Consider the following 72,089-nt stretch of genomic DNA (forward strand, 5'->3'; position numbering starts at 1 on the left):
CGTCACGGCGCTGCTCCGTCAGACAGCTGGAGTGACGAGACCGACAGGTTCTCATGGTAAAATCGCGCGAGACAATTTGTATGTGGGATAAATACAACGACAAACAGGCAGAAGATCATTGTTCCCAACTGGAGAAGCAGAGGAGGGGTGGACTTGCTTGGTGTTGTCCTTGTAAAAAGGATGGGTCGTGTCATAAATTATTTTGTGGTTTTCCACTTCAATTATGAACTTTTCCTCATACATGTTTGTCCTCTGGCTTGATATTGAATGCTGTGAGCACCTCTGCCCTGTTGATTTCATGCCTGGCTCCGCCCAACTTGCTGCAGCCCTGCTCCGTCATCCGTGAAAAATAGAAACCTTGCGTATCTTTTTCGGAGAGCTCCGGATCGTCGGAGCTGGGACGGAGTAGACACGCAACGCAGCGGAGTAGGTGGGAGTTGACACAATGATTAGAGTGGAAACGTATCGGCTCCGATGCCGTACCGCAGCGCAGACGGACCGAACATGGACCTAGTGGAATGTAGGCGTAAAAATGATACAGGTGGGAGTAATCTACTTACGGGTCTAAAACGGAAAGACGATTACAAAATGACGTTATGCGGAAGCGTCCTTATATGGGCAAATAATAAGGTGAATACAATAGTGTCTGTTTTAAATACGTATATATGATAGAATGTACATGTAATATACAAACCAGCCACACAGGATTGTAAACAAAGGCTTATACAGATATGTCTCCAGATATTGCATACATGTATATATACATAATATGTCGTTCAATGTGATTTTCAAGCTTGTCGTGCCCACAAGGGCGCTGGTTGGCCTGATCACTACCCCCCCCCCCCCCCCCTTTGAATAGAGCAACACCAGACAGACCCAGAATCGCTCAACCAAACCTGAAGTGGGCGGGTTTGGGTTGTGATTCAGGAGTCTGGAGGTGGGGCCAGTCGGCAAGCTTTCACTTAGGGGCACTTTACACGAGGACGGTTTCCTATGGTGACGGGGATTTATTGTATCGTTAGTGCCTCCCTTTTAGACGGCGACGGCGAATTTGGGCTTAGGAAACGACACATTTTGAAACCACCTTCCAGAGTGAAATTCTTTGAGCTGATCGTTCCATGTAATCGCTTTGAAACGGCACATTTCAGAAACTCTGACGTGCCTGCACACGCGACACACGCGATTACGCCATAGCCAACCTTCAGTTACATGTTCATAACGTTACTGCTGCGAGGAGCCGATGGCTGTACCCGGTCGGCATTTAACGTTGGTTACAAAAGCACGTCGACAGTGTTTTCTCACTGCCAGTAGCCTAACGACAGTAGGGTTTGACAGATAGCACACTCAGCGCTCCCGGTCCTCGTTGCTCGTTAAAGATTTCCAATAGGCGTTATTCTGATAAACTGGTCACATATATGTTACGTTCTCACCCGACAAATATTAAAACTTGAACTATTTTAAAACTAAATGTGGATTCAGGAAGCACAGGAGGCCTTTTCTCTGGAAATACCTTTTCTTCGCAGGACCCTGCGTCTCCCGGCTCCTCTTCGCAGCTTGTCCACGTGGGAATTGTGGAGGCAAGTTCTCTTTCCCGACACGGCTCTCAGCAGTCTTCTCGAAGCTCCATCTCTGCACCACTCCTTTCGGAGTCTTGAAGACCCATGTCTGCTGCACGGTTGGGTTCAATGATGTTTTTCCTGTGGGATGACAGAGAAAAATGGCAACGATGACACATTTCCATGCCAAGTCAAGAAAAGATGGATTTAATGAAACTCCTCATCTAAAAAGCAGCATTTGTCCAAAGAGGACAGCTTTAGGGGAACGGGAGGGAATTGCACTTACTGCTAGAATCTGGCACTGAAGACTCCCAGGCCTGACTGATATTCACCGGCTTGCCCAGCTGGTTGCTGTTGAGGTCCAGGCTATGCACAAGTTAAAAACAGGGCAAAAGGGTACATTTAGACATCAGCAACATTTTACAGTAACTACTATTCGCCTTATGTTGCCGGACGCAATTGTATTTGTTCTTCCGGTTCAGCGTTAGCCGGCCGGTAAACATCGATAAACTGTAAACTATGAATGAAGTTTGGCAACATTCAGCAGCTACACTGCGGCCAACTTCAGACATGCTCATAGCGTTACTGCTGCGAGGAGCCGCGATGGCTGTACCCGGTCGGCATTTAATGTTATGCTTCCCACACACTAGAGGATAAAAGGCCTGATTTAATGCCCGATTCCCCTCGGGGGGGCGTGGCCCGATTCGAGGCTAGTCTCAACCGATTTTTTGTCAAAATAATTGTCAAGTGTCTGGTGTCAATAAATTGTTGATTGAATCGGAGCCTGCCCGATCTCGAATCGGGCATATCAAACATGTTTGATATTTACAATGGCTGTCTCCCGACGGAACCCGCAATAGCCAATGAGAGCGAGCAGACCGGGACGCGTCGACGTGTCATACCCGGATGTTAATGCAGCGCTCACAACAAACGAGCAACAGCAGTGCCATGTAGCTCCTCTCTCCCCAGCATCCTCACAGCAGCTTAAAACAGGGTGGACAGCGGCGGAGGGCTCTCCAAACATGTGCCGAGCGGAGCGGTTTGTTTGCTTCAAGCGAGCGGATATGCTGTAATATGAGCTCTCAGACAGGACGTTGTTTTAGCTCATTTTGCGAGGGTGTCCGCCTGCTTGAAGTGGACCCGCCGCTCGGTGCATGTTTAGAGAGCTATCTGCTGTTGTCTGTGGGAAAAAATTGCGGTTTTGTGGGATATAAACAGCCTACAGTCTAGTTGCTGGAATCTCTTTGAGTCTGTACTTCAAACGGCTGGTGTGTGGTCTCGCAGTCTGGCCGAATCGTCTAGTGTGTGCGTTCAGGCGATTTTAATGTTAAAATCTGATGAAATTGTCCTTATGTCTGTGGTCTCTCATGTTTTTAAAATCGGTTAAGATTTGAAAATCCTCTAGTGTGTAGGCAGCAATAGTTACAAAAGCACATCGACAGTGTTTTCTCACTGCCAGTAAGCCTACAGTAGGGATTGACAGATACTAGCTAGTCTGACTGGTCACACAGCCAGCACTCCTCGCTGCTCGTTAAAAATGTCCAAATAGGCATTATTCTGATAAACTGGTCACATATTTGGAATGTTACGTTCTCATATGAAAAAATATTAAAACTTTATAACAGTTTTTTTTTTTTGCTTGAAAACAGCTTTTTGGCAAGTCTAAAAATGATACAGGTGGGAGTAATCTACTTCCGGGTCTAAAACGGAAAGACGATTACAAAATGACGTTATGCGGAAGCGTCCTTATATGGGCAAATAATAAGGTGAATACAATAGTGTCTGTTTTAAATACGTATATATGATAGAATGTACATGTAATATACAAACCAAAGGCTTATACAGATATGTCTCCAGATATTGCATACATGTACTGTATATATACATAATATGTCGTTCAATGTGATTTTCAAGCTTAGTCGTGCCCACAAGGGCGCAGGTTGGCCTGATCACCCCCCCCCCCCCCCCCCCCCCCTTTGAATAGAGCAACACCAGACAGACCCCGAATCGCTCAACCAAACCTGAAGTGGGCGGGTTTGGGTTGTGATTCAGGAGTCTGGAGGTCGGGCCAGTCGGCAAGCTTTCACTTAGGGGCACTTTACACGAGGACGGTTTCCTATGGTGACGGGGAATTATTGTATCGTTAGTGCCTCCCTTTTAGACGGCGACGGCGAATTTGGGCTTAGGAAACGACACATTTTGAAACCACCTTCCAGAGTGAAATTCTTTGAGCTGATCGTTCCATGTAATCGGTTTGAAACGGCACATTTCAGAAACTCTGACGTGCCTGCACACGCGACACACGCGATTACGCCATAGCCAACCTTCAGTTACATGTTCATAACGTTACTGCTGCGAGGAGCCGATGGCTGTACCCGGTTGGCATTTAACGTTGGTTACAAAGGCACGTCGACAGTGTTTTCTCACTGCCAGTAGCCTAACGACAGTAGGGTTTGACAGATAGCACACTCAGCGCTCCCGGTCCTCGCTGCTCGTTAAAGATTTCCAATAGGCGTTATTCTGATAAACTGGTCACATATATGTTACGTTCTCACCCGACAAATATTAAAACTTGAACTATTTTAAAACTAAATGTGGATTCAGGAAGCACATGAGGTCTTTTCTCTGGAAATACCTTTTCTTCGCAGGACCCTGCGTCTCCCGGCTCCTCTTCGCAGCTTGTCCACGTGGGAATTGTGGAGGCAAGTTCTCTTTCCCGACACGGCTCTCAGCAGTCTTCTCGAAGCTCCATCTCTGCACCACTCCTTTCGGAGTCTTGAATACCCATGTCTGCTGCACGGTTGGGTTCAATGATGTTTTTTCTGTGGGATGACAGAGAAAAATGGCAACGATGACACATTTCCATGCCAAGTCAAGAAAAGATGGATTTAATGAAACTCCTCATCTAAAAAGCAGCATTTGTCCAAAGAGGACAGCTTTAGGGGAACGGGAGGGAATTGCACTTACTGCTAGAATCTGGCACTGAAGACTCCCGGGCCTGACTGATATTCACCGGCTTGCCCAGCTGGTTGCTGTTGAGGTCCAGGCCCATCTGCCTCTGTTTTGATGCTGCTAATTGAACACTGTCTCTCTCGTGATGCCTAGAGGTGTACACATACAAACATCTCACATCATCCTTAGCACAAGTGCTCACTGTTCTATGTTGCTGGCACAAAGTATCAAATTATCAAACCAATATTAAATGAAGTGGAGCTCACGTACACAGTAGGTCCTTTGTTGTAGACCAGTGTCTTGAGTTTTTGTAAGACGTCTTTCACTTTTGGTCTTCTGTGATTGATCTGAAAAGGCAGCCATTAATGAGATGAGGCAATTGAAGTGGTGAGTAAACTCTCAAAAGGGCTTTTCACTTTTACAGACACAAACACCGACCATGAAGTATGCAAAGGACATAAACCCTAATAATGCAATCAGATATTGGGAGTCAGTCAGTTACATAAGTGCTCAATCGGTTGTTGTTGCGCCCTTATGAGGTGACCTCAGGCATTAAAAACCTTGGAGTGATTTTTGATTCCAATTTATCGTTCCAGTCTCATATAGCAGCTATTACCAAGACATCATTTTTTCATCTTCGTAATGTTGCCAAAATCCGCTCTATTTTATCTCTGCGCGACCCCGAAACTGTAATTCATGCATTAGTTTCCTCTAGACTTGATTACTGTAATGTCCTTCTCTCTGGCCTCCCTAGTTGTGCTACGAGAAGTATGCAGTGCTGCAGCTTGTGGGAATCAAAAGCGTGAGTCATAAATATCAAAGGGTGTAATAATTTATCACGGAGAACACGTTACCGACGCAAAACAACGATGCGCCAAGGTGCCAAGTTGCAATTCCTGCCAACTGCTATTTTACGGAGGACTTTACACCTAGTAAGACGTAGGTGTAAATTTTAACTTCTAACTTATGCCTACGTTGTAACTATTTCACTTGGTGCAGCCCAAATATTTTTAGTAGTGCGTAAACTCGGACAGACTTTACGTTCAAACTAGCTTACGTTTCAACTTATGCACAGCTGGTGCAACCCACTGGGGATCTCTCCTGGCTTTATGGAGGGGGGTGCAAATCTCGGCGGTTTGTACCTGCCGAGATTTGCATCCCTGTTTTTAAGTTAAAACAGCCCCCAAATATGGTGGGGGTGCAATTCTCGGCGGGGGTGCAAAACTCGGCATGACTGCTGTCACCGGCCCTCACACTACTAGTCAACTCGGACACTTTCTGAGCTAAATCAGCAAGTTGAGCCTGCTGTTGCTGCTGCAACGTGCTCTCAACAAGAGTTTTACATTTTGCAGAATTTCTGCTCAAAACTGGGTCAGGTTCGGGAAGCAGAGCAGCATTGGCCCCCAATTCACACACGGTGGCTACCCGCCTCTCCCGGCCGCCATCTTCCCCACACAGCAGCGCCTCTCTTCGTAAATCGAAGAAAGATATCTTAGATGGACAAGACGGACAACCCTTTTTAATTACCTTCGCAGCGCTAAATCACGCACATTATCGGCAAATTGGTCACGTAAAGCAAACTCGTTGCCCGAAAAACAGTCCCAAAAGTGGCTACTCAAAAAGTCCATATTTACCGAGCAACTAAGTAGTTAACACGAGAGTGACTGGGAGAAGCCATCGCTGCTAGCTAGCTAACCCAACAAGAAAAAGCAGTTAGCTAAACTTGTATCTGAAAATGACAACATAAACAATCGTTGCCTTACCTCCGGCAGCTCCATGGCACAATCAGCAATGAAATTCAAACGTAATCTGCTTCTAGTTCTTCTTTTACAGATGAAACTCCAAGTGCTGTGCAGGTGTCGTCTCTCTCTTCGCCCAAATCTCTCGTGAAAAAGTGGGGATGCGCGCATGACCCGCCCCTCTCTGCCTCTGATTGGCTGACTGCACTCGGCTGCTCCCGCCAGAAGTCAACTCAAGCGAGCCCACATCAAGAGCGATGCGAGTTTTGACCCACCTGTCAATCACAGCCACAGATGTGTACACGTTGGAAGCGAATTTCTGAAAAATCGCCCGCTGTTCAATGTCACGATGCTGCTTTGGGGAGGGGGGGGGGGGGGGGGGGGGTAGGCTACTTCCAAGCATTATTACTATAACTAGATAGGGTATTAGTGGTGTGTTTGCTGGGCAGCTAACATTCATACTTTATTAAAATTACTATGCAGTCAGTTAGTTTCTGCTGAGGATATAAGGGTCATTTTAGCATTAATTTGTTCATAACGTGAGCAGCAGGTGCAAAACAATCATTAAATCAACAAGCATGAGATGCAGCATATAGAATCAAAAGGTTATGTGTGAGATCTTACTTTATTATATTAAACGTTACAATTGCAAACTGTATAGCTGAGTTATTTAGGCCTAATTAGCCTATCACGCAGGCGATAGGCTAGGTAGGTTATCATGTAGGTTATCATGACAGGTTATCATGTGTTTTATCTTGTGATTTTATGTGTCCCTGGTGATTTATGTCTGCCTTTATATGTTTTGCTGCAAATCAAATCGCCCTTCTGGGACAAACAAATACATTAACTTGAACTTGAACTTGAACATATGAATGTGTATTTTTTCTTGTCGTTCTAAATTTCCACCAAAATTCCCACCAAACTAGGTTTGAAGGCCGCGTAGAGTTCTGCTAATCTAGTATTAAAAAAGGATTAACATCGACTGATACCAATATTGCCAATATATTGTGCATCCCCACTTTAAACCATTTAAAAAATCATGAAGTCTTGATCCCCCTCCCTTCAAAATAATATAAATATGAATATAAATCAGAATAGCCTATATATAAGTATCACATTTATTCTCAAATATGCAAATAGCCTATGTTTCTGAATATGTAGCCTATAAATGCTAGAGGCCTACATTATAGTAGTTATTGATATTCAGGGCACTATGTGGCCTTCAAATCTAGTTTGGTGGGACCCCCCTTGTGTGTGTGTGTGTGTGTGTGTGTGTGTGTGTGTGTGTGTGTGTGTGTGTGTGTGTGTGTGTGTGTGTGTGTGTGTGTGTGTGTGTGTGTGTGTGTGTGTGTGTGTGTGTGTGTGTGTGTTGTTGTGTTGTGTTTGTAAGGAGCTGGCATATTGGGGGTTAATGTCGTATGAGCTGGCGCCTCGGGGGTTAATGATGTAGTAGGCTATATAATCACACAACCGTGGCTCTGAATGGACAAGTGATTGAATAAGGTCTGTCCTATATCATACAGTCTATTTGGTCTAGGACACATGATTGTTTAAAGAAGTTTATTATGAGCCTTTGTTGCCCTGTTTTTCATCCTATCTAATACAAATAGGCTAGGCGGGCAGGCGGCGTCTGCCTCTCTGTCAGTCATGATTTATATCACAGTTCATATCACAAACGCTCCAGTGGCGCAATCGGTTAGCGCGCGGTACTTATACGACAGTAGCCAGCAGAGCAATGCCGAGGTTGTGAGTTCGAGCCTCACCTGGAGCAGAGTTTTTAAGGGACGCAAATGGTGTTCTAGCCTCACAGCAAGAAGGTCCTGTCTTCATTCCTGTGTCCATGGTGCCCAGGTGGGCTACCTAGTACCTACCTCATTGAAAGGGACTTTCTGTGTGGACATTGCATCTTCTCCCCATGCTTTCCTCCGTATAACATCAATATCGAACCCACGGAGGACAAATTTCATTTCACGGCTCCTCCTCCAGTGTGTGTGTAGGCTACTGGCTGCCATGTGTGTGCCCATAGATCTGCATTTGTTTTTGGGCGGTTTTGTGTGGGTTTTGAACTAGTTTTCAAAAGCCAAACCACTGATCATGAGAGAGCAACTGATGGTAAGACTCCGTCCTGTCCTGTCCAAGTTTAGACAGACTACTATACACACACACCACCACCACAACAACAACCATGTCGACACCTATCAATAGTGGTTGATTGCTGTTTTTGAACTCTGTTACTATATCATACTAGTCTATTTGGTCCAGGACACATGATTGTTTAAAGAAGTTTATTATGAGCCTTTGTTGCCCTGTTTTTCATCCTATCCTATATAGGCTATAGCCTATGTACATGATGTAGCCTAATAAAAATTGGCTAGGCGGGCAGGGCGTCTGCCTCTCTTGTCAGTCATCATGGTTTGTGTCACAGTTCACATCACAAACGCCCCAGTGGCGCAATCGGTTAGCGCGCGGTACTTATACGACAGTAGCCAGCAGAGCAATGCCGAGGTTGTGAGTTCGAGCCTCACCTGGAGCAGAGTTTTTAAGAGGCGCAAATGGTGTTCTAGCCTCACAGCATACCAGGGAGTATTATGGTGCCCAGGTGGGCTACCTCATTCAAAGGGACTTTCTGTGTGGACTTTGCATCCTCTCCCTGTGCTTTCCTCCATATAACATCAATATGGAACCCAGCCTCCAATTGCATGTGTGGTGTGTTTTCTGTGACAAATAAAGACGGGGTTTATCCGTCCGGTTTCAAATAATTTCACATGGTTATGTCCGGGCCGGAAGCAGACCAATACCTACACACATACACGTCATGGAGGCCCGGGTCGGACCTCCAATCCCTACACACAGCCCTTCAAAATAATAGCCCAGGCTTTCAAAATAAAACCACAAAAGACTTTCAAAATAAAAGCCTGAAACACACAGCAACACAGAACAAGAACCGGCCGGAGGACCGTTTGTGATGTGTTGTACGAGTACGGAGGCCCACCAAACTAGGTTTGAAGGCCGCGTAGCATTCTGCTAATCTAGTATTAAAAAAGGATTAACATCGACTGATACCAATATGATTGCCAATATATTGTGCATCCCCACTTTAAACCATTTAAAAAATCATGAATTCTTGATTCCCCCCCTTCGAAATAAATATAAATCAGAATAGTATATAAGTATCAAATTTATTCTCAAATACACAAACAAGGTGACAATATGAAATCAAAAAATGTGACAGTGTCAATGTCATTCTTTTGAAATGTTGACTCTTCATTTAGCACCTTATGGTTCGGTTATACATGTTCTATATAGTCACTCATACAAAAATGAAATGGTTGAATAATGTGAGTCAGTAACATACAATTGGATCGTTTGGATCAAAGTCACTTAAGATATACATGGTATGCAATCCTAAAGTACCACTGTCAGTACCTCCTCTCCCTCACCCAAGTACCTTTACCCTCCACAGTCCCATAAAGAACAACATAGTACTCTTCACAATCACGGTCATTTGACAACTAGGCCTAGACAGTGATTACTAAACACAAGTTTGCCTGACATTTTTGGACCTATTTTCTTTCACATTAGAACTCACTATTCTGTATTGTTGCATTTACATGGGAGTAGTAGGCTAGATATATACAAAGAAGTTCATTGTAAAATGATGCTGGAACACAAAATCTTCGTTATTGTGTGTACCCTTAAGAGTGAATGTGTCTCGTAAAAATGTGAAGAGTAAGGCACTCAATATACTCCTGTGTTGCCAGCAAATCGATACAAGTACGTACTTTCATGATGATGTCCATTTCAAAATAATAGTTAGTGTCCTGTGATGCCAGCAAATCTGACAAACTGTACTTTCAGGGTCATATCCTTTTACAAGTACACAGTCAGTGTGTACTTGGCACCCTCTAGTGTTGAACTGTGGTTAGTGTGCTTCCTGGTTTGGCAGCTCTGAGATCAGGCAGTGATTTAGGATCCGATTCCTCTCCTTAAAAATTAGATGGGGATTGCAAATCAGAGTCTTGATCAGCTCTTATAGGCATTCTACTCCCAATTAGCCAAATACTGTATTGATACTTCATTAAAAGACCACTACTGATCCTCTTGACCTAGTCTGCATTTAAAAAAAAAGGCCCAACAGAAAGAAGTGCAAAAGCCACAAATAAACCAATACACAGTATGACTGTGGACATGAGGCTGAGCACCAACTTTTAGTTTGCTGCTTACAAGTTGCAGACGTCAGAAAGTGGGTAGTGTGTTTCTCGCCTTAGGTTTGAAATAGTGATTGTGTATTCTATAGTTACTTGGAAAAGGGGAAACAATGAGACTTTGTGTACAGATGTGGCAAGACCACAACTGTGTTAAGAAATACTTTGGCGTTTTCTTATTTTCTCTCTCAATGTTAAACCCTGTTCTCACCAAATTTGTAACAAGCGCCCTCAAATGAGCTCAAAAGCTACCACCAAATCAAGTGGAAATCGCACACTAGCTTCACATGAATGGTCACTCACACCAAGACAGAACTTCCAGCCAATTCTCCCTCCGACTACATGACATCCACGAAGAACTCGCTGGGGTTGCCCATGGCCAGATGAAAAGACTGGCGCGAGGCAGTCAGCTCTGGGGGTACGTTGGCGAGGTCACGGGTGGGCGGGGCTCCCGGAGGGCCTCCTGGTGTGGAGGAGGGGAGCGGGCCTAGGGCCGGGTGCATGGGGCCTGCGGTCAGCTGCTGGGCGTGTTGAAGGGCGTGCGCGGGTCCCATGGCCGGGTGCGGGTGCTGGGGCACCATCATCACCATCATGGGGTTGTAGGGCAGGGGGATGCCCGGCGGGTAGGGCGACATGTGGGGCTGGGGCAGGCGGTGGTGGTGGTGCGAGCGCTGGGAGGAGGCGTGGCTGTGCTCGCTGGGAGTGGCCGAGCCGTGGCCGCGCCTCAGGCTGCTGCGGGTGGAGTATTCCGATTCGCTGCCGCTGCCAGAGCGAGAGTCGGCCCCTCCCCCTTCTCCAACACCGCCGGAGGGGGATTTCTCTCCTCCCCCCACGGTGCTGCCAGGACCTTTATTGTTGCGGCGCCCCTCGCTTCTCGTCGAGCCGCTGCTTCGGCTCCCTGGGGGGGGGGCGCACACACACACACACACACACACACACAGTAGTAAGACTGGATCTAAACAGGTTTGATCATGACAGCTCAGTTGGCTTTTATGTCTAAAACCATCATGGCCACCTAATCATCCCTCATTATCTAATTAATAGGCACTTTCAGTCCTCTACTCTCCACCGTGAAAGCTGATGTGTGGGGAGCATTGTGGCGTTAACTGGCTGCCGTGCATCACAGGTGGTGCTACACATCGGTGGTAGATGAGTTGAGGGCTTTGGGTGCCTTCGAAAGTGCTATATGAATGTAATATATTATTATTATATAATAATAATAAAATGACTTTGCTTTAGTGCCACAGGTGGGTGCTTTCACTCATCTAATCACTGTCCATGCTCACCTTCGCTGTGCTGGCTGCCGGTGCTGCCGGGGGCGTAGCTGTAGCTGGTGAGCTCGTGGTAGGGAGGTGGCTGGCTGGAATAGGGATGTGTAGTGTAGGGCTGGTAGGGGAAGGTGTGCATCAGGGGCCACGGGGACGCCCCAGGGAGGGGCAGGGGGGCCAGGGTGTCCTGGTCCGAGGCCCCACTGGAGCCGTCATTGTCGTTCAGGGACAAGTTGGCCATGTCTGGGTGAGAGAGAGAGAGAGAGAGAGAGAGAGAGAGAGAGAGAGAGAGAGAGAGAGAGAGAGGGGGGTGGAGATGAACACAGGGGGGAGAGGAAGACAAAGTTAGAATAGAAAATAAGCACAGTCAAGGCTAATGTACTGTTCTGTTGAGGAGAAATAGAATAATACCTATACTAAGCAACATTCCCATTATATACTGTACCTACCTAATATGTAACCTTTGGCCCATATTTACACATGAACTGCCTAAAGCTGAAGAATACTGACTGCTCCCCCATTATAAGATGAAACTATTTTTTTTGTGTTTCCTCGCTGAACTGTGAGCCGGGAATATGCAAATGCCAAATCTCATAGATCGCAGTGGCAAAATAGGAACTTGTTTTCTTCTAGAGGAAGGTGGTCACCTCTAATTACGCATCTTAAGTGCTAGAACTGTAATTATCATTGGTTGTTCAGTCGTGTTCATGTGACCTTATACTTTTTGACCAATAGCTTTTATATTCCATCCGTATTAACATACTCATAAAACTCAACACTAAAAAATGGTCTAATTAACCATCAACCAATTGTGAGTCAATTGGCGCCCAACCTGCAGACTGAATAAGGCTGCGTGTCAACACAGTGTTTGTCAACCTGCAGACTGAATAAGGCTGTGTGTCAACACAGCGTTTGTCAACCTGCAGACTGAATAAGGCTGTCAACACAGCGTTTGTCAACCTGCAGACTGAATAAGGCTGTGTGTCAACACAGTGTTTGTCAACCTGCAGACTGAATAAGGCTGTGTGTCAACACAGTGTTTGTCAACCTGCAGACTGAATAAGGCTGTGTGTCAACACAGCGTTTGTCAACCTGCAGACTGAATAAGGCTGTGTGTCAACACAGTGTTTGTCAACCTGCAGACTGAATAAGGCTGCGTGTCAACACAGCGTTTGTCAACCTGCAGACTGAATAAGGCTGTGTGTCAACACAGTGTTTGTCAACCTGCAGACTGAATAAGGCTGCGTGTCAACACAGTGTTTGTCAACCTGCAGACTGAATAAGGCTGTGTGTCAACACAGCGTTTGTCAACCTGCAGACTGAATAAGGCTGTGTGTCAACACAGTGTTTGTCAACCTGCAGACTGAATAAGGCTGCGTGTCAACACAGTGTTTGTCAACCTGCAGACTGAATAAGGCTGCGTGTCAACACAGTGTTTGTCAACCTGCAGACTGAATAAGGCTGCGTGTCAACACAGTGTTTGTCAACCTGCAGACTGAATAAGGCTGCGTGTCAACACAGTGTTTGTCAACCTGCAGACTGAATAAGGCTGTGTCAACACAGCGTTTGTCAACCTGCAGACTGAATAAGGCTGTGTCAACACAGCGTTTGTCAGCGCCTTTTTGGAGTGAAAAAGGCGCTGCCCGGATGATAACGTCTCCTGCTAGTTTACCAGCCCGAGCTGCACTAACCCCCTGGTTAATCTAACGTAACGTTAGCACTTCTAGCAGTTACTAACAATACAGTGCTGTAGAACAAGCAACAGATGGCAGATATTTACAATACATGTCCGGTATAATCCATACTGCCTTTATGATCGCTGTTACAGTAACGTAAATTCAATGATTTGCCTACAACTAGGGCCTAGGGCAATTAATCTGCCCTAATTATAAAATCCGGCTCCGTCAGGTCACCTGCACGCGTGCTCTTTACACCCCCTGAAAGTTTCAGCGCGATCGCATGTAAAACGGCATAGCTGTGGCCATACACATAACTTGAAACAAACAGCAGACAGAGCCCACATACTCAATTTTATATAGACAGAGAGACAGAGAGACAGAGAGACAGAGAGATAGAGAGATAGCGAGATAGATAGATAGATAGAAGTTTAACATTTCTCAGCTTTTCAAAAGCGCTCGGCTCTGACAACAACAAGCGGACGCCTTTTGTGCATCTTGCTTCCCGTTGCTTTTGACCAGGAGAGGGCGCTGGAGCTGAGACAAAGAAGCTATCTGTCTAACTCTCATCTCGAGTTTTCTTCCTCACCTCAACAAGCTGAACAAATAATACTGCTTCTATAGATATAATCTACACACTTACGGTAGATAAAACAGTATGTACACAATATATACTTCTTAAATCCGTTTTAAATCTAGAGCATCAGATGACACAATTACATACAGTCATAAATAATAAAGATGTTCCCTCAAATATCCTCCCTAGACATGCATCCATCTTACAAGCAATTGTACAAAACTAGGAAAGTTGGAATGTAGGAATGTCAGTCAGATAGCCCAGAAAAGTGCCAAAGACAGAATGTCAGTCTCGAGATCGAACTCGTGGCATTTTGGTTGAGTAATAATCTCTCTAACCAACCTTAACTCGCTGTACAGTTTGTTGATTGTTGTTTGTCGCTTTGCTTGTCGTAAAACTGCTTTCCAGTGGCCACGTTTGTCGTGGCAGAGAAGTCTATTGGTAGAAACCGGTATAGGTTTGACCCGTGCAACAGTGCAAATGTTTTGTCGTCGTTTTTTTTTTACTCACAGTTCTCACAGTCGCTGAAGTCTCCGAAGATGTAGTAGCACTGTTCAGAGAAGGTGATCTTGTTGACGGTGTGTCGGATGAAGCCGGCCTTCAGCAGGTTGCTGGCGTACTTCCTGGCCTCGCGCCGGTCCTGGAACCCCTCGATGTGGTGGTACAGCCACTCCACCACATCTGAGCCTGGAGCGGGAGGGGAAGATGCAGACAACTTACAAGACAAACATCTACAGCTATATAGGCGTACAAACATACCCACATACAAATAGACAAGAGGGTCTTCCAGAAGCGCATGTATGTTACACATACAGATAAAGAACAATATGTGGTGGGCAGGGCTAACTTTGATTTTAACTAGTCAATAAGAGTTTTAAACGTATGCATTGTCTAGCCTTTTAGCCTATTAGGCCCAGGACAGTGGATGGATTTCAGTTAACCGTGTACACCGTATATCAATTATACGGTGCTTGGGGAATTTAAGGAATGTCCAGTTTTGAGTAGCCTACTTTTTTGTGCAGCATCTACAATATTGTCATCATTTTAAAGTGTTACACAGCTACAGGAGGTTGTACAGAATCCTATTATATAATGCATGTTAATATAGCTAAAGCTACATTATGTGCTGTAACCTATAAATATACCTTTCGGCAGCGTAATACAGACAAATTGTGTTTACAGTCCAATCTTAGCAGTACGTAAATCAGTGAAAAGTAGTCAACTGCGTGCCACTTTGGAACGCCTAATCGCCAGTAAGAGGCTGGATTTACAGTATGTTATGAATGGAATCCAAGTTGCATAACAAGCCACAATTTAAATTCAAGCATACAAAATGGACAGACGTAGTGTACACAATTACTCTGTGTGATTCACTTGCAGGTGATTTCAAATTGGACAGACAACATCTTCAGTCAAAAGCGGGCCCTCGCAGTTGATTTTCTCTCCGCCCCCACGAGTCACACGCTTCTAATTCTGCACGCATAAAGCCCGGCCTGTAAAGCCCTGCCCGGCACACAGAAGTCCATGAAACTGACGACGCGCTTTCATTCCCAAGTCTCCACTTTTGATGTCCTACCGAGGAAAGCGTTGGGGATGGTGATCTTCAGCCACATGCGATCCCTGACTTCCAGGCCCGACTCTGGCGAGGCCATGGCCTTGGCGACCGACGCCATGTCAGAGTGCAGCGACAGGTTGAAGTCGTCGAAACCTGGGCGGAGCGAGAGAGAGAGAGAAAGGAACGGCACATTTGGAAAAGTTCAAGAGGGAGAGGCGGTCGGGGGGGGGGGGGGGGGGGGGGACAGTTAAAGACATGTTAAGAATGAGGAGGAGATGAGAGAAGAAGCGGGTGAAAAGCAAAGAGGAGAGAGAAGGAAGAAGATGAAAGAAAGGAAGGAAGTAAGACATCGTTTATCATCAAGTGGAATAAAAGCAGTGACAAGAGCAGAAAGACAGATGGGAAAGGCGAGTCTTGTGCCAACAAGGTCGCAAGGAGAAATGGATAGGACACTATATAGGACTACACTGTAATGGGAAGGAGATACTTTGAAATATTGAATGGCATTCAGTCTTTAAATGCTGACAGTAAATAGACAAAGAAACTATAGGGAAGGTTCACAAATGGAATGTGGATGTAGTAGTTTTGTGAGACGACCGTATGGATACAAAACAGAGTTGAAAATAAAGAGAGACTTGAGGAAGAGAAAAGTCCGAGGTGGATCACAGCACAGAGAGAGAGAGAGAGAGAGAGAGAGAGAGGATTGGGATGGAGGAGGTACTCACGTTCGGTCTCGGTGACGGAGGAGGAGGAGGTGATGGTGCTGAGGGAGGAGCTGCCTGGGTAGGGAGGGTAGGCCCCTGCCAGAGCCACAGAGTGGCTGACCCACGCTGCCGGGTCGATGGGTCGAATCGGCTCATCTACACAGCCAGTTCGGGAGAAAAACAGTGACAGAGCTTGAGACTAGTGTCTCGTCTTCTATAGCCAAAAATTACAAATGAATAATATAATATAATATAATGTTAAAATAAAATAAAATAAAATAAAATAAAATAAAATAAAATAAAATAAAATAAAATAAAATAAAATAAAATAAAATAAAATAAAATAAAATCTAATATTGTCCGAGGCAAGTAGCAAACATGGTTTTGAGGCAGTCTGCTACTTACTGCGAGGACGTGGTTTTGAGGCAGTTAGCTACTTACTGCGAGGCAGAGTGAAGTAGCCCTGAGGAGAAGGGTCCCAACACTTGGCCACTGTGAGGATGATGGGCCTGACAGACGCAAGAAGATTAGGACATCATAATCACCGCTGAGCACAAACACAGCTCTGTGTACAGAGGCAACTACTTAATAGGTGGTGTGATAATATATCTAAAGTGCTCAGCCAGAGGCCAGCCACTCACCCTGGCTTGTGTACAATCTCCCTCAGTACCCGTACCGCATCGTCGTTGCTCATATTCTCAAAGTTGATGTCGTTCACCTTGGTGTGTGAAAGCATAAAAAAAACAAAGACGTGAGTTGAGACTGACGGGCTACAGCAGGGAGTTAATGCTTTGAGGTTTCGGAGGAGATAAGCCATCTGGATCTGTGTTTTCTTTACATTCAGACCCCTGCAGCTGGAAAAAAATGTAAATACAGTGAAAATTCAAACACTTGGCATTAAGAGTTCAGCCCACCAACTTTTCCTGGAATGGGCCTAGGAGGGTCTGTGGATGAAAAATGCCCCCCCCCCCCCCAGAGTTTCAACAGGAAACGGTGACCTACATACTCGTGTGAAAGAAACGTTTCACCATGGGTGGTCTTTCATTCCATTTAGGATCAAGCAGGTCGCCCTCCTCACCTGTAGCAGCATGTCCCCGGGCTCGATGCGTCCGTCTGCGGCCACGGCTCCACCCTTCATGATGGAGCCGATGTAGATGCCTCCGTCCCCCCTCTCGTTGCTCTGGCCCACAATGCTGATGCCCAGGAAGTTGTACTTCTCTGTGTTGGTGGGATATGAGGGATAGTGTTGAAGCTACACATTTGAAGAAGCAAAAACTTCCCAATGGGTTTGAGTGCAATTATAAATATATGGCAATGTTATTATTTTTGGGGGGTGAAGGAGGGGGAGATGTCCTCCTCTTGTTGTGTTCCTCAGCACATTCCAGACAGACTTGACATTCAAAGAAAAGAAAGCCATCGGGAGTGTACTGACCCATGTTGAGCGTGACGGTGATGATGTTGAGGGACATTGTGGAGTCTGTCACACTGCTGAAGGACGAAGCCTGGAGTTGAACAACAGGAAAAATGGCCATATGGGATACACAAACACACGGACATTACTCTTAAGCTATTTAAAGGAGCCACGATTATTTCTCAACGCTAATTACTTAATTGGCCCCTCACTCTAACCTGAGGATTTGACCATTTAAAATGGATAATTGCGTCAAGAGCAGCAGAGAGCCAGCAGTGCTCAAGCACACAAATACGAAAGTGGATAGAAACACGCAAATGAAACGGGGTTGCATCAAAAGCAACATGAGAAAATGTAAACCACTCTTCCATTGCGATACAAAAACTTTAAGGGACAGCTCACCCTAAAATCCAAAATATTTTTTTTTCATCTCACCTGTAGTGCTATTTTTCCATCTCGATTGTTTTGTGTTAGTTGCCTGAGTTTTGGAGATATCAGCGGTAGGGCTGTGAATCTTCACAGGCTTCACATTTCGATTAGATTACGATTCATCCGTCAAGATTCGATTTGATTCCACGATGCATCACGATGCATCTCGATACAGCTCAAAGTATTGCAGCTCCAAGTATCAAATCCTCAATTTTCTATATTATTACTGCACATGGCTACTTTTTCATCAATTAATACAAGCGGCCAGATAAATATCAAGTCCCTTTTTTAATTAGAAAGTGCATTAAAATCTGAATGTCAACAGAAATGTAAACAGAAATGATTCAACGATTCATCTGTCAACGATTCGATTCGATTCACACGTCCGCATCGCGATGCATCGATTAAACGATTAATTTTGACATCCCTAATCAGCGGTAGAGATTTCTTCCTTCTCTCGAATACAATGGAACTGGATGGCACTCGGCCTATGGTGCGCAAAGTGCCAAAAAATACATTTGAAAAAGTTAACAGCCTCTATGTCTCCATCGAGAAATCATGACCCAGTTACTCAAGATAATCCACAGAATATTGACAAAATTAGATTTTTGATAAATAGTCATCACTAATGTGGACATAATGACTAAGTGGGTAAAGGCAAATAATAGAGCAGCTACAACAGTCTGGTAAGTTCAGATATTGGAGAGAAGGCAAGACATCTGTAGGGATTTTAGGGTGAGCTGTCCCTTTAACAGTTAGTGTTAGAGGGGCCTGTACTTACCCTCTCCAGACGCGGAGGGCGCTGTTTCCTGCGTCGGCGATGGCGTTTGAGAAGCCTGGAGGCTGTGCTCTGCTCTGTTGAGCTGCTGAACCTACAAGTTCAGGGTCAACAAAGGGTGAAAGGTCAGGAGAGAAACATGTAGACCTTAACCTTTAACAGGCTTGCCTCAGTCCCCTTCACTCTGTGTTTGGAGCGCACAAAGATTAGCTCAAAGGGAGCCTAATTAAGGATAATTTAGCTGCGATATTTTTTTAGCCATTTTGTATAATCTTTTAACGAGGGGGGGGGGAGCAGCACTGACTTCTGTACAAATAGAAAAACCAAAAAATAGTATCATAATAAATAAACTAATTATCATTATTTAAAAAAAATAGTAACTGAGGTGCTGTTTGAATACATAGATAGCAACAACAACAAAAGAAGCAATGCCAATAAGAGGCAACTAAACTCTTAATGTGTGTTCACACCAAGATGGGGAAAAAGGCTTCACTCCCGCGAGTTTGACCGCACAAATTATTCGCCAAAGTTGGATAATTTCAACTCGAGCGGATGGGCACAATTTCGCATCATTCACGCCGCCGGGGGCAAAATAGTATTTGCATTGACTTTGTATTGTGTCATCTCGGCACGCAAATTTCGCATTGGTGTGAATGCACAGTTAGAAAGTGAAAGAAGAGTTACTTATCACAAGTCAGTACAAAGCGAACATAAGAAATTTAAGCAAGTTTTAATCTTTGGTATTTTGCATGTTGCATCTCACCCCTGTGGGATACATGTAAAGGACTGACTTGATTAGCAGAGTCGTTCCTCTTTCAGGCTTGAACCCGTCTCTCCTCTCTCACCTGCTCATGGTGTCGTCATCCTCGGAGTCACAGAAGCTGGTGGTGTCCAGCTCGCTGCTCATCACTGTAGTGGAACTCTCGTAGCCCGCTAGGTGGCGCTCCAGGCGACTCTGGCCATTCATACGCGGACCTGGGACACCGGACGAGGAGTCCGAGAGACAGGGGGAGGTTATTCATGTTGGCTCATGTCAATGTTTGCCTTTTCCAGCAAGCTTGTTCTATAGAAGACAAGCATTCTGCAGAAAAGTGTGCACGATGTCTCTTCATTCCTTGATGATATCACCAGCTATTCACTGCTTGGAAGTTGGGCGCAGGCCAGATCTTGATGGCACACCATCCTACATGAGAACATGAGATGTTACACTGCAATCTGTTGCTTCTCACCGTGTTGCTCCATGCCCTCTCTGTGCCGAGGCCTCTCCCTCCTGAAGGAGACGACAGACTCTGTCTCAGTCTGCTCATCCAACGTCTCCACACTGCCTGCAGCATTGGGACTGTAAAGGTAGAAAGTGGGAGAGGTTAAAAGAAAATATATACTGTACTGTATATATATTTTTTTTTAGATTTATGGAACACAATATTTTTACTGCAACTCATATCAAGTTGTAACGGATGTTCTAACTGAAATTAAATGTTTCAATTTTGACAATATTTGACAATTGTTAATTATGGAAAATGATATGAGCATAATTAATTCTGAACTTGTGGTAGCTGCACAAAGTTCTAAATTCGAAACCGTTTTAGAATAGACCGGGCTGACTGAATTTATTTTTATTGATTTATTTTGCCATTTTGTCAACTGTAGCGATGAGAATGCTTCTGGCTAGCTGTCAAGTCCTCTTTGTACAAGATGAATTTTGCAATGGCGTACGCCTATCAAGTTCACTTTGTATGATTTCAGTTTTGTTACAGACACTGACTGTGACTCCAATTACACTTGTCACTTCAATGCAGTTCTTGACATAAGATATTAGGATCAAGACAAAAATGCCCTCCACAGTGGGGCAATTGTGGGCGATTTGTGACTGAGGGATTGTTTCAAGTGTCTTTTGGGGTGAGAAAAATGGGAAAAGAAAGAAGTCGCCAGCACACAGCTTTAACCCGGAGTCAATGTTGGCCCCAAGCAGCCAGCAATAGAAGGAAATGCAGAGCCCACACTAACCGCTGAGTCAACAACAAGTTCTACAATCAGAATTGTAAGGAGGGGTGGGGGGGGGAGTTGGAAGATGTAGTGGTTGGGGACAGACAGAGGAGAGAACAGCCTCATGCCCTCATCCTCTTCTGTAATAGTTCTGGAATAGTCCGTTTCCAGCAGTACAAGAGTGGGACGTGTGGTATAGACGGTTTTCACCAGAGTGCAACCCCACACTACTTCCTTTTTCTCAGCATTTGGCAAACTGCAGAAATATTCACTCGACATCGTTACTTTTGTTTTCGCTGCTCAGCTGTATAGACGGGTTTTCACAGAATGGTCAGTCCTGCACTTGAATGTTTTTTTTTCTTTTATGTCCAAAGCAAACACTGCAACAGGAAGTGAGCGGGGGTTCAATTTAGAATGTTTTTGTTGTCAAGTTAAAACCGTCTATATTCTGATTTATAAAACGGCTCTCTCAAATCAAGCAATCTGATTGGTTCACAGCCATTGTATAATTCCAGTAACCGAGTCCAATAACCCATGGCAACTCTCTTACTAAAAGCCTTTGGTTACCTCAAAAAAAACAAATGGCGGAGACAGCTGTCAGATCCTTGTGAATCGATCTTCGCTTATAACTTTACTAATACTTCGCAGAAAATTATGTTTTGTACAAGAATTGATGCGGGCTAATGTCTTCTTCGCAAAAAAAAAAGGCTGTTAACCCCGCATTTAACCCCGTAACGTTAGTTGGTGTCGGGCTTTGCAGAAAGCACTCAGCTTCTCAGCAAGCGCTGAGAATGCAGCGCTGCGCTCGAGCTGCCTGTCGGGGTTTCCAGAAAGCTCTCAGCTTCTCAGCAAGCGCCAGGATTGGCCAATGTCAACTTCAGTCTCCAGAACGATCCAATCAAATCACCCGCACGTCTATCTTCTTGCTAGAGGTCCCGCCTTACAGTAGTGTTTCAACTGACTCTATCAGAATACCATGCCAGTCAGACTTATAGTATTATTATTATTATATTATTATACTTGGAAACCGTTTTATAAAAGCAATATAGCACTCGAGCTGCGTGGTGTTGTGGAATATATCCCGCTGACAAGCTGTTATCCCACGAGGCCGCAGGCCGAGTGGGATAACAGCTTATCAGCCACAACACACTTGCTCTCATGCTATATTGCTTAATTATACCATGGTCTGGGTGAATACTCGATTCTGATTGGCTGCAGCCAGGGTGTCCATCAATTTGTGATAATGTACACCTAGCTAAATGGTCTGTTCACCGTTCATATCAATGCGCCAGGATCACGACAGAGCGTTTGAGCTCTATACCACCGTTAATGCTTAATATGGCACTTTAATAAATTTAGAAAAAAATGTAGTGGGTAAAAGTAACTATTTAGATTACCCCTGTGTGCTCAGTTTATCAAAATAACGGCTATTTAGAAATCTGATTTTCGTTCTGGTCAGCTGACAGAAGCCGGGCTCTCAGCTGTCAACTGTCAAACCCTCTGTTTACAACTTGCAGCAAGCAGCAGCCAGGCGCTCTTATCTGGGAGAGCGCGCACTGCCTGTATCAGCGAAATCGAAGAGGAAAAATATTTAATAGATCAACACAAACAAAACGAAATGGGCAGTTAACAGCAACACACTGAGACTTCCTTGTACAAAACAACCTGGACACCAACACTGAAAGCTTCAGATGGTTTTCAGTGAGTCTCCTCCAGCCTTGTGCCATTTACGTCGTTTAAGACCCGCAGATGTTAACGTAATTCCCTGGAATGTGAGTTGAAATGAGCCAGTTACATGTCTTTGCTTTCTTAGACATTGCCGTTTGCTTTATTTTGTACGTTACATACAATTGGCCAAGTTATTACTAGTTAGTTTATGGGCTAGAAATTCTGCCGGGCAGTGGCCATTTTCTCCTATGAAAATCTCGAGCAGCCGAGGGGACTATTTTGTCTCCGCTTCTCAACTCATATCCAAGGTAATGAACACTAGATTACTTACTTACTTAAAATTAGGGATGTTCATCAGTTATCGAAAATCGATAATTGATCGTTAAGGAATGGAATCGATCATGTGGAATTCTTATCGATTTTGTTATTATTAAAAAAAAAAAAAAAAATTGCGGAGTAGGTTTAGGTGGAATTCGTTCCTCCTCGCCCCACTCCATTGCACAGCCGACTAACGTGAGGTGGAGCTTCATATAGTCTCTAGTTTTCTGGCTGGGCACCGGCCTTTGTGCCAACAAAACTGTTTTAAACATGGGGAATTCACATCGGTTGGAGAGGAGACACATTGAAATAAAGAGTTCATTGAGGAGAACACGTTGTCTTTCGTATTTTCTGCCATAGGCATTCATTTTGTAAAAATATATATATATATATATATATATATATTATTAATATGATCGATAATCGATAATTGATCGTTAATTTCCCCCGATTTTCGATTATGGAAATTTTTCAAAATGAACATCCCTACTTAAAATACAACAAATCTTAAACATGGCTTGTGGGTCTTTAAAACAACGTTATGAATTCTGTTGCAAAATAATAACCCTAAAATGCAGCTTCTGTCAGACTTCTCTATGTGCTCTGTGTCTCTCCCCTCATTAACCATGTGCTGTTTTGATGAGATAAGATCAGAAGATGATCTGTTGGGTATTTTTGGTGCAGTGATAGTTTTGTGTACATGTTTCCTGCTACACAGCAGCTATGCTACAGACAACAAGGTTTGGGTTCCACTTCCACATTCAGTGGGCAGGGCAGCGCTGTAAGCGGGCAAATTAAGTCAGTGTTACTTTGTCATGTCACAAAATCACGGAGGTCAAAACGGCTCGTTTGGAGGCATTTGGTCCTTACATGGCTGGTGTGGCTTTACTATATGGAGACTTCCATGTTTATATAATAGCACGCAAGGAAATCTTGGGGCAAATATTGCTTTTCTCACCCTGGTCCAGGCTTGCTGGTCCAGGCTATGTCAAAATTGTCAATGCATCTTCGACCTGAAAAATCTTCCACGTGTCCAAATCTGTCACTTAACACCTCCTGGTGGGATCAAATGACAAAGACCCCATTAATCTGTCAGCTATGGCCAGGGTCTAATGGAGTTAGTTACCCACTAAGGAAATCAGCCCACGTATGAAACGCATGACCCACTCATGCAAATGCATGGCGCTGGCCCTCGGCCCAGATGGCCACTTACAAAAATAAACCACAAATATCAAATTCAAATCGCTCACATCTTCCCTCATGGGCCCTGACTGATCCATGACGCAACATCTGACCCATCTGATTGAGAACAGTACCCGGCCACGCCATAGGAAACGCTATATGGCATCCTTACATTGTGTTGGAAGCCGTTCCCAGAGCCCGCCGTGTGTTAATAACAGTGGGCGGCGCAGGCTAAGATCAGGTTCTGATGTGCCGTTGTATTCTCGCTAATGGCCGGCAACATGATCCCGGGAGAGAGTGAGATATTTGGTAGAGATACAGTAGATCTATAGTATTATGACTATGGGAGAGGTGGTAGAGATACAGTAGATCTATATAGTATTATGATGACTATGGGAGAGGTGCGGGAGTGCGTTTACTCATGCGCATGTTGTGCTTTATAAAGCGATGGTAAAAAAGGACGTTTTTTTTTTTTTTTGCAACATTTGCTGCAGCTACCCTTCTTGAGGCAGACATAAATGATTCGAGTGTGTGTGTGTGTGTGTGTGTGTGTGTGTGTGTGTGTGTGTGTGTGTGTGTGTGTGTTGCTCACTGGAAGGATGGTGGTCTGGAGTCTCCGATGCCCCCCGTCCTCTCGGCGGGCGGGGGCGGCAGGGGCGGTGGAGGGGGCGAGGGCTGGGCACACACTTCCACAGGGGGAACCACGGCGACCGGAGGCTCCACTGCTGGGGCGTCTGACGATACCAACTGAAGGGAGGGAGGGACAGAGGGAAAGAAAGAATATAAAACGTAAGAAAGGAGAGCATTGCAAGGGGGTCGAGATGGAGAAGAGATGAACAGGAACGGGAGAGAGAAAGAAGGAAAGGTTTAGGAGAGCAATGGTGTGGAATGCAGAGAAATTGGCACAAGGGAAAAGAGAAAGAGGAGGTGGTATAAAGTGGAGTTGAGAGAGAGACAGAAAGAGAGAGAAAGAGAGAGAGAGATAGAGAGAGAGAGAGACAGAAAGAGAGAGAGAGAGAGAGAGAGAGAGAGAGAGGGTGAGAAAAGGAAAGCAGTGAAAGGAGGAGTAGGAAGGGAGTGGGGGAGTTGAGAGAGGGAGAAAAAAAAGGGGTAAGATGTCAATTATTTTGACACGCAAACATCGGACTCTTTTCAGGCCGGCGTCTCGAGGGCATTTTGAAACGCTATCCTGCACTTAACCCGTCTCTCTCCATTATACAACAAAAGTGCACAAACGTACACACACACATTACACAACAATTAGGTTGAACGCTGCGAGGCATCCAATTACCTGGACCATGCAAACACACACAGTCAGGGAAAGGGATGTCGTTAAGAGCAGACTACCAAAAATACGAGCCAACAAAAAGTTGCGATTTGCCCATTAACCACATAAATGCTGGAATTTCCCAAAATCCACCCGTTGGCATTTTAAACTGAAAATTTGTAGAGAAAATGTGAAAATGCCTGCACATGTATGCATATCGCATCGCATTTCAATTACAATCAGGCCTGTAAGTTTATGCACGATATATCCACAATCATATCGGTATCGGCCGCTGTTAGTCATTTTCTAACATATCGGCATCGGTCCGATGAGCAATGTTAATATTGGTTATCGGTACTATTAACACATTGAGAGGGAACAATGCAGTAAATCCATGATTCATGGGTTTTTCCAAATGTTTTGGAAATAAAGAAACGCATTACTTTTTCAAATTCACAGTGTTGTTTACATGGGTTTTTCAGTATGTATCAAATTTGATCATCATAGAAATGTGTTTTTATACAGATCATGTCGACATCGGTAAATATGGGTTATCGGTATCGGCCAAGATTTTCATATCAGTGCATCCCCTACACTTCAGTTCAGATAAATAAAGCTTCCATTACATTGCATTGCCTGTTAAGAGTCAATTCAAGCCAGCAGAGTCTATTGGCCTGCACACACACACACACACACACACACACACACACACACACACACACACAGAGTCTATTGGCCTGAACACACACACAGGCTAATGTTCACACTCTCTCCAGTCACCCCCCTCCTCTTTGGTAGCCACTAAAGGCTAACGTTATGCGAGTATGAAACGCTCGTCTTCTGGGATCCCTCCATCCGTCTTGGAGTGCAGCTCACATATCGGTCCCTCTGGTCTCCTCGCTTTGTTCCCCCCCCCTTTTAATTCTTTCCCTGGTTCTTATGCACTTAACAGATGCTTCAGGCCCAGAACCTGCTTATCTGGGCCAAGTCCCAATGTTTTGTCTCCATTCAAATGTAACCTGTAGGGTGGAGTGCGGCCGGACCTTTTTGCTCAAGGGAAAGTTTGAGGATGTATCTGGCAAGTCACTGCACTGAATCTAGCTGGCCAGCTAGTGTATTATTAATGCAGTGCTCCAACTTGTTCACATCAATAACCCCTAAACTGACACAAATTAGACCAGGGACCCCGTTAAACTGACACAAATTAGACCAGGGACCCCGTTAAACTGACACAAATTAGACCAGGGACCCCGTTAAACTGACACAAATTAGACCAGGGACCCCGTTAAACTGACACAAATTAGACCAGGGACCCCGTTAAACTGACACAAATTAGACCAGGGACCCCGTTAAACTGACACAAATTAGACCAGGGACCGCTCACCTTTTTTGCCACCGATCACCCATCGCTGATCGTCTATCAGCAACATCTGCCCGATACAGATCGTCATGCCCTTTTTTGCAGCAGCAGCAGCAGCAGCTGGTATAGCAGTATTAAGTCTAACAGTTTCCATTTTTCATGCATTTCATCCATCAAAGTCCCGGTTAAAAAGTATCCACATTTTATTCTGTTCTACCTCTTTTCTGGACTCGCCTGCTCTATTGGCATGCACAGCGCACAATTCCTCATTTTGGTCAATAATGACGTCACTGATGATGCCATAGACATTGTGACATCATCCGTGGGACAAAAATGTAAACAGACAGACAAAGCCCACTTGCTCCCTTAGACTGTGGACCAGGGGTCAGCAACCTATGGCACGGCTGCCACCTCTGGCACGCGAAGGGTTAACCAGCGGCACAGCAGCACACAGGAGCAATAAGTGTGCAATTGAGATTTGCTGAGAAATGTTGAAATGCCTGCCACATGACCTATTTCACAGTCATTTGCAGTTGCACGGCCTGTTATTTAGGATATTTACGGTAGTGACCCACACTACTCTGCCTCTGATTGGTTAGCCTCCTTGCATTCCATACATTCCAAAGTAGCAGAGAGCAGATGAAAATGTTGGCACGAAAGACTGACAATGTCAGGTCCTCCATCTAAAAAACCTCAGGCACACTGATTGACAAGCAAATTTGAAAATGGCACTTCATATCAAAAAGGTTGCCTACCCCTGCTGTAGACTACCGTACTTTTCGGACTATAAGCCGCGGCTTTTTCCTCATTTTTCGGCCCTGCGGCTTATATAACGGTGCGGCTAATCTATGGATTTTTACAGCTAACGGCCACTAGGGGACCTCCTAAATCTATGGATTTTGGTACGAGAGACAGAACGAGAGCAAGACAGACAGACCCTGATTGGATGATGTTGCAAAAAATGTGCCTCGCGACCTGCTTGGAGCACTGAGCCACTACGCTCTCTCAGCCACTACTGTAAAACACCCTCCCTCCTCTCACCCTCCCTCGCTCCGGGGGAAAAATGGCGGCGATTGAGCCAGAAAGACAGTCTGAATGAAATTGAATGTAACGTTCCCAATTCTATGTATTACATTCTAAAAAATTAACGGCAACATTTTGGAAGGCTAAGCCACACAACTAGCTTGTTGTAATCTAACATCATGCTTCAAAAGATGGCGAACTGGCTGTGTTACGACGATGAGGGTAAGGACTCAAAACGGTCTCCGCTGATAAGACACGGAGATCTCTGTTACAGGCAGGCGCTACGCCTCCTCCTGGTTGGTAATTAAACATTAAAACACCTGCGGCTTATAGTCCAGTGCGGCATATATATATGTAACAATCATTCAATTTAGCTGCTGCGGCTTATATTCAGGTGCGCCTTATAGTACGGAAAGTACGGTATAACTAACCTTGCAAGCAGGGATGCACGATGACGGTATATATCGATCCGATAAATATCGGCCGATATGGGCCATTTTACGTTATTATTTATTATTCCGATAATTACATTTTAGCCGATAAACAGAGCCGATAATACAAACCCAACTTTGATTTGTTTTGTCTTGGCAGCACAGTATTGTTGTGCCTGCAGTTGCAGTCGAGAGCAAACATGTTTGCCACCGGTGTGGATGTTTTTCACAGTTTCAGATAACACTATTGCAATTTGCAATCAGTGTACGGCATTTAAAAAATATTTTGGGGGGAACTTTTGCCCAACTGTCTAAAAAATTGGGGCATTTACAAAATTTGGGGGCACTTAAAAAAGTAATTAGTGCATAATGTTCAGGGTTGCCACCGGCCTGGAAAGTGCCTGGATTTAAGAAAAAATAATCATGGACTTGAAAGCCTAGCGGAATCTCTGAGTCTGAGCCTTGTGCACTCTGTAATCTCTAAATCCACCTATGATAAAAAATGTGATATGTCACCAGTAGTGCTGGGCCAAGCTTGATACACTTTCTTCCTATCTACAGTATCGCTCTCCGCGTAGGCTACAAGTATACAGCGACTTGCTGATCGCTGAGCTGTCATTGGCTGTTGTGCTCTCTCGTAGGCGTTCTTAGCTCAAATATGCGGCTGGTCGCCTAGCTAACGTTACCATAGACTGTATAGACACGTCTTCTAGCATGCAGAAACTCAAAAAAAAGGAGAGGGTTTGGAGAGTAACCTGACAATGAGAGTCTAAGTTCCTCTGCCTTTTGTCATTGTGTTTGTGTGTATCTGCAGACTAAGCAGCCAGAGGCTTTTGGTTCTTCTATGAAAGCCTTTGTTTTCTTTTTTGTATTCAGTGCTACACTTTACTAAAACACTCAGAAGTGTTCTTTGTTTTGTGTTGACAATAGTGATGTCAGTTAGATTTGGTTGGGTCAGAGCTATGGAATATTAAATCGTCCATCTTTGCTCACTAGATCTGCCTTTCTTACCCGAGGTGTGCATAAAGTACAGGTTAAGAACCTTTTTTTTTAATACAAAAGTGTGACATTATTACGCTTATCGTAAATATCGGCCATGAGAAGCCGATATTGATCGATTATCGTATCATCTGAAAAAGTCCATATGGTGCAGCATCACTAGTTTGCGAGGAAGCTGGATTTGCGCGGGATCATGATCACATGACAAATCCATTTTACGAGCCATGCTCCAATCTATTGGTTTGAATCTGAACCAATGAGCGTCCTGTGACAGCTATGGGCGGGCTTTAGGTGTGATGCCAGCAAGAAGTGAGCCCGTAATAGACAGTGACAGACAGATGGTTCATCCAATCAACTGGCAGTTTTTTTAAGTGCCTGCCCCTTTTAAATGGATTCCCGAGCGAGTTCGCAGACGGTTATGTAGTCCGGGGGCGTAAACCAAGGAAACAGTCTACCGGAAACATGTGCCCCAAAAAAATCCTAATCCTCGATTAATTTCCGGATGCAAAGCTTCTGTATTGGCTTAAAAGATGTGATATTGCGAATCTGCAAAGTTTCTACAACAAATTATTCAAAAACTTTGTTTGGTATGTCCATCTTTTGTTTTTTTGTTTTTTATCATGTTTCCGGTGCCTGTTTCCGAACTAGGGCGGAAACAGGCCGAGAGATGTATGGAAGGATAATGGAAACCAGGCGCTTCTCCTCGGGAAGAGCCTGGTGACGTGAGGTTAACGGTTATGTGAAACAAATCATCGGGCAGCGTCAGGTTAGCCAATAACTCCCCACCCCGAAATGTATTGAAAACATATCAAGTTTGTTACGTCTTACCCATGACACTACTCTGCCGTTGAAACATGGCAGCTTGGCACTCTCATCAGAAATCTCTTCCTTCACCACCCTGAAAAAGAAAAGAGAGAGTAAACAACTCAGGTTTATTTATTATTACTGACATGAATCCGCACAGCATATATTGGGGGTAAAGAGTAAAACACCCCTAAACTTGCTTCCTTCTGTAAAGTGAGAGACATTGTAAGACAAGACATTGACACTGCAAGTTGAATTTCTTCTGCTAAATCCATGAACTAAAACACACACTAGAGGTCGACTGATTAATCGGATTGGCCGATAGCATCTCGTTATATTCTAACAGTTTCAGTTTATTTGGAAGTAATTTTGTGGTTATGGCCGAAGTGGCTGCCGTAAACGGTTTAATTTAACTTCCGGATCTGCCCGGCCCGCACACAGACCAGTGTTTCCCCTACCATTCTACAGGCCTGGCGGGCCCGCCAGGCCAACACTTTTAGGATCATCGTGCCAGCGTGCGGCGCTGTTCCAAAAAGTGTCAACCTGTGTCGTTGCCTGGGAAACGCACGTCCCATACAGGCGTGTAGGCCTGGTCCCCTTTAGTGAAGCCCTTGCATGTTAGATCGCCGCTCTGGCGGCAGGTGCCAGTATAGGTCACAAGGCCCGCCTCCCCATGTTAGTGGATGGGGAAATGGACGACCGAAATAATCACAGTACACGTCAGATAATTTGTATCATTTTAGATAGTTATTATCATGCTAATGCCTGTGCAAGTGGTCATTTTTCTGATCAGTTTCTTTTTAAGTAGTTATTTGACATAGAAAAAGGGATGATTGACAGCTGTGGCAGCCAGTCTCAAGCCGTCATTGGCCGGACAGGCTCTTCATATTATAGAGCTAGCGTTAGTTTTACATAGACAGGACACAGTGCTGCTTTCATGTTATCTACCAGACATTATCGATGGACCGCAATAAAAAGGACATTGTTTTGAGAAAGGTGCGCGAGGAAGTAACGTTGGTTAGGGACTGAAGTAAGTTCAGTAAATATGTGTTTTATTAGTTACTCCAGCTATGGTATCAGTTATTTTAATACACAATGGATGCAGGCTAGCATTAGCCGATTGAGTTAGCCGGCTGTTTTTGCATTATTTGTCGGCTTAATATTACTATAACTTAACAACCGATAATGATAGCTGGAATAACACAATAATAGACATATTTTCAGAACTGAGCAGGTTGTCCAACTGACAGGAAATGTGTTTTATAACGTTAACTCCCGGGTATAAGATGGGGCCTACACAACCACCAGCCATTAGCTAATCGCTAACGGGTTAGCGTTAGCTGAGACAAACAGATACTGGAGGTTTTATTTTTGGTATTAAAGCAATACACGTTTTTATATGGATATCTCAGGGAAATGCTTTGACTGTGGGGATGTTCGTTCTTCACAAGCTCCTCTCTTAGTAACGATATACCATTGGCATAAATAAGATATAGCTCAGTGGGATATACAGAGTCAGAGAAGAGACCAGGCAGCCTGGCTCACGCACTGGGCTAACGTTAGGTTTGGCTGCCCTACCCATACTGTACCAGTACAACAACGTAGCCTCACGGTTAGATTTGTTAAACCAACATTTGCTCCAAAAGGAATTAAATCATAAATTTAATCAAAATGCCACGGAAACATTAGGCTAATCAACACAGAGCTGCAAACATCAGTTCATCCCATCATTTCCTCCTTACAGCTCAGTGAGAGGCTGAGAGCAGCCCAGAGGCTGTGATGTCACAAATGTGCGACAACAAAAAGCTCCGCTTCCGAGGCAAAAAATAAACAGGGTTATTATCGGATAATTTATCGGAAAAAGGCCATTATCGGAATAATAAATAGTAACGCAAAATGGCCATATCGGCCGATAATTTATCGGTCCGATAATTATCGTGCATCCCTACTCGTAGTTACTTTAACTCATTGAGTGCCAGCCACTTTTGGAGAACGGACGCTCCCAGTGCCAGAGTTTCAGAGCGTTTTCAGTGATTTCTCGAGGCCCACAGAATATTGTGTGATATTACTATGTAAACACTGAACACGCCCAGAGAACGATGAGACTCTCTTCTATCATCAGCGAAAAAAAGTTTATTGATATCATTTTCCGTTCTTTAGTTATGAGCCGGAGAAGATAGGTTGATTTCACCAAAAAGAGACGTTTCAAACTAGAAGCTGAGATAATTAGCCTTTTGTGAAATTAAGCATTTCAAGCACATGACTGACTCTGAAGCTAATATTTTCTGATGTGACACCTCAAAAATAATTTCCTTCAATAAAACAGTGAAAACAAAGGAATTTTGTTTGGCAAAATAATATTTTTTAGCTGCAACCAGCAGCGCTGGCCCCTGCGTGCACTGCTGGTTGCAGCTTCTTGCTGGTCTTGATTTACTGCTGGTGGGCATCAGATATTCTAGCTTGTGCTTGCCAATCCTGTCCTGCTGTCTGGGTCTGTCTGGGTCGGTGTTGTATGCTGCCCTGCGTGCCCCACCCCCCCCCCCTCTCAACTGCAAACCCCTCCTCCGTGGGTGTGTATCTGGTGGCTCTCTGCTGAGTTTGCTCTGCACTGAAAAGTGCGCTACATCCAGCTTTTTTACAGCGTTCCGCGTGTATTTGTCACCAGCTCCCATCGCTTCCAGTTGAGAATAATAACAACTCCACAACTAATCATGCGGATGGGCTATCGCAGCGGACACGGAGGGGCTCAATTGTGGCAGCAGATTGGCTGCTGCAGGCACAGCTAACGTTATGCTTCATGCATACCGATGCGATTTCCGTTTCCCCATGACTTCTCTCTTTTTTCCTCGCCTTTCTCTAATCTGGAGAGCACTGTCGCCACCTAATGGGTCCGTAAAATAGCTTTTACACATTCAACATCCACCATACTTTCACAGGAGATGGATCAGGCTTTGATCCACGTCCCACCGTCAAAAAACGCAATTGACGACTTTAGTCGTCATTGGCACTCTACGTTAGTATTTGAATTGACGACGATAGTCGTCATTGGCACTCAATGAGTTAAGGTTCATGTCCAGATTTATTGAATACTTTGATTTTGATATTCAGTACAGAGAAGTTATAAACCAGCATTTATTTTATTTAGGTATTTATTTCTTTGAGTTTGATCCAGATTCCAGATTTAAGTATTTTGAATGATGTTCATTTCAACAGTGTTGTTTCTAATAAACAAAAAAGATTGTTCATTTACAACTGTGTCGATGCCCCCCAACCCCGCGGGGGTATGATATCGGCCGATTAATCGGCTATCAGCTTTTTCCTGCTCCAAACTATCGTTATTCTATCGGTAACGGCCTTTTCCACATCGGTCGACCTCTAACACACACATTCTTGTCGGTTTTGTGCCTCTTCCGCAAATTACTCCCGATCATCACCAAAACATGCATGCTGCACACACACAATCCACTTAACAATAACCGCCTTTCAGTAACCACCACTAGGCCTAGCCTCCACATGGCCAAAGCTCTGTCCAGACAGCACATCCGTCTTTTCTTCCCATGTTTGTCACAAAGATTCAACAATTCCTCCCCAGCAGCCACTGTGTTATTACACTGTCATTACACTGTGTTATTACACTGTCATTACACTGTCATTACACTGTGTTATTACACTGTTATTACAGTACAGTACCGGGACAGCCAAGTGCTACAAAGAGGGACACTCGGCTGTTCCACGTCCTTAAAGGATGGCTTTACCAGGAATCAACCCACTTTGTATCATATATAATATCTGTATTATAAGCACATGGGCAGTGTTTTGCCTTCTCTCTGTTTACCTCATGGAGAAAATGCTCCTGCTCCTGTCTGCAGAAACTCCGCCCCCACCAGCTGCAAGTCATTAGGGCTCGTTAAGGCTCTACATGGGATTCTCCACGATGTGCGCATACTTAAACAAGGCCAGGTCGAAACCTGGCATACGGCCGGTGCAATGCTGCAGCTGCACACTTACTGTTTAAACTTCAATTATAATTGTAGTTTTTCTTTGTTCTTTGATGTGAATTTATGGCTTTTTGGCACCTATATGTAACCTTTTAAGGTTGAGATAATTGTATTATCATTATATGGTCCAAATATTTCAATAAAGCACTTGAAACACTTGAAATATTCTTGCTTGCGTGGTATCATTCTACTTGAAATGATGGTAAAATGTATTATTTTTAGTGTAAGGGTCAGAAATGCACGGCTTCACTCCCACTCGGGCTATCGGGCTGGCCCTATCCGCTCGGACGTTACATTAGTAAAATAACACGTGTGCAATGCAATATTTGTAATGGAATCATTATGGGACACGACTAATAGTCGAACTTAGCCATAGTTCCATAATGATTCCATTTGCATTGCACATGTGCTACACTATGCTAGCTAACGCTGTGCCAGGTATTAGCCGAGTCCCATAAAGATTCCATTACAAAACACGTTAACGTTAACGTTAGCCAAACGTTTTTTGGTTACACAATGCATTGCCAGCTAATGTGACAGGATAAGGTCCGTTTGATATGTTGTTTAACGTGTTATTTTACACCGTTTGAAAGAATGAACCCACCTTGAATTCTTTGAACAGGTCTGCCATAAAAAGTTGAATGTAGGCTAAGTAAGCAGCAGAAGCACCATTGTTTTTGTTTTAAATACTTGAGGGCTACATGCCACTGGTGTTGCACTGTCTGCACTCACTGCCATACAGAGTTGAATGTAAGAAGTAAGCAGAAGCACATTGTTTTGTTTTAAAGTTGAAGGCTACATGCCATTTGTTCATTGGAAATGGTTGCATACTTTAATAAAGGAGATCTCACCGCTGTTTACATGCTTTTCTGATCGGCTAACACGCTAGTTATAGCCTACTTAGCTCAGCTGTTAGCTACTTATCTTAGCTCTCTAGCTGCCTCGCGGTAAGATGTCCATGTTCCTTACGCATAACATTCATGTATATTTGCTGGAAGGGGAGACGTCTCCCGCTGAACGATCAGATCAGGGCAGACAGGAAGTCCGAAACCGGACATTCGTCAAATAAAACAAATTTCAAAGTAAAAGCCCATCTTGATGAAAGGGTGCCAGGAGTCGTGTGTGAAGCCGTGTGTGAAGCCGTGTGTGCAGCGATTGGGACACACATGGTCCTATAGGCCAGTGCAAGCACCGGCCTAAAAATAAAAACAAACAATAACAGCCAGCCGCCCTCGGAGCAGATTCTGCCTCTCCAGCAGAACTTCCTCAGCTCCGTTCTGACGCATTCTGGAGCGCTTTGGCAGAGGAGGAAATCTCCGTAAGGAAAAATACAGAGATGATTAATGATACAAAGTGGGTTGATTACCAGTAAAGCCATCCTTTAAGAGATCCCCCCCCCGCCCCCGTCCCCAGTTTTGTTTGCCACCGTGCCTCCTCCTCACGTCGAGTCGGTCAGGCTCCACTGGGGTTTGGTAAAGCAGCTGTTGAGAGCTGGTTTTGTGGGTGAGTGTTAGCATATGGCCAGATTGTTGTGGGCACTGGGGAGGAACTGTTGCGGGAAAGTCTAGCCTTCTGTGCGTGTGCAAGTGTGTGTGTTGCTACCGAATGTTAGCTAACAAACTGTCTTTCCTCCAGCCCGGCTAATTCACTTTTTCCCCCCTCGCACCCGACAAGGAATTGCATCCAGGAAGAAGCAGACAAACAGATACATCATTCTGCCCCTGAGAGAGTAATTGTCTTCATACCTTAGCCCTCCAAACAAACAAGTGACCACAGTCAGAGCCATTTCACACACACTCTAAAATGCCTCGAATAACGCACAAACTGCCCCCAAATATGCCTGCCGGAATTCTAAAACCTGATTTTTTTTTAAATATATGTGGCCCACTTCTCTCTTCTACCTCCCCTCCCCACTGTTAAACCCTTCAGACCCCAAACACCCACCCACACCGCATCTCTTTCCTGCCCATTCACTAATCTGGCCAATACAATCCCCTGATCCCCTCGCCTGCTAACACATGCTCACAGCAGAATATCCAATACACCACCCCACACTGTCTCTCCCTCTTTCTCCCTGTTGATTCTGCCCCAGACGCCCAGCAAATGGCCTCCGTCCAGCCCCAGGTTCCACACACCACTCCTGGCCTGGCCTGCTCTGCTCCCTGGATCCCCCGCCACACACAGCTCTGGTCGACAGCTGGCCTCATACCGGAGCAAATGAAAACACACACTATTACACACTCCTGGGCCGGAGGGGGGGGGGGGGGGGCTGTCCCGGCTTTGATTGGACAGCTGACTCAGAGCTATGTTTGAAATTTTTCATCTGAACTCAGTTGGAGATATGCAGATGAGAGAGTGGGGATGCCAGGCTGTGCAAAAGTTACGTTGAGAACTGGGAATCTTTCTGCCGTATTCGCTTTGAGAGCAGCTTGCCCATCATCTCGGGAGTTTCACGTGGGTGGTTCTTTTGAGATCTGATATTTTTGCATCTGGAGGGGGAAAAAAGCTCATACCAGTAAACAGGGACTAATGTACTGTGGGCTGTCTTGGCTGTCTTGGAAACTACATTGTTGAATTTGGTGAGGCTATCAAATTAGATTATCTGACAAAGAGCAGTTTAGTGTCAAAAGGGCACAACAGATATCACTGCACCCATACCACTAATACCCATAATAGCTAGATAATGGCTTTTCGGTTATTGGATGCATTTCTTTCCACAAATAACCCATTAATAGTAGTATAAAAAACTAACTTAACCAAACATCGGTGAAGGAAGGTGCCCACTTGAAAACCCCAATGACATGCTTCATACTGCTGTTGGCTAGGGTAGGTAATTGGTGATTTGTGTCTTGTTTATTAGTTTGTTAGCCTGTTAGCTTGTTTTATTGTGGATTGGGCTTCTAAATGTGTTTTTCCTCGGCTTTTGGCACAAGGGATAGTAACATCTTGTCCTGTGTATTAATTAATAATAGTATAAAAAAAATCTGCACCATCACTACAAATACACACAAAAATGCATTTCATTTAACTTTGAAAAAGCACCATTATATATTCACTAACCCTGTATCAGCTGCATGTATGTTTGTTTAAGAAGACTGTAGGCATTCCTTATGTCTTGTAATGGGTATTTCCACTAGGAGCCATCTGAATGATTGTTAATTATGGGTATGTACTTGTGTAGCCTACATACCCGTGTATTTGTGAGAAAGACTATCTTTCTCACAAGTCGATTATTTCACATATTGATTTTTACAAACCAATTATCCACACCAGAAGCAAATCTCCTGTGCCTGGGTCAAAACTAGTCAACCATTTCGTCTTGGCGTTGGAGCTGATATTGCTGCTACCTTGGCATAGCCTGTGCCATGCCATCCAAAGAGGAGAGAAGAAAATATATAGCCCAGGCTTAATACTCGAATCCAGACCCAGGACTACAATGCATTTAACAGACGCCCTAAGGGTCTCGCTGGGTGAATTAACCACAAACATGCATTCCATTCCGGGAAAATGCACTACTAGAAGCAGCGGCCACCAGAAGAAGAAAAAAAAAAGATTAATTGATAGAGGAGACAGCCCTTTCAAAGTGGAGGAGCCTGGGCTGCTGAGAGGAGGAGAGGGAGGAAGCAGGGGACTGAAGGGGTGGCTGCTGGCAGGCCAAAGTGTTAAGGGAGACAAAACCCTGGCTTCTCTCCCGAAAGAAAGAACAACCGAGGATTTCACAAGATGATGGAGTGAGGGAGAGAGAGAGAGAGAGGGGTGAGGATTAAGGGAAAGAAAGGCACCCGGTCGGGAGAGGGAATGCATCCTATTGTGATTATGATGTTTTCGTATAAATGACGGAGCCAATGTCCTTTAACATGTATACGTAGATGTCCTTTAACATGTATACGTGGATATCGCTTGACTTGGATATTCATCAGCCGTCATTATTCCAATAATAGTGTCTGATTGACGATGCTGTGCCGGGGGGCGAATGGCGAATGGCTGATTAGATGGCTTCATTCAAGTTTATTCTCCCTTCCTCCCCCCGTTGACAAATATGCGACAGCCGTTCACAAGATTGCATGGCTTTTTGACGCATGCATTGCACGAAACTTTTTTTTTTACCTGGCCCCTTTGTTTTAGTGTAACAACTTCAGCGCCTCAAAGCAGCAAATACAATACGGAGTACTACCTCAGTGAGTACTAGTACTAACAAAAAGTTATTATCCCGACTTCAATAACGTTTTTTTTCCACGGCACCATCGAGCAGCTCTTTAAACTGTTCATAAAGTAACGTTAGTTGTTCTTCACAACAAATTCGCTTCTTTAATCACTCAAGTTTTGCATGCGAGACCACCGCAGCTCTTCTGTGCGTAAAATCACTGCAACTCACCCGAAGTCCTGGTCCATAGACTTGAAGAAGAATTTGTAGTTGGGCTTGTTCAAGACCTGTTTAAAATCCAACAAAGTGATGTTTTCGGCAGGGATGGGTATCTTCACCAGATACGGCGTCTCCTCTTCGTCAATATGATATATTATTTTGGTTTCCGCCATCTCGACTGTTGTTTTTTCCAAGCTGTTCCACACACACAAAAAAGCAGCTCTGAGGCGAGGTAACGTTGACTTAGCTTGTTGGGTAGTTAGCAGTCAGGCTAGGTGGCTAACGAGACGGGAGAGGTGAAACGATGGCCACTGAGTTTTCACTCCGAGCCAGGAGACGCAACGCGTTCAAAGCCTGCTGAAAAGCGTGTTCCAACTTTACAAAACAAAAAACTCGCATTCCCCTTTGGCTTTGGGGGCGAAAAACGACGCACACGCTACATTCACACGACCAACTACCAACAACTTTTCCCCCAACAAAAACATACAGGGGAGGGGGTCTAAAAACTTTTCACCACTTTGCGAGCCAACGCGGCGTATGACGTAGTCACGTAGTCCCCCCTTACGTACTCTCCTATGATGCCCCCTCACCATTTTATTAATCAAATAAATAAATAAGTGTATTATTAAGTATATCTTGAATAGTGTGTGTGTGTGTGTGTGTGTGTGTGTGTGTGTGTGTGTGTGTGTGTGTGTGTGTGTGTGTGTGTGTGTGTGCGCGCGCGCGTGCGTGTAATTATACATTCATTATAATTTCTCAAATTCTCATACAAATTTGTGTAGGCTACTAGCTATCTCAGCTCTCAATAGTTATACACAATATTAGTAGGCTATGGTTTGGTCATCCTGTCCGATGGGTGGGCACTTGACTGGGCAAATAAATGACGGGGCAGATGCACAGACAGACAGACAGACAGACAGACAGACAGACAGACAGACAGACAGACAGACAGACAGACAGACAGACAGACAGATAGACAGACAGATAGACAGATAGACAGATAGACAGATAGATAGATAGATAGATAGATAGATAGATAGATAGATAGATAGATAGATAGATAGATAGATAGATAGATAGATAGATATAGACAGACAGACACACACACACAGACACACACACACATACACACTATTTTTTTTACCTTTGCAAATTCTTTGGAATTTTCTAACTATAGGCTACAGACCTGAAACAAAACCTGTAACCTATGTGTGTCATCAAAGCAAGCTTTATTCATTTCATAGAGGAAATTCCCTTTACTGGCAGAACAGTGTCTCTACTCCAGATTAAACTAACTGTATAGTAATAACATTGTTAAGTAGGACAGGCGAGACACAGAGAGCTATGAAAACATAATGGCTCTGAATTACATGCTTGTGAAACCTTACAGAAGAACCGGATTCATGGTTTGTTTGAGCTCTTTAATGTAGGCTACACTTCAGATCGTTCAGGTCATTTCTGGCTTTACCACTAGAGGGAACTCTTCATCAAAGCAACAAACATACAGTAGATGATAGAGGGTTAGTACCAACAGTGATATTGTAATAAATAAACAAATAAATAAATAAATAAATAAATAAATAAATAAATAAATAAATAAATAAATAGTGTGTAAAAGCTGAGGTCCTTCTGTCATTGTTCATCACCACAAAGTGACTAGATTAATATCATAATATTAATTCATATTTAATTGTTTTATTTGTCCATTTCCATTATTCGGCCTGATGCCACTTACTAAGGAGTATATCATAATTTTATATAATCATTTTTTTAAAGGAGGGGGGGGGGTGTAAATGTTATTTCCCATATACAATGATGGGTTAACTCTCAACTACATCCTTGAGATTAAAACAACAACCCAAATGCACATCACCAACAAAAAGTATTATGATTATCTTCCAATTCTAGCACTTAGTAAAGATAATTTACAAATTAGGCCTATCCGGTAATTGATGAAATTTACATTCATATGACGCCTTTGGTTCAATTTTAAAAGACTTGGAACGTGGAAGTATTGGAACTTGCTGCTGTACTTAATCTCATTACGTCTGTAATTTCAAGTCTCCCTTTTCAAATGTTTATTTGTGTGTCTGTATGGAACCTAAATGTGTTTTTTATGCTGCCCTCTTGGCCAGGTTCCTCTTGTAAAAGAGATTTGAAATCTCAATGAGTCTTTACCTGGTTAAATAAAGGTTTCATAAAAATAAAAAAATAAAAAAATGGTAAGTAATGATGTATTTAGAAAGGCCTGTTGGAATAGACACATCCCTCTGCCTTTCTTCCCTTGGCAAGGAAACATGAAGAAAAGCAGGGGATGAAAAGTGTATTTATATGTCTCTCCCCATTCAGAGTCCTTGTGCTCTCTCATCCCTGCAGGGCTATGGACGCGATCTTGATTTATTTTATTTTGATTTAACCTTTATTTAACCAGGTAAGTCATTAAGAACAAATTCTTATTTACAATGGCGACCTGACTTGATACAAGGAGACTCACTGCTACTAGGTTAGTGTTATCATTACTATTCACTACTACTACTACTATAAGGTGGAGGGTTGCGCGGCGCACAATTGCGAGCCTGCAAGGCTAGAAACGAACACGCAAAATGTCTAGTTGTTATTATTAGTCAAATTTTTACTATTACTATAGTTGTTATCGTTAGGTTACTGTTACAGGTATCATTGTTATTACTGCTACTGTACACCAAGGTCTCTCTCTCTCTCTCTCTCTCTCTCTCTCTCAACCCAACCGGTCAAGGCAGATGGACGCCCACCTAGAGCCAGGTCTGCTCAAGATTTCTTCTTCCCATTTTTCCTTGCCTTCAATTGCCACATGACCCAATCGCAAAGTGCTTGCTTATGTGATTGTTGGGTCTAAAATAAAGAGCCTGCCAGGCCGGTTGCATAAAACACCCTGAGTTAAGATTTTCCTTAAAGTCTGAGTTAAGGTTTCCATGAAATACAATTGGTTGCACACACAAAAACTTAAGTCTTCTCCTTAAGGTTCAACATTTTAAGGAAACCATAAGGAGAAGATTTAAGGGTGTTTTGTGCAATTGTTTTTATTTTATGGAGACCTTAACTCAGACTTTAAGGTCTATCTTAACTCAAGGTGTTTTGTGTGTAAACCTGTTCTATTATGTAAAGCATCTCCAGATAACTTCTGTTATGATTTGGTGCTATATAAATACAATTGACTTGACTTGACTATTTACTGGGAGTGGGGCCTGATCTGGAGAGCCTCTGCCACCCTCATCTGTTGAAGAGACTGGGCCCAAACAGCACCCCGAACACGCAGGTGATGACAAACAGCACCCAGAAGATGAGAGCCAGCAGCTGCACACAGAGGAGCGTCTTCCTGTGTTGCCGCAACACCTCCGCCTCCGCCGCCTGCGGGCCCGACGGCGTGCCGCGCGGCCCGTCTTCTGCACCGTGCATCTGCTCCACCCGCAGGCTGACGGTGGGCAGGATGATGAAGCGCGTGTCCCGGCTGTCTGCCTCCAGGGAGAGCACCACCCTCTGGGTGACGGTGGCCAGGCGGGCCGTCAGGGTCACCGGCAGGCGGAAGGTCACAGGGGGCAGCCTGGCCAGGATGAGGGAGTTGCAGGGCAGGGAGAGGGCGTCCCCGCCCTCCAGCCGGGTCAGGTGGCGGCAGAGCGGGCAGGGGATGCCCGGCGGGCTGCGGGGGTCCAGGGGCTCGCAGGGGCGGAGCCGGATCCTCTGGAGGCACTCGGTGCAGAAGACGTGCAGACACTCCAGCATCCGGGGGCATTTGTTGTACTGGTTGTACTCCTGGTAGCAGATGGGACATTCCACCTCCATGGGCTCCCCGGGGGCTCCGGGGCTGGGGCTGGGTCTCGCAGCGGCTGGCTCCCCCTGGTGGGGCGCTGAGGGGGGCGAAGGGTCCCCGGTCATGATGGGGAGAAGCCGGAGACAGACGTTGTGGAAGTTTAGATGGACGATTTAGCAGTGCTTTTCAGGCACAGAGGGTGGTATAATCTGTGAAGAGAAAACATCTTGAAGATCATCTGCTTTTAACTAAAGTATAATCTGAACTACATATGCATGTTAAGGGTAGCATGAATAAAGAGAACTCCAGAAGCTTAGCTGGAGTTTAAAAGGCCAGGATCTGCTCGACTGCTCCCTTGAGGATGCTGTTATTTTTCTTCTCGGTTTTATGAAGAGATTCCACAGACCATGACTCATAGCATCCATCCATTTAACCACTCAGCCATCCAGCATCTAAGCATGACCCTCCCCTGTGTCTAGTACTAGTGTGCGCAACCCTCCAAGACGCACACTCAGCACGTCCAGGAAGTTAGGGTACCAAAACAAAGCTTGAGAGGAGCCGTGACAGGAAGTAATTACTCAGTTTCATGGTATGCTCTGCGTGTGTGTGTGTGTGTGTGTGTGTGTGTGTGTGTGTGTGTGTGTGTGTGTGTGTGCAATGCGCATCCCCACTTTTCTCCACTCTGATTTGTTTTATTTCTCACTAGCGATCAGTTAAAATGCCATGGCACCAACAACAGGCCCGGGCCCAGGAGAAAACGCACACTGCTGAGCTTGGGAGACATGCCAAAGAATTTGCCACCATAAAAAACTGTGTGCCTGTGTGTGTGTGTGTGTGTGTGCGCGCGCGCGCCCGCGCGTGTGTTCAGTTTAGGTATAAATTCCTTGGATCTGATCCAGTTACGCTGCTCCAGATATTTGCTGGCCTACACGTGGACGGGAGCCAAATATAAACTCAAGTCAATTATATTATGTGACATTTAGAGTGTGGCTATTGGCTACAAACAGGGGGCCCACTCAGTGGGACAGTGTGTGTTCTATATCCTGTTTACCTCAGTCACTGCTGTTCTCACCTCCACTCTTGACAGACTCTGGGACACTAATTCCTCTCTAAAGCGAATTAGCCGCCACATCAGGTCAGTCAATAACAGAACGTAGGGCAAACAAACAGCTCAGTGATGACTTTCTATAGGTAGCTGCATTAACCCATTGACACCTGATGCAGCATTTGCGTGTATATCCCTCATTTGTGTGTGTATCCCTTTAAGACCGCGAACCGCGTCTTAAAGGGATACACACACAAATGCTGCATCAGGTATCAATTGGTTAAGGACAGGCTCAAAATACATTAGAGAGCACATTATGCCATTCTGTCGAGTGGATGAACACTACCATATAGATCCTTATAGTAGTGGTGCTCAAACCTTTTCCCATCAAGGACCCCTAAGCTGACACAAAATAGGCTAGTTTCAAGTGGGGCTCCAAGCAGTTTCAGGGGAGGCTCAGTGAATGGAAGTGAAAGAATATGACATTACTTTATTAAAAGGAGATCTCATAGAACAGCCTAGATGAAAACAAAGAATACAATTTGTGCGATACAATTCTAATTCTAGTTATTTCTAACAGTTGTAGGCTACTAGTTGTCTGCCATTATTTTTTCCTATATAATTCTGCTTTCAGAGCAAGAGTTATATTAAGTTATTACTAAAAACCAATAATAATCAAACCAATTATGTAATATGAGATACATTTATATCATGTTACATTTACAATGGGCCCTTTGAGGGCAGCCGTAATGCTGATGTGGCCCAGGATGAAATTGAGCCCCCTGGTGTAGTCTGGAGTACTGTGTGTCAAACAGCAATATCAGGCTGTCTTGGCTCAATTGTTGATTGTCTGTGGGATTAAATATCATAATCATGAGGAATTGAGCAAAGGGTGGGGGGGGGGGGGGGGGGGCTCCTTTTTCTGTTTTGTCTGGGGGGAGGCCCACAGTCTGAGACTTTGGAAACGCCTGGGCTAGACCACAGACCCCCATTTGATAAGAGTTTGTCCCAGGGGGCCCCATCTGAAAAGACTTTTGCTTTTAGATGCTTTATTACAGAAAGTGTATGAAACCCATGGCCAAATTTAGATTAGGAGGTCGTGCGAATCCTCTGCCTCTGCGAGGTAGAGGATTCGCACGAGATCATGAGAACACGTCAAATGTATGTGAAAACAAACCATCTGGCAGCGGCAGGTTAGGGGCACTGGCAGGAGTATTAACCCTAACATACACGTCTTTAATGGTGGGAAGAAACTGGAGCATCAGAACATGCAAACTCCACATAGAAAGGACCCGGGACGGACCTGGGTTTCGAACCCGGGACCTCCTTGCCGTGCTGTCCAAAATAGCCATACATTATGTCATTGTGTTACTTATAGATGGAATTATAGTGAAAATAAATGATCCCTTTTTTTGCTGCATGGGGACCCCTTGGAACCCCGTCAAGGAAGGACCCCTGGGGGTCCCCGGACCCCACTTTTAGAAAGCCCCTGCCTTATAGGATATGCGATATAACACATTTGAATGTTTGTTTGGTGGAGCAAAGCCTTCGATTGGCTTTGCTTTACTGACACGTTTGTTTTAGATCCCTGTCTGTTACTCACACGGGCGATAATACAAGGCAAACCTCTCTCATGCCTGGGGAATTGTTGCTTAGCAGATATGGGTCTCTGTTGTATTGGCGCATAGTAACAGAAAGTCTGAATCATTTTCCCCGCACTTGCATGCGAGCACTTCATGTAGCCAAAGGAAACACTGGGGATTTGTCTCAACAATGAGCGTATTAACTGATTCCAAATGTGCACGATGACAATCCAGCTGTGGAGGAGGAAGGTCACAGCTGTACACTGGTCTGATGAAGCAGCGTGGAATGACTGGCCCTCTTTGTGTCTGTGTAGGCCAGCTGTTTGGGTGAGTGGAATAGTCCAGGCTGAAGCTGGCAGTGCTCCATCACTACGCAGCAAAAAAGCAGATAAGAGAGGCACTTACCCCCGCTGTACGCTGCTCTGATCAGGGCACACGCTGGTGCCCACCTCCTTCCCCCGGTGTTTTCCCTGGGACTCCTCGTGTCGGTGCACATCTCCTCCTGGCAGGAGCTCTTCCTCCCTCTCTGCCTGTGTGTTAGAACCTTAACCACGTTCCATGCTGTCGCCTGTCACGTCTGTGCTGGCTCACTGCTAACCCTTCTGTTTTCTCTCTCTGTCATCTGTCTGTCCCGGCCGGCCCCATGAGGCGCCTCTGTGGGTTCCCCAGCAGTAATTAACCCCCTGGTAACGTGCAGGTAACCAGGACACACCAGACACAAAATGATGGACTACAGTTAGACTCTCTTGATCCCAGTCATTCTTACTATAGGCCTAGTTGTAGGCTATATTATTTTCTCCTGCTTTCTTTGCAGTCAGCATGTCAAATAGTAAGTCCAAAATAGCAGGGGGGGGAAGATGAGGATCAGGATATGACCATTCCTCAGTCTAATTATGAGATATGCTTATAGAGCTTTCTATGTTGAAAGTCATATTTCTTTCACTGGAAATCTTTAGTGTTGCATCTCAATTTCTGGTAGGAAGGTGCTAGTTGTGAAAGTATACTGTAGATAGGGTGAGAGGCCCAAGTGTCAAGGACGGTTAACGTGTGTGTGTGTGTGTGTGTGTGTGTGTGTGTGTGTGTGTGTGTGTGTGTGTGTGTGTGTGTGTGTGTGTGTGTGTGTGTGTGTGTGTGTGTGTGTGTGTGTGTGTGTGTGTTGCGTGCGTTTCTTCTGAAGTGCTAACACGTGGGTGGTTCACAGATAAACAAAGTCACATGAGAGTGCACTCTGACAAAATGATTTCCTTGTTTGTCCACCTTGTCGCGCCCCTGCTTGTCAAATTCCCCATCAGATTAATTTCTTTGGCAGTCTCTTAAATCAGTATCTACATGTGTGAACATGTTTTTGGGTTTTACCATTCCTTACACCATGCTACCAATTCAATGAACATAATAACAAACACAGAGTTGGCAAGGTTACTGTCATTATGTGATTTACTGGAATACGCAGACGCTCTAAAAATATGTTCAATATAATCGCTGTTGGGTGAAAATCTTATAACTTTTTTTTTTACTTGAAGGATTACATGTTCCTCTATTCACCTTATGTAGCCCCGCCCACTTGACAGAGTTGTTTTATTTATTTATGTATGTATGTATGTATGTATGTATGTATGTATGTATGTATGTATGTATGTATGTATGTATTTATTTATTTAATTATTTATTTATTTATTTTAAGTAGGACTTAAAAGAGCCACAACTACCCATAAAGGAGCCACTGCTATCACTGCTCTATAGGCCCAGAAGGTTGTACAATGCTCAGGCTTATGGAATCATTTAAAACACATTGGATGCACTCTAAAAGGCATGGTGGTCAAACAAGGCTGGTTTTCCTGAAAAGTTGACCTTTAGTGCGTTTACCTGCACACAATACACAGATAACTGAGAATAATCGGCTAACTGCCAATAATCTGATTTCCGTGTGTTTACATGCACTTAGTAAATGACAGGAACTCACCTCAAAGTCTGTGAGTGGACATTGACTGCAATGAATAAACCTGATGATTCAGCAGAAACCTATGGGTGTGTTTATCGCTTTTCTCATGAACTGATGACAGGCGTTATCCAGTAAAGGATGCCGTTTACATGACCGCTTGATAATCAGGTGACTCTAGAAATCCGATAATAAACGGTTTATTCGTGCGCATGTTAATGCACTCACTGTGGACCGTTTTCACCTGACAGCAGCAATATTCAGAATTCACCGAATTCACTACATCTGACATTATTTTACGTGTGTAAAATTATGTTAGTTTAACAATGTTTAACTTCCCTCGAACTTAACTTGCCTGGACCAAGAGCTCGCCGTTCATTCGCATAACTTCCTGGTCCAAATGATGTCATAATGATGTCATTTGGAACAGTTTTGCCATGTCAGTATTACTGTCACTATCACTATTACTACTATCACATTATTGCTCTCTCTCTCTCTCTCTCTCTCTCTCTTTCTCTCTCTCTCTCTCTCTACCTTCATTCGCAGAACTCCCTGGATTAAACATTGTTAAACAATGCTCTTTTGCATTGGATTATTATTGGGGGTTTTTTTTTTGTAACAACTTAATAATGAATAACTAGCTCTGAAAGCAAAAGTGTAATAGCAAACAGACAACTAGTAGCCTACAACTATTAGAACTAATTAGAATTAGAATTGTATTGTGCAAATTGTATTCTTTGCTGGCTCTCGCGGGCCACATAAAATGAGACGCAGGGGTCGGATTTGGCCCCCGGGCCTTGAGTTTGACACATATAGTAGTCCAGTAAAAATGTCACTTGACCTCACACTAATTGCAACAAAACCAAACTCAACTGATTTTGTATCCTCAATATGTCCTCAATGAAGGAAAAAAAGTGTTAAGGAAATGTATGAAGGGAAATTTTTGAAAATGACCCATATGATGCTACCAAAAACGTTTTTTTATTTATTTTTTAACATTTTTATTTTTTATTTTTTTCCCCCCCCCTCCTTGAAGCAAAAAACACATATAGGATATAAGTGATGAGATTTATGGCACATTAAAAAAAAAAAGAAAAAAAAAGGCTTCCATAGGCTTCCATCATATTTAGGTCATTTTCAAAACTTTCCCTTCATACATTTCCTTAACACTTTTTTTCCTTCATTGAGGACATATTGAGGATACAAAATCAGTTGAGTTTGGTTTTGTTGCAATTAGTGTGAGGTTGACCCACATATTTGCGTAAAATGCCTGGACTATAGACGGTTTTCACCTAATTGCGTTGCTAGGGAACAGTTTTTGAAACCTAGCTTATTTCCTGTCAGCTAGTGTATTAGCAAACACTGCAACGTGAAGTAAGCTATAGGGCAAATGTTGAATGTTTATGTTGTGGAGTTGAAACCGTATAGGCTAGTTGTTTGGGGAACAACAGGCTAGTTGTTTGGGGAACAACACTCATCGTTGATCTTATTTAATCCATGCGAGGAAATGAAGCCAAATCACAAAAAGTACTGAACCCTGCTTTCACTGCGGAGGGACTTTTACACCAAGCGTGCTTTTCTGTATTTTTACCGGATCTCGTTGTATCACAAGTTATCCTAGAAGCAAATATACTGCTATAAAAACTGACAGACATTTAATGAAACACCAGACCGGGGTCTGACCTTTGTTAAGATTTAGGCCAGGTTAATAAGTCTATCACGCGCCACCTGACCAGAATGAGTTAATGTACCATTAGATATCCTCCTGTCTTTGTAGTTTGTGCTTTCCTTATCTCACAGCGTGTTGGAAATGACTTTGCCTGTCACATACAGTAACCAGACACTCTTACGGTAAGTACAGCACTGCGGGCGGGGGAATGAGGGAAAATGAATGTACAAAAAACAACAAGAGACAATAGAACAAACACACAGTTGCTTGTTGGCTGAGACTGGGATCAGAGGAGGCGGAAGTCACCATGAAAGGAGACCGGCCTGGGATATGTGATAGGCCGAGGACTTTGTTTGGGGATTACCATGGAGAGATAACGTCACACGACACACACCCTGGAGAGCGTCAGTAACAGGGAGGGGAAAGCCGCTCAGATTTCATGAAACTATTGAAAGAAGAAAAAAAAAGCACAGATTCTAGTAGGCTCGCTCAGTGGTTTTCAAAGTGGGGGGCCGTCCAGGGGGCACTAGGGGGGCCTCAGCCAATTAATGGAAATGCAAAGAAATATAATATAGTTATATTTGAATATTCATAGTATAATGAATAAAGAGTATATATTTTTTATTATCTTTTATAATGTGGTAGTAACAAATTATAATTGAATCCTTTCCTTCCACATGGAGATGACACATTCATTGTAATTTCCTCTGGTGTGGCTAATAGTCTCTGGATTAATGCTTATAATGGAAAACTGGAATATTGAATACAGTATGAAGAAATGTTGAATAATGAAGAAAATAGAAAGATTTGAGATACAAATGTAATTATTAGGTTATTACATTAATAAAAGCAAGGACAGGTTGTTTGACATTTTCAATAGTATGGTCAATGGGTTTTTTAAGACATATTGCCACGGCCAAAGGCTAATGCCATTTGGGGGGCCTTGGCATGGGAAAGTTTTGGAACCCCTGGGCTAGCTCATACAGATACTCACCTCAAGTTCAAACTTTTTTGGACAAGTCAGCTGAAACAAACCCAGTGTCATGATGTCATGTTATTTATTTACCAACTTCCTGGCTGGCCCTGTGTGGCCTGGCCAGGAGCACGTACTTCCTGGCTGGCCCTGTGTGGCCTGGCCAGGAGCACGTATTGTGGGATTGTACGTGTTGAATTAGCAGTGGAAGAATGATTCAGAAACCAAGTCAACAGAGAGTAAATAATCCAGACCATGGAGAATGGGTCCAGAGGGGTGAATCTGTGATTTGGGGTTGAGGGGTGTGTGTGTGTGTGTGTGTGTGTGTGTGTGTGTGTGTGTGTGTGTGTGTGTGTGTGTGTGTGTGTGTGTGTGTGTGTGTGTGTGTGTGTGTGTGTGTGTGTGTGTGTGTGTGTGTGTGTGTGTGTGTGGGTGGGTGTGTGTTTGTTGGGGGTGTGTGACGTGTCATGGTCTCCTGAGTTTCATTGCATCAGACTTTGTTTTCTTTTATTGTTAGTCATTCATAAGTTTAGCCCAGAATACTCACTCTTTGGCAGACTGTCAATGTCTGAGTCCCTCCTCCTCCTCCTCCCACGCACTTCCTCGTGCAAAGCTGTATAAGCCCGGGCAGCTCACCTCACCTCTCCATTCATTCAAACCTCCTCCAGACGAGTAATTAACTGAGACCAGCTCGGACCTCCCTGCTATCCAGACCAGACAGACAGGATGCCTTCAGACCTCGAGTGCGCTATTTGCTACCAATCCTACAACGCGGGCCGACGCTGTCCCAGAGAGCTCCACTGCAAACACAGCTTCTGTGAGAGTTGCCTGCTGGCCCTCTGTCGGGCCCAGGGACCCCAGGCCGGCGGCCCGGGACAGCCGGAGAAATTAATCGTGTGCCCGCTGTGCCGACACATCACATCGATCTCCGCTGAGGGGGAGACGAGAGCGGCCCTCAGGGTGGACGAGTGCGTCCTTGAGCGCCTGGTGGCCTCCGGTCTCCTTGAGGAGGAGGAGGAGGAGGAGGAGGATGACGCTGAAGAGTGTGACTGTGAGCGGACGCTGCCAGAGAGCCAGGCCGAGGAGAGCGCCTCGTCCCCGGGCTCCAGAGGCGGGAGGCTCCGCCGGTCGTGGAAGCGAGTTTGGGGGAAGATGAGGCGGCAGTGGGGCGGAGAGCGTAAGTACTAAGTACTGGAGGCAGCAGACTGTGGTTTACATGTCGTCATGTCTTCTGTGTTGGCGGAGTGATTCATGTGGGTAGAGGGCGTTTCAACCATAATAAATATTGTAGGGCCAGGGAGGGAGTATTAAACTATAACTAAACTTTCGTTAGTAAAGAAAGGAGCAGTCATAGCAACAATGAGGTAATAAAACAGTTGGGTATAAATCTCCACATCGACCACCAAAACAACAATATTACCAGTAGCCTATAGGATATTGATTTACTGTTTTGATTTTTTCCACTAGACCTACTTAATAAGCCATATAGGGGACAGGTTTTTAAAGCAGTGACAGGCACAAAATAAAGATGACTTAAGTTCAGACCCCATTATACTAGACACTGGAGAGTCTGCCTTATTTGAGCTAGCCAGATGATGCATGTAGCTCTTTCAGCTGGGATATTTGGTGTCAAAGGTTAAAAGCTGTGTGTCACGTTTTGTATACCAACCAAGATAAATCATTATTCCCTGAAGGTCCCTCAGCTAATGGAGCTGAACAGTCACGTGACGTCTCTTGCCCCGGAGGTGAGTTTCCCCCATTCATTTTCTCCATAGACATTTCGAAAAATCCTTATGTGACGAGTTAAAGTTTGTGTGTCTATGGAGAAAATGAATGGGGAAACTCACTTCCGGGGCAAGAGACGTCACTCACGTGACTGTTCAGCTCTAGGTGTCCATTACTTTCAAGGAGGAATGCTAGTCATGACAATTTGGGAGGAAGCTCTTGGGTAAAGTTATGTGACATTAGGTGCGGGCGAACAGGTTCAACCATTGAAACGTCTCTATTTTGCTAACAGTGTCTCGCAGCAGCCAGTCGTAGATAAGATATCTAAATGTCTGGGGCACAACTGTTGAAAAGTGGTTAAGGACCTCCAGAAACGTGTGACAGACATATGAATTGACCAACGTGACATTGACATCATCATGCATCCTTTTTCTCCTTCAACAGACTGTATGACCGATGGTGATCTGAGGGACATCGCCATGATGTCATCCTCCCTCTTTTGAGGAGGCTGCAGAAACCTCGACATCCCGGACAATGTGATGCCTAATTATTCTCAATGGGCCAAACATCTTAACATGGACTGATGGTGATTTCTTGCTGGCAAGACCAATGGACAAGCAAGGGAACGATCAAAGATGATTCATATGAACCTGTAGCTGCTGCTATCTGAGTAAAGCTGATAGTATTCACATGATATCAAATGCATTACACTTTCCTACCAATATGATGCTTTATGATATCGCATTGCCTGTGACTGACATTTGATTATAATCATCCTATCAAGATGGCTATATAGGATGGGCCAATATATGGCAACCAATAGACTCAATTGAAACTTTTTTTTATATAAACTTATTTATAGGCCTCATTTCTTGGTGCTAACACTGAAAGTATTATTAATGCAATAATATGTGATATTTATTCTTGACATGAATGTATTTATTTGTGAAGAGTTTGTTACATACTTAAGGAGAAATAAATGGGTAATCCACTGGTTGTTGTTTCGCCTCAGTTTTAAGCTCTATGGAGACCCAAGACTACATGCAGCACAAATATATTATGAATCAATCAAATTGGGTGGGCAGTTGTAGCAGTCAACATGTGCATTTTCTAATAGTTAATCTCCACTTGAAGCTAACAGCATAGCCTGGCCTACTTAAAACATATAACGTCAAATTCAGAAAACATCTCAACAATAACATAAGAAATATTCTGCATGATCCAACAAGCTATAGGAATAGGAACCTGCAGCTTAAGGGAGTGATCTAGCTCCTCCAGGTGAACAGAATTGCCCCCAATCAGACTGTTGGGCCAGACATATTGAAGGAATATTGATATTGAATTAACATTGATATTGAATGAGTAGACATGTTGTTTGAATACTGGCTGGTATGTGGAGACACTGGGAGCACACAACCCCCACATACTTGGCCAATTTGAATACCACACCCGTGATAAAACAGCAGGGAAGGGAGCCATTCCTTTGTTTTCGAAGATTGACAAAAGGACAGGCAACTCTGCTGTCTGTAAGTGAGATAAGGTGAGCCAATCAGAGTGTCAAACCACAGCAAAGACACGCCCTGCACCCCAAAACATATACAGGTTTGAAGCCTGAAAACTTCAGTTCCTAAGCAGCCCAGCTGCAGACAGGTCCTCCTCTGAGAAGTTCTAAGTGACTTATCGTCGCAACAGGACGTACGTTTGTGTCCCGAGACAAACCGCCCTTCCCCCCTGCTCGGACCCGAGCCGCCCAGGCCGCAACCAGGCCGACGACCTCCACATCAGAGCCAAGCCAGCTCTGATATCCTGAAACCGACCCGCATCGCCTGAGCGCCCTCAACCCGAAGAAGCGAGCTGTGAGGTTCTCCCTTTCCTCCACTGAGACGACAGCAGATGCAAGAACTCAGCGTGGCCAGCTGAGATCGACTGCCTATTCTCAACCCCCCGCTCCGGCCTCCACGGCTTCCTCTTCGGGACCAGCGGCCGCCCGCTCCACGAGCCCCTCTCCTCCCCGCTGGAGAAACCTTGCGAGTCCGACCGCAACAAACCACTGCATCTGCGTTGGCAGAGCTGAACGAACAAGCCAAGTAAGAGACTGAATTGATCACTCATGTCCGGGCTTAGAATTGTTAGAGTTAGATGATATATATATCTTTAGATGTACATGATTAACTGATATGATACTGTGAATGAATCTGTGACTGTTTATATCTGACTGTGACTGTGGGTTATACATGCATTACTGACTCCGAGTGTTTAGACGCTAGCCAGTTACTTCTTCACCGATCCACCGAGTGGATCTAGCATAGCCAACGAGCTGAGAGGAACTTGTTTCGCCAATTCAAAGTCGATTAACTAATCGTGGCGGAGTAAGAGCCTCACGGCCCTGTTTTTCCTCTAGACGGTTATTTCTCACTCACGGGCACGTGCGCAAGCGCGTGAACGGACCCTTCCTTGCTAAATACTCACGCACATAGCTATTAGTCGGCTAACCGCCATTTTGTGCCGAGAACGCATTCCCTTAGTCTCCATCTTGGGCCGATCGCCATTTTGGCCCGAAAGCACACACCCGTATCCTCCATTTTGTGCCTAGTCGGTCCTTCCGGGTCGGCCATTTTGAGAACAGACCCCTCACGCACACACACACACACCCCCACACACACACACTCTGCCTCCCTCTAGTGTTCATCCGGTGTTTTACACTTTTGATGCAGATAAATACCCCTCCCTCACATTCACCGACCATGCATTGAAATGTTTAGATGGTAACTCAGTTACAACGTGAATCCACTGACTGTATTGCCAATCCCTCTCTTTTATTTTATATATATATTAAATATTGTCAACTTTTATTAGAATTCAACTGTTTCAGAGTGATTTTGTGGAATTGTGGTAAACTGTTGTCTAAGATATAAGAACTCTCTCCTTTCAGATTAGACTAAGGTGATTCAGATTAGGTCCGGTGATTAAGCCGGTGGTGCCCCTAGGTTAATCCTTACCAAGGATTACATATTTGATTTTAATAACTTTATGAAATATTAATAATTTTCGGATTATTAATATTTTATCTTACCTAACTAAATTCACCCAAATAACGAGCACAACATTTGGAGCCCCGCCCGAGGCATCTTTCAGGCAGAGTTTACCACAAATATCACAATTTTGACTGAAACACTGAATTACCTAAACTGCATTGTGTAACCACTGAAGCGCATGCCAAGCACTGAATGCTAATAACCTCCCGAAACAGCTTCCAGCCAGAACGAGCGGAGCCAGACAGAGCTACCACCGCTCAGACTGACACAGATTCAGACTGACACAGACAACTAACACAGTTCAATCGTTTTGATTTAAGAACCCCTTATTTCAAGCTTGCATAGCGACTAACTCCTAACATTAGGCAACGACAGTTGAATTAAAACCTGCTTATATTTAAAATTCAACCATAGGACTTTCGCAAACACAGTTTGACCACAAGCCTATTTTACGTTTGCCTCTCAAATACAAGCTATTTGACATTCAAGCTACAGGTACGAGCTCCACCTAAGCTTAAGAAGTGCACTGACTAGCAGGTAAGATGTCACAGCACAACGGCCAGAGTGCTGCTGCAGAGCACTCGGCCTCGCCCGACCAGCTGTTACATGAAGCGCTCATGAACGCGGTTCCTCCTGAGAGAGGACAGATCGAACATCTGCGGAAGCTCACAGAATCAGAATGTGAGAAAATGTTGGAAGGAAAAGCAGCCGCCATGAAAAGTGCAGGTACGGTAAACTGCACCATGCTGTCAGAGCTGCTTTATCTCGTTCTCCACAGAGAAACCTTTCACAGAAAAACCAACACACAGCTGCATAACCGAGCAACTGAGTTGGACAGGCAAAATGCGTGCCTGGAGGTCTCAAACGAAGACCAAGAGAGGACAATCCAGGACTTGGAAAGGAAACTGCGAGCAGCCCAAGCAGATTCTGAGGAAGAGGGTGATGGAGAGGGAGGCAATGACGGTAAGCGTGAAACCGACAAGCCTCCGTTCTCGTCCACCCCCCACCAGGTCCCAGGAGAAGAGAGGCAGGTAAGTCTGCCTCCACAAGCGTCCTCATCGCACGGCGTCCAGACGCCGGCTGCACTGCGTAACGGGCTCGGTAGTGGAGCCGAACCCTCGCCATACGACATCGACACGCCCGTCGTACTCGGGTCCCAGCCCAGTGAGGCCAGGGGACCCAATCCCCCGTTCGAGTCCACGTCCTTAAGGCAATCGCATAGGGACGACCGAGGGGGCTCGCTAACCCGTGAGAGGGGCCACAAAAAGGCCACCTTTGAACAACCATGGTTCGAGTACAGTAGGACCGAAGTCTCCCCTCCACAAGAGGAGGGGGGGAATAGACACAGGAGCGACCGCGCTCCCCCGTGGCTGAGAGGCGATGGCCGCCGCTGGGAGAGCCGCCGCTGTGAGGATTTTCCCCCGCCGTCACGGCGGGGGGAGGAGCCTCGCCGCGAAGGCCACCGCCGCGACCATGCTTCCCCACACCGCCATCGCGACTATTCCCCGCCCCCACGCCCGGATGACTGCCCCCCGCCCACAGGGCGGCGGGCAGACGACCGCTGGGGCAACGAACGCCACACGGAACGCCATCGCGACTATTCTCCGCCACAACGCCATGGCGGCCACCGTCGTGACGACTTTTCCCCACCGTCAAGGCGCAGGGAGGAGCCCCACTATGGTGAACGCCATCGTGACTATTCTCCGCCACGACGCTACGACGACCGCTATGACCCCCCACAACGCAAGAGCGAGGGGGGACATCGCTATGTTGACCGCCGTCGTGCCTACTCTCCGCCATGTCGCCAAGATGACCCCCCGCAACGCAAGAGCGAGGGGGGACATCGCTATGTTGGCCGCCGTCGTGTCTACTCTCCGCCATGTCGCCAAGATGACCGTCGCCGCGACGACTGCCCCCCACCTTTGGGGTGGGGGGGAGACGACCGCTGGGACGATCACCAGGAGACTAGGAGAAGCGAGCGTGACTACCGCGACGACTCCCCACCACGCACGCGCGAGGGGGGGCGCCGCCGCGATGATCACAATCGTGACAACACGCCGCCGCCACGCCATGATGACCGCCATCACCGCGACCCCTCATCGGCGCTCGAGCGCGATGGGGGGCAGCACCGCGATGATCGCTACATCGACTCCTTCCCTCCCCCGGGATGGGAGGAAGGACGTTGCCATGGTCGAGGCGACGCCCACCCCTTTCTGGATTGGGGGGGGCGCGGCCCGGAGCAGGACGACCTCAGTGACTCACCGTCATCCGACTCTGAGGATCTGCTCACCACGCGGGAAAGGGACGTCCGCGACCGACGGATCGAGTCCTTCGCCAAGGACATAGAACGCTTTGACCCGACTAACCGTGCCTCTAACGTCGACCGTTACATACGGGAGGTCAATCGCTCTCTCACCAATCTGGAGCGACCCACTACACGCGAGAAGCTCTGGCTTGTCTGGAAGACCACCGCGAGCACAGCCCGCGATTTCATAGACATACTTCCCAGTCGGACTCAAAAGAGCTACCGACTCGTCTGCCAGGCCCTCCGACAGGAGTACCGTCAGTACGCCTGCCCGATGCTCGCGAGACGGGCCGCTGAAGCTATCAAGCAGAGAGTAGACGAGGACCCCAGAGAGTACCACAGGCGCCTGTCAGCAGCCTACTTTCAGGGTAGAGGCCCCCCCACCGGCGGTGGGGAGGGAGATGAGGAGTTCATCCGCATGTACATGTCTAACCTGCACGAGAGCATAAGATCCAATGTGGAGACACACTGTAGGCACCACCAAGCCACACTGAGCTATACGCGACAGTATGCACAGCTGGCATGGGAAGCACGCCCCCGGGTAGCCAAGAAACACACAGAAGGCTCCCAAGTTTACGGGGTAGAGCCCGACTCGGATGAGGAGGAGGCCCAGGGGAGGGAAGTCTACCGAGTAGAGAACCCAGTAGCTGACAGTCTAGCCCTAGAGGGCGACAAAGTGCCCCAAGTCAGAGCACCAGCTGTTCCCCGGCCACCGTGGCCCCACGCACCCAGCCACCAGCCCGACAGGCCGGTAAGCTCCGGGGGCGGGGGCAAAGGGGAAGAAAACCCCCAGGGACGGCCCTGGCAGAACCAGGAGCCGGCCCAAAATCCTCATGGTAGCTTCTACCATCCAAGTCAGGGACGGTCCTGGCAGAGCCAAGACCAGGACCCACACCCGTCAGGTAACTTCCAAGGCCAAACCCAGGAAAAGCCATGGAAGAAACCACGTAAACCCAAGAAGAAGAAGAAGCCAGGGAGTGGCACAGACGGTAGGGACAGGCGAACAACCGCGGAAGACCAGTCGACCCGAGACGCGCTGAACGCTTTAGCTGACACAGTGAAAATGTTCTTGGATAAAGACAAACCAGCTGGCTCCCCGCCGGAGCCAGACAAAACCCCGGTCGCATGTCTCGGGGGGGAACCTCCGCCACCTGCCAAAGTTCGTTTTGTCAACAGGCGGAGGGGACCCCGAAGAACCAGATCCCTTCCTAAGTCTCCTTCTCAGGCTTCACCAAACCGTTCTACTCTAACTTTCATGGGCAACCTTGTCCGCAAGGGCAACGCCCATCGTATCTACACCCCAGTGGTGGTAGGGGGGTGCACTCGCACCCTCGCCTTAGTGGACACAGGAGCCTCCATCAGCTTGATGAGTGCCAACACCTTCGAGAAGGTCTGCAAAGCCATGCACACCACCAATAGGCCACTTCGGATCGAGCCTTGTGATTTTAGCATCACCAGCTACACGCAAGACCGAACCCCCATTGCTGAGCGTGCTCTGCTGGACATCACCTTCCAGGGGATGACTATACGCCACCCCATTCACATCAGCCCTCTCGATACCGAACCGCTTCTCATTGGCCAGGATCTCCTGGACCGGCTAGTCCCAATCATCGACTGCTCCAGCAATCGCATTTGGGCTCAGGTTCAAACGCCAAAGCCATGGGCGTCACCTGGCCACCAGCCTAGCACAGACAGACAAGTCGCTGTCATCAAGGAAGCTGGCACATCGCTGCCGGCACGCAACGTTTCCACCGCTAGCCCCGAGCTGTACCGCCGCCTGTGCAAACAGGAACGGCTGCTCCCCGCATTCTCCGCAAACGAAACCCGCACGTCAGTTCCCGCTCGAACCGCGAATGTTCCCATACGCCTGTCCATCAGCCCAGGACAGAAACTGCCTGGCAGGCAGGCATTCTCCCAGCCGTTGCCCCGGCACAGAGAACAAAACATGACGATGCGCGGCACTCCTTTCTTTAAGTTGGACAATCGTTCAACCAACACTCTGGTGCAGAACCCGACGCATGCACCTGACCCAGCGCTGATGCGGCAGCCACTGGGAGTGTCAGTTAACAGCTTGTACACACCTCCAAAGGGGGGGGGGCAAGCCCCACCACAGAGGTAGTGAACGAGACTTAGTAGGGTAGCCAGGATAGGTGCAGGTCCACTCACTCCGCCAGTATGCACTAACCACTAACCTAGGCTACATAGAGCCCTACTGCCAGTAACTCAGACTCAACCTCCATGCCTTACAGACTCTAACCAGCATAGTACGAGAGGACAAGACCTATGTGCACGCGACCAGAGACTTGACACAAGACCCTACAGGGAGATATCCTCCTCAGTCACCAGTCTGAGTGGGGGTAACATACCCCCCTACCTAGTCTCCCTATCTCTGGTTGAACAAATCTCAAACTCCGCCACGACCACCGTGGCCTAGCCCTCTCAGGTACACTTGGCATACAGTCTTGGCAGTGCAATCCCAATTTTCATAGATCCACCGCATCTAGAAATAGGATTCCTTGTCAACCTACCAATCATTGAACCGCAGAACATGTAGGCTAAAACACTGTCACACAACCGCTATGACACAGTCACTAAACTGAGCCTATGAATCAGACGGTCTTCTACACGGTCCCCCGAGGGACCAAACTCGTCTAGTTCAGCCCCAAGGCAACTGGACCCCCATTCACCAAACATGTAACCAGGTCATTACACTACCTCACACTCCTTCTCTCCCTTCCCCTTATGCAAATCGTGTAAAAACGAAGAGCTAAGTGACCAAGACAGAGAACCGGGCCCAGGCCCTGCCTAAGAAACTTGAAGTATGACAATCTGAATGTATTGCTTCGTGTGATGTAGACTAGTAGGACAATCGGAATGTATTGTTTGTGTGATATAGTATAGGATGACAATCTGAATGTATTGTTTGTGTGATATAGAATGATAGAATAGCTTGAGAAAAGTCCTGCCCGGACACAGGTGATCTGCCCGGACTTGAGCCCACATAGGACCACATAGCGCAGGACCTAACGAACTTGCTCCTTTCAGCCTCACGGACTAGGCAACCAATGGGTTGCCACCCGCAGGCCGCATGGCCCTGGAGATGCTTTAAAGACTGTGCCAGAACACACCCTTTCAACCATCGGGGGGATGTTGGGCCAGACATATTGAAGGAATATTGATATTGAATTAACATTGATATTGAATGAGTAGACATGTTGTTTGAATACTGGCTGGTATGTGGAGACACTGGGAGCACACAACCCCCACATACTTGGCCAATTTGAATACCACACCCGTGATAAAACAGCAGGGAAGGGAGCCATTCCTTTGTTTTCGAAGATTGACAAAAGGACAGGCAACTCTGCTGTCTGTAAGTGAGATAAGGTGAGCCAATCAGAGTGTCAAACCACAGCAAAGACACGCCCTGCACCCCAAAACATATACAGGTTTGAAGCCTGAAAACTTCAGTTCCTAAGCAGCCCAGCTGCAGACAGGTCCTCCTCTGAGAAGTTCTAAGTGACTTATCGTCGCAACAGGACGTACGTTTGTGTCCCGAGACAAACCGCCCTTCCCCCCTGCTCGGACCCGAGCCGCCCAGGCCGCAACCAGGCCGACGACCTCCACATCAGAGCCAAGCCAGCTCTGATATCCTGAAACCGACCCGCATCGCCTGAGCGCCCTCAACCCGAAGAAGCGAGCTGTGAGGTTCTCCCTTTCCTCCACTGAGACGACAGCAGATGCAAGAACTCAGCGTGGCCAGCTGAGATCGACTGCCTATTCTCAACCCCCCGCTCCGGCCTCCACGGCTTCCTCTTCGGGACCAGCGGCCGCCCGCTCCACGAGCCCCTCTCCTCCCCGCTGGAGAAACCTTGCGAGTCCGACCGCAACAAACCACTGCATCTGCGTTGGCAGAGCTGAACGAACAAGCCAAGTAAGAGACTGAATTGATCACTCATGTCCGGGCTTAGAATTGTTAGAGTTAGATGATATATATATCTTTAGATGTACATGATTAACTGATATGATACTGTGAATGAATCTGTGACTGTTTATATCTGACTGTGACTGTGGGTTATACATGCATTACTGACTCCGAGTGTTTAGACGCTAGCCAGTTACTTCTTCACCGATCCACCGAGTGGATCTAGCATAGCCAACGAGCTGAGAGGAACTTGTTTCGCCAATTCAAAGTCGATTAACTAATCGTGGCGGAGTAAGAGCCTCACGGCCCTGTTTTTCCTCTAGACGGTTATTTCTCACTCACGGGCACGTGCGCAAGCGCGTGAACGGACCCTTCCTTGCTAAATACTCACGCACATAGCTATTAGTCGGCTAACCGCCATTTTGTGCCGAGAACGCATTCCCTTAGTCTCCATCTTGGGCCGATCGCCATTTTGGCCCGAAAGCACACACCCGTATCCTCCATTTTGTGCCTAGTCGGTCCTTCCGGGTCGGCCATTTTGAGAACAGACCCCTCACGCACACACACACACACCCCCACACACACACACTCTGCCTCCCTCTAGTGTTCATCCGGTGTTTTACACTTTTGATGCAGATAAATACCCCTCCCTCACATTCACCGACCATGCATTGAAATGTTTAGATGGTAACTCAGTTACAACGTGAATCCACTGACTGTATTGCCAATCCCTCTCTTTTATTTTATATATATATTAAATATTGTCAACTTTTATTAGAATTCAACTGTTTCAGAGTGATTTTGTGGAATTGTGGTAAACTGTTGTCTAAGATATAAGAACTCTCTCCTTTCAGATTAGACTAAGGTGATTCAGATTAGGTCCGGTGATTAAGCCGGTGGTGCCCCTAGGTTAATCCTTACCAAGGATTACATATTTGATTTTAATAACTTTATGAAATATTAATAATTTTCGGATTATTAATATTTTATCTTACCTAACTAAATTCACCCAAATAACGAGCACAACAAGACTCTCAGCCAATCAGAGTCTCAGCAGCAGCAGAGCATCAAGGCTGGTAAATGACTAGTTTGTAAAATAAGTTAGTAAGTAAAATACATAGATTGACAATAGGATTACATCTCTCTTTAGTGCTTTCATCTGACAGTCATAACCAGTATAGGCTACAAACAGCTGATCATGCCAGGCAGTTTTCCTCTCTGTTCAAGGTAAATATCCAGTCGTTTTGCAGAAATGTTTGACTCTGAAACATGAAACAGGGAGAGGGTTGGTGATTTCTCTTTCAACCGTTTGATTTCTGTGAATTGTACCAACTCCTTTGATCATGTTTTCCTCTGCAGACTCCTGTTTGTCATGGTCTGTGCAGCTGCTGCAAGAAGTAAGAGCAAATGTGTATATCACTCAAATCACAGAACCTTTAAAAAAAAACATCACAAGGGGTCAGATGTATGCTACAGCGGACTGTTTAACAACAACATTGTATTGGTTTATTCGGCATGTGTTTTAACAAGGCAGGTCAACTGTACCTTGATATATTTAGTAAAACTATCGTAGGGAATAAGGATTTTATTTCGAGAGCAGGAAACAACAAAGCATGTATCCTATTTCTGGAAGTATTTGGTCTTGTGGCATGGTGACATTGTAATTTCACATTATATTTAACCAGTTAAGGTCTGAAATGAGGCTATAATATGAGGTTCAGATAAATAGTAGATGGATGACCTGGGGTGAAGCAACCAGCTCACAGACCCCATGGGTCCTTTGGTTCAATCTGGTACCTCTGGTGACTAGTTTCCTCTCATATACATTACTCATGACTGTTTTGTTTTCACACATCCCTTGTGAGTGATGTTTATTTAGAATCTTTTCTCTTATTAGATAATTTCTCACTCTTTGGAGTATGAGCACCTTTTATAGATACCAGTCTAATAATAATTCCCACCCTTGAGAGCCATTTGACCATTGGATTATATATTATATATTGAGTATATTATTATATATGCATAGTGTTTTATATATGTCTGTAGAACACCTACACGAGTATTTATATTGTATAACTATTTACATTGTATTACTATTTTTTACTTCAATGCTCTTGTTGTGTTTCATTTGGGAATGTCTTACTACTTTGATTTATTGGCGTGAAGCAAGATGCACTCTGATTTCTATCTTGGTTGATTGTAGCCTACTCACCTGACCTGTTTTCCCTCCGCCAATTGGTGGAGAGATGTGAGCTATTTATATGAGTGCTCTGTCATTTGCTGTTTCATTCTGAAGAAGGTCGTGAGAGCGAAGCGTAACAATAAATCTACTGGGAGACATCTTTATCAGCAGTGTGCGGACTCTACTTTTTATTCATTATATTATAATATGAGGTTTACCACTAAATATAGTATCATTTCAGTAGGTTCAATCTGGACTCAGAAGGAATTACATAATGTCTCTAGTCTACATCTGCATTTCTTCAAGATATCTTTCTACCAGATGTGAATGAAATTGTCTCTAGACTGATGTTTTTGCGAATATTAGTGATGCCATTATAAAGATAAAACATTTACTTTTCTTCTATTGCCATTGTTTTCACCTTTTCAGCCAGCACCATAACAACCCAGGAGGAAAGCCGAGTGAAGCACAATATCTTGAGACCTTTTGGCGACCTTTCCAGACGTCGTCCTCCCTTCACTGCTGGTCTGCTGTCAGTCCAGACTGGCCTCAAAACTGCAACTAAAAGTGATCCCGAGTCTATCAAGAAACCTCAAGATAGAGACTATTCCTTCACTGACCATCAATCAAACACTGTGCAGCCCACGAAAGGCAGCGTCAGTCACCATCGAGACGGCCAACATGTCAGACGCATCCATTCCCAACCGAGAATCATCAGGACGCAGAGCAGCTACCGCTCAGGTGGGGTGAAGCCAGCCAGTTTCACCTCCTCTCAGCCCAGAGGACAAACCTTTGAGAGGCAGCAAGCCAGAGTGAACCAGCAGCTTCTGGGTCACGCACAGGCACCAAGCAACCAAAACAGTGAACCTGGTAGATTTGTGAACATTCAAAATGGTGGCACCTTTGACAGGCGGTACACTGCACCCAGTAGGCCTAGTTCTTTCCACAAAGCCAGATCTGGAAGTCTCTTTAGCACATTGGCACCGATCGTCCGAAAAGCATCTCGTACAAAAGACTTTGCTGCCGTCAGTCCTTTTCATCGGAGCTCCAGTGTTTGGTCAGCCAGGAATCCCAGTGACGCTCAAGAATCCAATAACCAAGGCACACGTCCTAAAAGTGACTTTCCAACGGCGACTGAAAGCAGAAGCGACCATCATTCTGGACGCAGAATAGTTTTGCAATCCCTTAATCTTTCTCGCATTTCATCACAGACTGGTAGATATTGGAGTAGCTCGCTGCCAAGTTCAGGAATGCATTATGGTGGCTATAAAGGGACGAATGGACATTCTGTGCCCAGAACGCCGACTACATCTAGCAGGGCTCAATCGGGCAAATTTCCAGCTTTCAAAAGCCAAATTGCCCGTTATGCACCAATCATCAGTTATGCACCAATCATCAGCAATCGTTTAGTCTCCACCGTTACTAAACACAACATTACCCCCGGGAAACTGGCACCATCAGTCACAAATTTCTCCCCAGGTTTACACTCGGTGAGCAGCAGTGAGAAACCAGCACCTAAAAAGGTCCTGTCCCATCTCTTCAAGGCCCCCGAAACACGTAATAAAGTCATCGGTGATGGACACAGCAACAGAAGTGGTGTGAACACTTTTCCTGTGCCGCCGAGTAAGCAAAGCCCCCCTGCCCCAAGAGCTTACAGCGGGCCTCCATCGACTTTTGGACAATTACAACCACCAAATCCAAAAGATCCAAGTAGTGGAGTGCAACGTCCCTCTCATAATGCCAACCTGCCCTATCGCAACTACTCTAATAAAGAGACAAGTCCCTCTTCAGAGAAAGGCGAGGCTGTGAACAGTGTTGTCTTTGGATCGCTTGTGAATTCCCACACTGTTAGCGCCGAACATACAGTAAAAAGCCTCGTCACTACTGCTGAACCTGGAGGATTCACACGTGCTTCCAAAGCTGGCAGCATCTTCAAAGGGTTTAAATATCATCCTCAGGGGGCCGCTGCAGAGGAAAATAGAGAGCCCCCTATTCTCTCCTCCAGAAGCTCTAATGGAAGAAGAACCGGCTCTCAGAGATACAGCTTTGGTAAAACCATGAACTATGGAGTTAAAAATGTATATTCCTCTTTATTGCCACAGTATGGTTTGGGGCAGAACACAGCCGCCCCCACTGCTTCAGCTCCTCTAAATGAGACGGATGATTCTGGGCCTCGTGTTGTTGGAGATGCCAGTCCGAATGATGCCGTGGAACCTGTTTCTGCAGGTTCAGTCTTTAGAGGTTCTTCCCGGGAATACAAATCCAAGAAATCGGGTAATTTCTTTGATTTCTCTGCACTTAAAGTCAAATCTAGCACCACACCCTCTCCTGGCACTCTGTTCGATGATGCCCAAACCCCGTCTGATTCTGCACTAAGGGCATTCGAGTCAGGTTTGAAGGATGTCCAGCCCACACTGATGGAGCCCGATACCGATAAGAACAACAACCCAGATCAGAGACAATCCCGAAGCTACAAAACAACAAATGCATTCAAAGGGTTCAACACTCAAGCTCTTCGCACCGCCACATCTGAACAGATAGAGGGTGCTAAAACTTCAGCCATTGTTACTGACAAGTCTGACACTGGCCAGCAGCAGGGTCCTGAAAGGTTAGGATCCAGCAGCTCACAGGTCTGGCAACCCAAAAGCAGTATTATCCGCAGACGGTACAAGCCTTTCTCATTCAAAACAATGCATGGACGGCATCCGACAAGAAACAATCCAATCAGAGTCATGGGAGAAGCAGATATCTACAAGGTTAATGGTAAAAACATGAAGACTGAAGACATGTTGAGGCCTGATATGATCCGGTCCAGCACACCATCACAAAATCAAGTCTCATTTGATAGAGCCTCCATTTACCATGAGCGTTTTACCACAGAAAATTCAGATCTTGGCGCTGCAAGCTCAAACACTGATCCAGAAGGAGATGCCTCTGTTCCTTCAATTTCCAAAATGTCCAGAAGTTCTAGTTTACCCAATGAGACATTCTCCCCTACTCACTTGTGGGATGAGGGGGTTCAGGGCTCGAATGTCTCAGACGTCCGTCTTGGATCCGATCAGAATCAAACGGCCCCCACTGAAAGCGAGCCAGCTACCATCGATCCAACGCCCACACAAAGCCTGAAGGGCCCAAGCAGTACAAACCTGAAACCAAAGACAGCGGGGAGCCTAGAATCAGCCAAGCACCCCAGCTATGAGTTCAACAAATACAAAAATAATCATAAAACCTTTGCTTTTCTGGGATTTATGTTGCCTCGATACAAAGTTGGTAGTGCGCAGAGAAAAACACACTGGAGTTACGAGGAACAAAGCCCAACTACAGCCTCACCAACAGCCAGAGATGCTTCAGCAGGTGACTTTGAAGTCGAATCCAACTCGCTCCCTAAGCCAAGAACGGCCGGCAACACCAAACCATTTCCAATAACGGCTCAGCTTCTCAGGCAGCAAAACTCCACTAGCAGCACAGTGAAAGGCAAACTTGTGCAGGTCGAAAATGACCCAAATCATATTAATTCTACTAAAAATACACCCATAATCAGGCTGCCCAAGCACCTGGTCAAGGTTGGCGCTTTTAGGTATGCTGATATTGTGGCAAGTACTTCGTTTAGTGGTGTTGGAACTACAACCCAGACACCGGGGCGTGTTCAGCCAGGCTCCTACACTGCAGCAACAACCAAACTAAAAGCAGGGGTGTCTGTTAACGGCCAGGCAAGAACTTGGGAGGTTGACGCTCCTACGATCTCTACTGTAAAATCTGAAGAGGGCGACACAAGCACAGGAGCTCAAGCTGGAGGTGAGATGGGGGACTTCAGTAGTGTGGAGGGGAACAAACAGGGAAGTGAAGATGTGGACAGTGAAACCAAAACATCTGATGCACTCCTGGAAAACGAGGGAAGCGGAGATTTGAATCCATCTGTTGTTTTGCCGGAAGATCTGTTGGAACTAGATTACCTACGGAAAGCAGCTGGTAACATCTCCTTCCACTTAAGTCAATAATGATCCCATTCAGATAGATGACATTTGTGCAGTTTTTGTACGCATGGAGGAACTCTAATAAATGTTGAGGAAAAAAGTCCTTGTGATTATGATCTTGGTGAAACGGGGCTTTTAATATGACTTTTCTAGACTTGAGTCAAAGGCCTGTATTTTGAGAGTTGTTAATTATGGTTAATACTTTTTATACAGTATTGTGCAAAAGTCTTAGGAACCTTCAATTTGATATACATTTTGTCTGATGTTTGTGTTCTGGTCAGCAGACTGCTCTTTGTAGTATTTATTATTTATAAACTTTTAATTTCATTATTTTGGAAAGCATCTTTGCTTCTTTCTTTTTTGCTTTAAGACTTTTACAGCACTATATCTTTGATTCCTCCACTGTTGGTTTTAATCTAGTTGAGTACCAGGGAAAAGGATGCACCCTACGATGCACACCCACGAGTTAAGGTGTCCATAAAATGAAATTGTTTGCACAAAACACCCTTAAATCTTGTGCTTACATTTTCCTTAAAATATGTAATTTAAAGGAGAAGATTTAATGGTGTTTTGTGCAACCGATCTTATTTTATGGACACCTTAAATCGGACTCTAAGGGAAATCTTAACTTAAGGTGCTTTGTGCAACCAGCCCCTGATATGTGCACCTACCTCATCAGAACAATTCACATTACATAGTGTAAGATGACTTATCCAGAAAGTAAAATTAATTGCATTTCAAATGCTTTCCTGACAAGTCTGACATTCTCATTGTATTCTCCTATTCTATGCGATTACTCATCTGGAACTGCAATAAGAAGATTATAAGAAATGCTGACAATTATTTGCAAATACTACTTAAACTGTGTCTCGTATTATCACATTTTTACTGAGTGACAGCTTTCAACGCTGACCTCAAGTGAAATACAGAAAGTCCAGACGATGGCTTTAGCCCCCTCTGTGTTTCCAGCTTAGTTTAATATCTTCTCTCCAGGGAGTAATTATGAAACAGAGTATTCTGCTCAGTGGGGAAGCTGCAGAGGTCAAACATGGGTTTTCTGAGCATAACTTTAAGTCTGTGGAAAATATTTTTGCATAATGTCGTGCAGAGTATTAGTTGAGAGGAAATTGGAGGACGGACATACTTGAAACTCTTTGATTTTTCGGCAGGGTAATGTGATTTTCACATTCCTAGTGTCGCCATTTGCCAGACAGTGGCTACTCAATATGCTTACACACACTTTCCATCCCCTCTGCAAGCTTACGAGGAGGTTTCGGCATGCTGGTCTCCGGGTTGACATGCTATGAAATGGAAAATGTGATCGTCCCCTTTGTGAAAAGTTCTTTTCATGATGTTGCCAAGCCATTAATAAGCATAAACCATATTCGAGTAGATCAAGTCATGAGGGTTGTGCCCGTTGAGCTCAACTATTAAGGGAAAAAGGGCTTGTAATGGAAATAAATGTGTATGGGATCAAAGTGAGGATTTTAGCATCATCTTGCCATAATCTTATCTATGTTGTCAGCATTTAGTGAATGCGGGTGAGGCTAATGAATTTGCATACCTACTGTACTGTATGTGACCTGATTGTGTGTTTACAGTAAGTGCAGATGTTATTATATTCCACTAGATGGCATTATGCACCCATTTCATTACTCCAAGACAAGTGTGCTCTAAAGCAGTGATTCTCAACCTTTTACATATCAAGGACCCCTAATTCACTCCACATTAGGGCCATTCAATGAGACTTTGTGTCTGTCAGACCCAAATCTGAGAATATTTTTATTGTTGGATATGATTTTGTCCAGAATTCCATGTCTATCTCTATTGTATCGAGATAACAGAGAAACTATAACAGGCGTTCTACGGGGATACTCAACATGCTTTGCTCGGGGGCCACTTCTGCAAAATGACAGCAATAATATAACATTTTCTGTAGCAGATTGTAGTTTTTTGGGGGGGGTGCCATTTGGAGTTTAGTCTAATAATTTTGTGCACACAGGATAGTGACTGTATTAGTTAGGTTAAGTTAGTTAAGTACAAATAAGTGCGTGAGCTTCGAGCAGGCGGTGATATTTGACAATTTAGCTTGAGCTCAGTCAAACTTTATTTCATGTTAGTTGTCATTGTGCATTCGAAAATGGTCGGGGGGCCACTCGGCAGTCGGCACCCTATTGCGGGCCGCATCTGGCCCCCGGGCCGCAAGTTTAGTATACTGTTCAGTCTGTTCTACATTCTCTATTTCTGTTCACTTCTTGTAAGTTGATGGTGAACTTTAACAGTGTAACATTTCATCAATTTGCTGGGGACCTCCTGGAACCCCGTCAAGGACCCGTGGTGGCCCCCGGACCCCACGTTGAGAACCGCTGTAAGTATATTGCAGAATTATTTGATGCTTTTCTGGAGCGTGTCCCAACTTTAAGTTTACAGCCGGGTTTGCCGGAGTTGCTGCTCAAAAGACCCAGTAAACCACAACCAAATGGACGTTGGCGCATCCACCCACCCACACCACATCAAGCAACCCAACAAGCAAGCATTCTGTTTCAGGGGCACCGGGTCCACGCTAAGCCCTGATCACAGCTCCCCTCAGGTCCATCCGTGACCCTTCACCTTTTCCCAGCCGGCCTCCCTCACCCAAAATACCAGTCCTCCACTTGTCCTCAATTGCCGTTCCACAGCTAGAAGGGGGCCCCAAGGTGGGGGGGGCGGGGGGTTTGGGGGGGGGGGGTCGGCTTGAGGGATCTGCCAATCAAAGTTAAACACATTGTACATTGGATTAACATGCCCCCCCCCCCCCCACACACACACACCAATACCCGTGGAAAGTGGTGCCCTAGACTTTCCCATAGAAGTGTCCCTTGGAGTTGTGAGGCGCTGCTGCCTGCAAGGTGATGTGATTTGTGTGGGTGTGTGTGTGTGTGTGTGTGTGCGTGTGTGCGTGTGCGTGCGCGTGCGCTTGATGTTCTCAGGTCCCATGTGCTGGCACGCCTGTCTGACGGGGGGAACAGTACAAAGCCAAGGCGTTGGCCTACGCCGGCTCCTTCAAAGTCCCCTCTGTGGACTCTTTTGTGTTTCGGAGTGTTTTGTGTGTGTCTGATTCACACACTCGCTCCTTCCAAGAGTGTGTATTTTTTTTGCTTCTTATATTCCCTCTGTGTGTGTGTGTGTGTGTGTGTTCATCACAGACAGTGTGTGGTGTTCTCTTGCAAACCCGCCCCCCCCCCCCTCTCCTACTGTGAGGGGAATTCTGTACCATGTGTCTGCGGCTTTCAGTGAGCTTTCAAGGAAAATAAAGCACAGAGGCCTCTCAGTCCCCCCCCCTCCTTCTCCCCCCCCCCCCCCTCCTCCTCCTCCTCCTCCTCCTCCTCCCTTTCTCACTCCCTCACTCACCATGTGGCACGTTTTACATTCTCAACCTACCCTTCCTTCCTCAGACGAGGCCCAAGAAACAAAACACACGCAAAAACGGGAGTAGCGGAGCTAATTTTGCACGCACCCTGTAATAAAGACCTATCCATAATCATGGCAAACATTCTCTCATGGAGCCAAATGGGAAGTGAGGGAGGGAGAGAGAGAGCGAGAGAGCACGAGGGACAAAGGGGGGAGGGAGAGAGAGAGAGAGAGAGACAGAGAAAGCCTTTTTGTTTGGCTAAGTACACTATGTGAAAGAGGGGGTGGTGAGGAAAGAGGCCTGGAAATACATTAGAAAATGGTTGCGTCGGCTGTGGCATTCGCGGCGTCAGATTACCTCGCATGCCATGCGGCGGATCAACCATCGGATGCGCTGAGTTTGACCATGACTGTGTGTGGGTAAAGCAACTTTATTGGGGCAGCAGATTCGTGCCACAATTTCTTAAAGAAAATGGGAGCGGCGGAGAAAGTTGGGAGGATTAACGTTTAGCTGCTTGTAGTGTACCTTCTGTAATCCAGGGGCCTTACTTACTGGCGTGGTTCAGCATAGGGTTACGTACAGTATGTACAGGAGCTGCGCTCAAAACAAGCTGTGAGGGTTTTACTCAATGTGCTTTATTATTATTATGGTCGCTTGTGAGGCGTTAAAAGATGATGTGTGCAAATGTACAGACATCCCCTCGCAGCTCTCAGCCACTTTTCATATCATCACTCAAAACACAACCAAGAGTGAATACAGGGAAGGAAGTCATTTAGGCCTACAATGTGGAATACATCCACATTCCCACATCTGGAGCTATTTCCGTAGTCCTACATACAGCCAGCTTCCTGAGGTCTGCGCTGGGGAGGAAGTCATAAAGACAGGAAGACTTCCCGTATTGGTGCCAACATGCGGCGGCGTGGACTGAAGTTGAACATGCCCCGCAGGGCAGGGCCATAGAGCTGAGATCCCATCGTCTTTGGCAGGGCCCGATGATGTAAACGCCATAAAAAATAATACCCACGCCCTTTCACACGGGCCAAGACATTGGACTGTTGAGTTATAGAGAGCCAGAGTCAACGTCACTTCCTGCTTCAGCACTGTACCAGAGATTTTCATCCGCCATTTATTTTCACATACACATTTCGTAAAATGCTTATAAAAATAGTTTTACTTGGTCAAACCAAACGGTTCGGCTATATTTAGAATTGGGAGAGACCATATAACATTTCACTCGGACCAAAAAAAACTAAAAAACGAAACAATGAAAGACATCTTTAAATCCGTAATTTCTTTTACTATAAATAAGTAATGCAATATTTCTTCAATTGCATTCACTGAGCCTCCCCTGAAACTGTTTGGAGCCCCCCTGGGGAGGCCCGCCTCCCACTTTGAAAACCCCTGATATATACGATATAATAGTCACATAAAGGCTCTTATTAGCATGCTTTGAAGGGTCTAACGTGGATTTGAAAGGAACACCTCTTGTGTGTTTTGTGTGTTTGTTTTTCACCTTCACCGATTGATTGAATCTTTTTCCCATTGTGATATATTGTGAAATGCAGGTTAAGTACATTTGCTTTTGTGTTTTATCACAGTGCAAAATTCAATCTTAAAGGGACAGTTCACGCAAAAATGAAAATTCTGTCATCTACCGAGTACATCAGTTGAAACCAACACACACAGGGAGACAGGGTGACACAGGGAGGTCGCCAGCACAACTTCATAGCGGCCTTCTCCAAAACAACTGAAGTCAACCTCCCTGTGTTATATGGACTAACTTCACCTGTGTTTCACCTGGCATGTGGGTGAGTGGATGGCGGAATTTTCATTTTTGGGTGAACTGTCCATTTAACTTCAACTTAGGTCACCCACTGGAGAGACGGGTGTGGCCTGGCTGTGGTTTGCCATTGTACACAAGGTGTTTCTAGGGACTGTGATGGTGTTTGGGTGGGGGCCACGTACCCGCTTTACCACAGTGGGCACCTTTGTATCTACACACACCCGCACACAATGAGGAGACAGCTGCTCTTGCCCAGGCAGACACAACAGTCGCACCTGTTGGCTTCCGACCAGCGCATCTCTGCCATTTGAACTCGGTGTCCTCTTGCACTGGCTCCCGCCCAGAACCCTCCCTCCCTCCCTCCGCTTCTCCCATCTTCACCCGGGAAGGGGATGCTGCCACCACAGCAGAGGCAGGCATTGTCGCTGCGCGTCACCACGACAACCAGATGGCAGCTGTGCCCAAACTCATTCACCCGCCTCCGCTGCTCCTTCTCAAAGAGCAGCGCTGGCATATATCATCTCCACCTT

At 45.5% G+C, this 72,089-nt stretch overlaps 3 protein-coding genes across 3 annotated transcripts; 1 reads left to right on the forward strand and 2 right to left on the reverse strand.

Moving 5' to 3' along the window:
* Nucleotides 1-9,420: 9,420 nt before the first annotated feature.
* dvl2 (dishevelled segment polarity protein 2) lies at nucleotides 9,421-38,708 on the reverse strand. The gene is made up of 15 exons (XM_083639813.1): nucleotides 38,262-38,708; nucleotides 29,913-29,982; nucleotides 24,597-24,751; nucleotides 20,080-20,189; nucleotides 19,696-19,825; nucleotides 18,854-18,944; nucleotides 17,665-17,734; nucleotides 17,311-17,450; nucleotides 16,874-16,950; nucleotides 16,674-16,741; nucleotides 16,254-16,388; nucleotides 15,550-15,681; nucleotides 14,484-14,660; nucleotides 11,739-11,963; nucleotides 9,421-11,350 (listed from the first exon to the last, which is right to left on the reverse strand). Exons 1-15 carry the CDS (start codon nucleotides 38,420-38,422, stop codon nucleotides 10,791-10,793), a joined length of 2,301 nt encoding a protein of 766 aa, XP_083495939.1. The 5' UTR covers nucleotides 38,423-38,708; the 3' UTR covers nucleotides 9,421-10,790.
* A 2,790-nt stretch (nucleotides 38,709-41,498) lies between these two features.
* On the reverse strand, nucleotides 41,499-42,161 carry LOC310779548 (uncharacterized protein; the record flags this gene model as incomplete). Its single annotated transcript, XM_083640072.1, has 1 exon — nucleotides 41,499-42,161. One exon carries the CDS (start codon nucleotides 42,159-42,161, stop codon nucleotides 41,499-41,501), a length of 663 nt encoding a protein of 220 aa, XP_083496198.1.
* Nucleotides 42,162-49,968: 7,807 nt separating this feature from the next.
* On the forward strand, nucleotides 49,969-51,935 carry LOC310779280 (RING finger protein 227; the record flags this gene model as incomplete). The annotated part of the gene is made up of 2 exons (XM_083639802.1): nucleotides 49,969-50,419; nucleotides 51,412-51,935. The coding sequence occupies 2 exons, from the start codon at nucleotides 49,969-49,971 to the stop codon at nucleotides 51,468-51,470; spliced, it is 510 nt and encodes a 169-aa protein (XP_083495928.1). The 3' UTR covers nucleotides 51,471-51,935.
* Nucleotides 51,936-72,089: the final 20,154 nt, after the last annotated feature.

The sequence above is a fragment of the Poromitra crassiceps genome, assembly GCF_964638095.1.
Source record: "Poromitra crassiceps genome assembly, chromosome: 7".
Taxonomy (NCBI): Eukaryota; Metazoa; Chordata; class Actinopteri; order Beryciformes; family Melamphaidae; genus Poromitra; species Poromitra crassiceps.

Excerpts from the sequence above, each read along its gene's own strand:
- dvl2 (XM_083639813.1), bottom strand. The coding sequence starts at position 38,422 with ATGGCGGAAACCAAAATAATATATCATATTGACGAAGAGGAGACGCCG. Across the intron at positions 17,735-18,853 it reads GCCCTCCGCGTCTGGAGAGG|GCTTCGTCCTTCAGCAGTGT; the intron begins GTAAGTACAGGC and ends GTTCAACTCCAG. Across the intron at positions 14,661-15,549 it reads CATCCCCAACGCTTTCCTCG|GCTCAGATGTGGTGGAGTGG; the intron begins GTAGGACATCAA and ends CTCCCGCTCCAG.